Genomic DNA, 72089 nt, shown 5'->3' with positions numbered 1-72089 from the left:
TTAAAATAAATTTCAATACATTATAAACAAAAAATTATTTTTCTTTCACAAAAATAAACAAAAAAGTATTTCATCAATAATTATACGGTACGTATTATTATGTTCACTAAATATAATTGTTTATATAAAATAAAAAAGATGTTTCACAATTTCTTTAAATTATGGATTAAACCCCTATTTGGCTCATGTGGTGTGGTATCCAAAATTCTGTCATTTGGCTAATGTGGTATTATTTGATAACATTTGCCCATTAGAGTATTTTCATAAGTGACAAAAAAAATTTAACAAATCGATTAATTTTCCATCCAAAAAATTAACCAATCGATTAAATATATGTTTAATTCTTAAATTAACCATTAATTTATATTAAAAAATTAATTAAACCTCTTTTAAATTTAAAATATTAATTATTTGGATCCTTTAAAACCTAACCTTAGTTAATATATCTAGACTCTTAATTTATAAACTTTAATCCTTAAAATTTTTGAATAAGTACAATGACTAAATATACATTAGACATTTTATTAGCCTTTTAAACTCGTATATGACACTTTTAACTTAATTAAAATTATCTATTAAGCTATTAAATTTTTCTAAACTGATCTATTGACCTCCGTGCTTCAACTTGCTCAAATCTCCTAATCTAATTCATGCCAAGTTTGTATGTGCCTATCAAACCGAACTGAACCGTTCATGCTAAGTTTGTATGTGTCTATCAAACTGAACTGAACCGTTTGAACCGTCCAGTAATAAGCATGTATACGTAACCACTAACCCAATTGCCAATAGTTGGATATTATTTAATATTATAAAATTAAAATCACTCAAATTTAAAAACTTGTATATTGATTTAATTTTTAATATTAAATTAATATTAGTAAAAAATTTAAAATAAATTATTAATAAATACTAAATGAATATTAAATAGAATATTTAAATTATTAATATATTTAACTCGTTTACATAAAAATTAACGGTCAGTAATAAAAGACCACCGACAAAGGTTATTAAATAATTTATGTCAAAACTCATTCGAACTTTTGGAAGTTCTTAATTATGTAAATAAAATAAATTTGAATTTTAAAAATAAGTATTTAAACATAGTTTATTTATTAATACACATTAATAGAAATACTCAGACTGTTAATTTATTTATCTAATTTAAATATAAATTAAATAGAAAATGAAAGAAAATATAAATTTTTAAATATATTTATCTAATTGATTTTTTTTATCCAGCTGATACAAAAGATAAAATATTTTTAATTTTTTTAATTTTTTTTCATGTCTATATCATATGTTTATGAAATGTTACTAATGATTGATAAAATAACGCACATGTGAAGTGAAATGACAAGATTCATAACCGATGAGACAGTTTGATGAATTATTTCTCAATTTATCAATTTTAAGGTAAAATTGCTTAAATTACATTATTTTAAAGGGTTAATTACAAATAACTACCCTGTGGTTTGACCGATTTGCAAACCTTTACCTGTGGTATTTTTTTTTGCAAACGCAACCCTGTGGTTTGCAAAATTTTGCATTTGAGTTCACTTTATCAGAATTTGATCGATAACGACTTCGAAATGAAAATGTTCAAGACTTAAATGATATTTTAAGCAAATTTAATTCTTAAACTTTTTAGGTTTGAGGATTTAGGTGTTGTTTTGGATGAGAGAGAAAGATAATATTTAGAGAGAGAAAACTCCAAAAATGATGATTTTGAAAAATTAAGAATATGGTTCCATAGTAAATATAATGCCCAACAAGTTTAATTCTTGAAAATTTTCATTTTGAGGTCGTTATCGGCCAAATAGAATTGCTGTTAAATATAGACGTTAGAGTATTTTTATACTTAATCCTATTTAAATAAGTTCGGGATTAAATAGAATTTTTCGAAGTATTTATTTTCTTACAAGTATAAAAGGTTAAAAATTTATTAAGTTTAAACTAACTGCGTAAAAGGCCCAGCCCAAAAAGGGCTTCTGGATTTGCCCTAAAGATCGAAACTTTCTTCTATATTTCCTGCGACTTTGTTTAAATTCATCTCCAGCCGCCGCAGCATCGATCTCTTCCCCTGTGTTCTTAGGGTTACTTTGTTTCAAGCGTATAATCAGCAAATGAGTTGTGATTAGCAAGAGCAAGATCTCACCGATCTCTTCCCCTGTGTTCTTAGGGTTACTTTGTTAAAATTCATCTCCAGCCGCCGCAGCGATCTCTTCCCCTGTGTTCTTAGGGTTACTTTGTTTAAATTCATCTCCAGCCGCCGCCGTAAATGAGTTGTGATTAGCAAGAGCTAGATCTCACCGATCAAAATCAATTTCGATACAGAATTTCCGAACAGTAAAAGGGCAAAGAAGGAGATAATGCCGCCACTCTCTGTGTTTGATGAGTAAGGCTTTGGCATCTCTAATTCGTTTTTCATTTACCTGTTTGCTTTCTCTTCTTTCTCGATTTGGCTATTCCACGATGAGGCTTCTTCCAATTTTTACCCTTGAAATGAACACATGTGTTCAGTTTTTGTTTAATTTTGATTTGCATATGTTGATTGTATGAGGAAACAGTTATTCTCATCTGTTTTCTCGTTGAGCAACAATGCAGAAAAAGAAAGCCTGATTTCTACCTATTTTATTCAAAGCAGAAAACTGTATTTGGGTAAATAGGAATGGAATTGGGCACCGGCCAGACAACCGTAGTGATGATTTCCAGATGGCAGGTTTTTGATCCTGTTTGTCTACTAATTTCCATCGCACATTTTGTTATATTGCAAATGCCTTTAAGGTGTTTGTTGATATGCCTCAAAGACCTTCACCATAATGGTAGTATTGTATCATTTAAGTTGAATCTCATCATTTAAGTTGAATCTCATCATTGTATGCTAAGTTTTACTAACTGAATCGTAAATAGATTTACTAGATGTTATCTATAATGAATAATCCTTTTCATCAAATCTCAAAATAGAATTGTGCAAACGTTCTTTGTTAAATTAGCCGCTTATATTTGAGAATGGGTGCAGGAAAAATAATTGTGAAGAAACAGAAGTCAATATCTTCCGAAGTAAGAAAGGAGATATTCTAGAAGTGATTGCAGAATGTGGCCGGCGAAAACGATTCCTACTAACACCCGAGGATGATAAGAGGTTGCAGGTAAGTTTGAGGTTTAGAATTACTAAATTATTGATTAGTTCATTGTGTTTTCTGATCACCTTACAACCCTAAATTTATATATACCCTAGCATTTTAAAATTTATAAAGATTAGTATATAAATTTTTTATTATTTTTTCTGGTTCATTTTCAATTTTTTTTATTAATTTTCATCTTTGCACCAAATTCTCATTTTATAGGTAAAAATGCTACTGTTATATACTTGTCTATGGTTTTTCTTTTGATTTTGGGTACTTTTCTATGCTATGGTGCTACATCAATCTACACTTCTGTTTTTGCTTGAATTTCCTTAGTCAGATTTCTAGTTATTCAGAATATGGCCTTTGATGATGGTCTTTTTCAAAAAGAACTGAAACAATGATGGTCTGATTTTTAGGATTGATTTCAAGAACGAACCAATGATGGTCTGATTTCAATTGGTACTTTTTTGAGTTTCTAGTTGAAGATAAGATTAATCTGGTAAGGTAGATAGCCCTCATACATTCATAAAAGGCCGAACTTGTTTCTGAAATAGATAGTTTTGTAATGAATTGAACTGCAAATCAGGAGTCACATTGTTAAGATAGCTTGTTGAAGATAAGATGAATCTGATAGGATTGATAGGACCGTGATGAAAGGTTGGTTGATGAACTGAACTGCAAATTCAACAATGATCCTATTCATGGGCTAAACTGTATTCGTTCTGTGCTGTTTGAGGCTTGGTTTTCAAAAACTAAAAAGCTTAAAAACTATCATATTGCAAAGTAGTACATATTGGTGTTGATTTTTCTTTAGGCAGTACATTATTGCAATTACGACAACTGAACCTTGATGTGTAGCTCATGATCGCTCTTGTTTTCCTGGCTATGGTGCTTTCATTTTTGATTCTAAGACATTATGATATTATAATTTGGCAGAAGATGATGTGTGCTTATGTAGTTATAAATAAACTAAATGATTCTAATGCATGATGACTCCCATTGAAGCGCTTTACCTTTGTGAAACAGGACATGCAAACGACATTTTGAGTCGTTTAAATTCTTGTAAGAATCTTTCCATCTTACGAGACCCTAGAAGATATGCGCTTGCTTAAGGAGAAATTGACAGGAAAGGAACTTGTTCTTCCATGGCAGCATGATTCAAGCTTTGATATATTATCACTCATGCTGGTATTCTCTCTTCCCATCTTGAAGGAATTACAGAGAATCCAACGGTGGTGTCTCAATGAGGAAACTATTATCCTTGGAATGTGGCATCCAGTTCGAAATCGACTAACTTAATCGCTCACAACAAGATGATGGTGTGGAACAACTCATGAGAAAATTGAGGAATGGTGGAAGAGCTTGATTCTCTCTGGGTTGGTGTTCGCAAATCCGGGGAGGGAAATTTGAAAGAAATGGAAAGACTCGCTTTATTTCTCATAGCTTAAAAATTTGGGACAAAAGTGAAAGATCGAGACTCAAAATCCTCAACTCTGCAGAAACATCAGGTACTGAACTGAGGTTAAAATAAAATCTCTGTCTTCTTTTCAGTATCAGCTGTCCAGGAACCTGGGAAAGCCAACAACCGAGCACCTTCTTCTCGGTGGGCTGATCGACATTTCCAAGCTGAAAATGGATTGGAAAGTCGTTAAAATTTAAGAAGAGGCGTCATCAGAATCGACCATTATTGAGTAGAAATTCGTAGCAATGGATGTTAGCTTATAGACTCTCTTTTTCACTTAATTTACATTCATCACTTGCCAAATGTAGCAATAGATCATACCTATCCGGTTTTTGTTTTTTGTTTTCATTTCTGTTTCGTATTTAGACTAATCGGTAATGAACTTTGTATGCTTGCATTGATGCTATCTATTCTGTAGTTCTTTGAATATTGAGTTGTGATGTCTAAGCAGCTCCAGAGGATTTTTTTTTTTCCCTAAATTGAAAGTACATTAATTTAATTTTACAATAATTTAAATATATTTATTGTATTAAAACTAAATAATTAGAATTGTTAAATCTAGAGTGCTAGTCAATTATTTTCAGGTTTGTAATATGACTGTCCAAATATATTTTAGCAAATATTCAGAAATCAAAAGATGCAAAACTTTGTCTATAGATAATAACTTCAGAGTTAAATTAATATTTTTAACCTGAACTTGTATTAAGGGCTCGTTTGTTTTACCTACTGTTTGCTGTTACAGTTTAATGTTGCTGTTACGGTTTGCTGTTGGAAAAAACTGCTTTTTCAAAAAGCAGAGATTCTCTGCTTTTGTAAAAGGTTGCTTTTCGGGTGTAAAAGGCAAACGGGAGATCATTAACCAAACATCTAATGCTGCTTTCTAGATTTAAAAGGCAAACAGGAGGTCACTAACCGAACACCTAAAACTCTCTCTTTTGAAGTGAAAAGACAAAAAGGAGCATGAAAAGGAGCAACCAAACACCCCCTAATTGGCAATTTCTTCTGTTTTCTTTATGTCTGCTACTCATTTCAGGTACTCCAAACATGCTTTAAAAAGTGGCATATCCGCCTTCTAAGGTTGCTCGTTCTCAAGGTATCTTTCAACAGAATTATACCAGTTTTGGAAAGCACAACAGAATTGTACCCTATGCTTGAAGAAGCTTTCTTAGAATCAAATCTACCCATGTATTCAATCCCACTTTATATTTATTCTTATCAACAAAAAATGTATCTAAACAGTACAAAAATGTTATTTTTAGGCATTATTTTTAATAAGGCGAATGAAAAATCTATAGGCTAACATATAGTTTCTTTAAAAAAAAAACAAATTCATCTATTTATAAATGTGTCAAACCACATATTTATTTTTTTACTTTCACCAGCAAAATAATCAAAATGAAGTTAATTTCTTACTCCCCAATCCTTCACCTTGTGCATATGCTAATATCTAAAATAGGGTATTAATTAATCGGTAGCTCGCAAATATTTGAGCTCGCTCGAATCACTAATAAACCAAGTTAGAGATATCTTTCTCGAAAGCTCTAGATTAGACTCAATTACTTTTTAATTACTATATGTATTTCATTAATTTTTAGTTCAAAATAAATTGGTTGTAAACTATAATAAATAACCATGTTAAAACATGTACATTTAAGTAAAAATTTGTGCTCAAGATCATTTTCAAGCTATTCTCGAATCGTTCTCGAGTCGAGCCTGTGTTTGGTTTTCTCGAGCTCGAGCTGAGCTGAAAGTTTTGAACTCAATGAACTTCGAGTTTGATCTGAGCTCGACCTCAACCATTTTTAAATCTAACTTATCCATGCTCAGTATTGATTCGACTTGTTAATACCTGTAATACCAACCTTGAATAGCCAAATGATATTAAATAATTAAAACCAAGGAATTGTGACTCAAAAAAGCCCTTTTTGTAAACATTATCTTCTATCCTATAATAGCCATAAAAGTCACATTAATTCAACAGAAAAAAACTTTCTTATTAAAAGTTTAGGGAAATATGAACGTCGCAGTAATCAGAATAAAATGAAAAAGAAAAGAAAGCCTTAATATATCATTAATTTCTAAATTTGGTTCAAAAATCTGATTGCCCCTAGATCATACAAAATGCGGAGAACATACAAAATGCAGAGAGTCAGACAATTAATGTTGTTAGGAAAGGCAAAGAAAAAGAGCTAATTATAGTTAGCTCTTCAATAGCCATATATATATATATTTTAAATCACCAATCTCCTAAACTTACTTAAAGTGGTATACATGCCAATTTATTCAAATTTGTAATTTTTTTTGAAAAAATAAAAGTTTAATCCGTAATTATTAAATCTTCAAAACAAATTAACTTTCTATTTTTTTAGATCTTTAGGTTTTTTTTTACAAATTTAGGGGTTGATAATGTTAATTTAGAGGCTAACAAGATACGATATAAGTTCAGGTGGCCAATCAAGTTTTTTGGACAAGTTCGAGAGACTATGATGTAGTAAGCCGAAAATAAATAAGACCTGATGTGAAAGTCGGATAACTGTTAAAGTTATCGATTCAAATTTTCTGCTAGGTACGAGTACAATTAATCTTACTTGGCAATATTAACGGTATAATTTTTTACCATTTTCATAGTTAAAAGTAAATCTACACTTTCTTAAAAATGATAGGGTAAATTTAGACATTATTCATTAAACAATTGTGATTCCTTGTAGCAAATCCAGAATGTATCTAATTGGGATTCTAATGTTAGATTAGAATCAGGCTTTCATATAAACTCATGGGCTAGTTCTTCTCTCATCAAATCAAAATAATAATAGGTTTTTATATGAAAATCATAATTAGTTATAAAAATTAGGGAAAATTACAAAATTGGGTCAAATGGGAGACCTATTTACATATTTAACCCATTTACCCAACCTACTACATATCTAGACTATTTTTATGACTTTCCTAAAATACCCCAACCTTTCATCTTCTCTCCTTCCCCTTCCTCTTCCTTGTACGGTTTCTCTCCCCTTCTTAGACCTTTGATCTTCCTCTCTTCTTTTATATTGCGAAATCTTCACCATTTTCATCACCATGTCTTTGTTTTCTTTTTCTCTTTATCTCTTGATTCTTCATCTTTCTATTGCTAGAAAATTAAGCCATGGTTCTTCATCTTTCTGTTTCTTCTCGCATCTTGGTTTCTTTCTTCTTGTGCGGATCGAAGAAATCGTTGTTCGACGTTATTTTCATTCTTTTTTTTTTGTTGTTGTTTATCATATGGTTACAATTAAGACATACTATAAAACTTAATGCTTACATACTAAATAATATATCTTAAACTCTTAATCTATAAACTCCAGGCCTTAAAATATATGAAAATAATGATTTTCTTAATTTGACATAATTCAAATTATTAATTAATATAATGGTAGATAATTTCAAAACTGAATTCATCTATAAAATTAATATTTTATTTTGAAATTTAAACACCAAAGCAACACTTTTCTAAATTTTAGTTCTCAATACACAATCCATCTACAAATGAATCATATATCATAATTCATATAAAATTATATGTATCATATTAAGTGTCTTGAAAATTAGTAGTTACTGCGAAAAAAGTTTTAACTACATATTGAAAAATGAGGTGGCTCACTCTTTAGCGAAGTCCTCTCGTTCTTATTCTTGTCCTATGTTTTTTTTGATGTTGTTCCGTCTTTTTTACAATCTGTACTTAAGCCCAGTAGAGACTTATTAATTGCATTCTTTTCGAAAAAAACTACATATTGAAAAATAAGTAGCATATTGTAATTTTTCGTTGTCTATGTAGCAAACTTACATATTTGCTGTGGGCACAAAAACTAGAACCAATAGAAGATCTGTGTGCGTCTTGGATTAAACGTATATGAAACCACTCTCTAAAATTTTGTATAAATGAATCCAATCAAATATCTTTCATTTGGTCCTCTTTTATCTGCTCTAAAATTCTTATTAAACATGTAAATTTGATTAATTTGCCAACATGGAAAATATGTCGTTTTTCTTTTCTTTTTATGCCAAGTTGAGTTCATTGTTCTGAAAAAATTAAAAATCATTACTTTTCCATGCTAAGTATATTTTGCAAATATTCTCTTTTGAGTTTTCTTTCCCTTAAGGTTTTTATGCAAAAGGATTTTGTAATGCAACACAATTTCCAAAACCATTTCGTTACCTTGTATATGAACTTTACCATGTTTAGTTAACTCAAATTCGGAGTAGTTATATCCATCTAAATAGAGAGATTTATTTCATTTAGAACGCTGATGCATGGAGCATAAGTTATGCTCCAATGAGGGCGTTCCTAACCCTTAATAATATGGGTCCTGATTTTAAATGAGGGCCGTTCCTAACCCTTAATAATATGGGTCCTGATTTTAACTTGTTAATTTTGTGCAGGAAAAACAATGATACTAGGAAGAAAATTCATGTCAAGTTGCCCGTGCATCAGCACATCTTTCAAGAACTTCTCAGAAGAATAAAAAGGGATTTTCTATCAATGATTGCATAAGGTTGCCGGTGAAAACCAATATCTTTTGACATTGAGAATGATAAGTAAGTACCTTTATATTGAGGTAATGGTTGTTTCTGTAAATCTAAAAAAATGTAGTTTAGTTGGTATACAGGTTGATTTTTACCTTGGCTCATTCATTTTATGATCCATTGCCAGTAGGAAATTATGGTATACAGGTTGTTTCAGTAGCTGTAGAGATGATTGAACAATTAGATTATGGAAATCAGAAAACATAATAACTTTCTTTGAGAAGAGAGTCGAGCATCTAATTGATGGCTTCTCATTTTGGTGCATTGGGCCCTAAATCATTCACTTTAACATATTAAATCATATGTTTTCTTTTTGCTAGTGATAACCAGAAAACTCAACTTTTATAACACAAAATAAAGTTAATATAGAGTTAATTATTCATTCCATTCCGTATCCATTCAAAATTTGTATTTTTTAATAATTCGAACGGATTGGTAATGGATTCAGTAATTGGAGTATTGCCAAATTGATTTTTTTTAATTACAAATTCGACTCTACTTAATTATGGGGAAACATAAACCAATATCTACTAGGTTTATGAAATTGAATGAAAAGATTTTCTGAGTTCAACATCAGTGTTTTGGGGGAGTTTCCAGGGATTTTCTGTGGTCATCAATACTATGGAGAGACTGATTAATTATACAATTTCATGGATTTAATTATACTCTTAATCTACGAAGAAATAAGGAACCTAATGACGAAGAACCAAGAATCAAAGCAATATCAAAATGCCAATAATAATAATAAGATAAATATCAAATATTTTGAATACATATTACATGGATGGAAACAACTATTATAAAAATTCAAAATTATTGAGAGACATAGTACTATAGAAAAGGCAACAGGAACATTTAAAAATTGAGATATGGTGGCGGTGTATTAATAATAGGAGAATGTGAAGGTACTGGTCCTTTTGGTAGGTAGCATCCCGAAGCTAAACTTACATGATTTGTGAATATGAGGAGATTGTCTAGATGGACCTAATGGAGGAACTGGTCCTTTCTGTAGTATTCTAAAACTCAATTGTGTGCTTGATGGAGGAACACGTGGATTTGGACCCGATGGAGGTGTTTTCTAGGCAGTAATTCCCTCACCTAAACAAACACTGAAAATCATCAGCAAAACCAACACTAATCCATTTCTGTTTATCCTTGCCATTTCTGTAATTCTCTGTTAATATTTCAATTTTGTTGCTTCCAAAATTGTTTGATCAACCCCTTTATATATGCATAGGCCTACCTCTACAACTGGAAACGAAATCATCTCATTTATGATGCATATAATATATGGTAAATACTTATATGTAATTTCCATTAACAGAATATTCAAAATCTTATATAAATGTTCATATTCTGTATTTGTTATATTCAATTAACTTTGTTATATTCAATTAATTTTCTTATGTTTCCGAAGTTATAAGGCTTACCAATTACTCAATTTATTAAATTTATTTTTCTTTGTTACTCTTATTTTTGGTTTTATATTACTAGTTTCGGTTATATTAAGAGTGGAACAAACGAGTAAGATTGGTAATTGAATTGGAAACTTAAAAATTGGTTTAACCGAATCACTGGTTTGAGCTTGTTTTATAAGAAATATAGTATTTCAATTTTTGATTTCGGTTTAGGTTTGAAGTGTCAAAAATTTGATGGTTCGTTTATATTTATTGTTGGGGCCTAAAAATAAAATAAAAATAAAATATATATAAAGCAAAAAGAAAAGAAATTTGTAAAAATAATAATATTACATTTTCTTCTGTTACATTCAAATGTTGTTTAATTTTTTTATCCACAAGCATTGCTTCAAATTAAAAAAATATTGTCCATCTTTATCATGTTTATTTAATCATAAAATTAGCATTATTAAATTTCTTCTAGAATTGGAGGATTAGAGGAGTGAATATAGGGGTGTCAGTGAGCCTTGGTTAAAACTCAACTTGATAGGACTTGGCTAGAGTTCGGATCATCTCGAACACTAACGAGTCTGTGCTTTCTCAGGTTTGGCTCGAAAAGGTCGCAACCAATCTCGATTATTTTTAATTACTATATATATTTCATTATATATATATATATATATATATATATATATATATATATATATATATATAGTTCAATTGTTTAAATCAGATCGATTCTGTGACTTTTGTGGTGTCTCATATTTTTCGTGAAGGAAATCATGTTGCGGATTCGCTTGCAAATTATGGACGGACGGCAACAGCTTCAATTTGGTGGGATGTTGTCCCGGATTTTTATGGATCGGTCTTTTTTCATGATCGTGTAGGACGTTACGTTTATCGTTTTTCCTAATTCTTTGGCTTCATTTTATTCTTTATTCTTTTTGTATTATGACATTTATTTACTCTTTCAATAAATTTGGTTCGGGGCTTTTTTGGGTCTGTGGTGGGGGTGCCAGCATAGCTGGGATGTCCGCCGCTTACCCTTCCTCGCTAACTAATCTTTAATAATATATATATATATATATAATATTTCATTGTTTGAAATTTTTCTTTCATTAAAATTAATATGATGGGATGTCCGACCATGAATACCATCTACTATTCTTCAATCTCGGTCACCACATGTGATTGTTTTTCTTTATAAATTTTTTAAACTCATATTGAGTATGTTATAAGGCCCTTGTTGTCTCATAAAAGCTCTTTAGGACCTCCATAAAAGCTCGGCTCGGTCAAAGCTCGGTTCGAGAAAGCTCGGCTTAAAATATTAACGAGCCAATACCGAGCCTACCTAGGTTCGGCTCGGCTCGGCTCGTTCTTGAGAGCTTTTTTAGAGGGAACTCGTTCTGTTTAGAAATCCAATTATTTCGAGTACAAATCATGGGAAGGAAGCTTGTTTATCATGAGATTTTGATTCTTTATATCTTCAGGAGTTCAGGGAGTATTTACGGAGCACAAAATAACTGGTATTGAAGGGGAAACAAGCATTTTACTTATCGCTATATATATATATAGGGTAACAAAAACGTATCTATTGAAAAATTAATTTTTTCAACACCCTTAATCAACTCCAAACCATGTTCTGAAGTGGAACCCTTGCTCCCAAATAAGTGGAAACCGTGCCATAAACATTTTAGCATGATTGGAGTAGTTGAAATTCCTACAAATTTTTCGTTGCAGCAAGGAAACATAGCAATATTCTGTTTCAAAAACCTTAACCAATTTAAACCCACATTTTTAAATTGGATAAAGTTCCTTAAAATTTTGGAGAACATGCCACAAAAAAACGGGTAAATTACACCCATGGCCACTGAACTTTACCCATTTTCACATTATGGTCACATTACGCTTTTTAACACCGGTGGCCACTTAACATCTCAAAACGACCGTTGACGGTTAAAAATAAAAAATCCAAAGAGTTAATGATATTCTAAGGAACTTTAATTCTTGAAATTTTTCGTTTTGAGGTCATTTGGTGTTGTTTGGTTAGGAGAGAGAAAGTGAATTTTTAGAGAGAGAAAGCTCAAAAAAATGTGATTTTCGAAAATAAAAAATGCGGTTTCATGGTAAATATCGTTCTGAACAACTTTAATTCTTGAATATTTTCATTTTGAGGTCATTAACGATCGTTAACGGTCATTTTGAGAAGTTAGTTAAAATTGAGTAGCCACCGGTGTTAAAAAGTGTAAAGTTCAGTGGCCATACCGGGAAGAAATGAAGTTCAGTGACCATAATGTGAAAATATGTAAAGTTCAGTAGCCATGGATGTAATTTACCCCACAAAAAACCTAGTATGAATGCAACAGTGAAAGTCAAACAAAACAAATCCTAAACTAAAACTTATTTCTAGACTTCATATCTCTCATTTTCCTAGTCCAATCTCTTTTAAGTCACTTACTTTCTTTTGACTTATCTTAAACTTTTCAAGCATGTTTATCCAACATTTGAGTTTTTAATTCAACTTTGATTGTAGTTTACATTACGAAATTTGTTGCTTTTTCAATTACATTTTCCAGCTTCGTTATTTGATTCCTGTAATCAATTTTTCAAACATCAATAAAAAATAAAAATTATCAATTCCTTGAGTTGATAAATTTTTAATTGCAATTCCTTGAGCTAGTAAAGCTTTCTAAAGTAGAACTAGGAATACAAGAAAGATTTTTGCAGTTCTTGAATCTTTTCCCAATCTTTTCCCAGTCATTTGTTTTAAAATTCAGAAATCACAAAATGCAGAAAAATCAAATCTCAATTCAACTTTTCTGGTACACTGACAAATCAAAGCTGAAATTAGCATTTTTCACCCGTAAGAGGTGTTTGCTTTTCTTTTCGAGTTGTTAATATTGCATCATTGAGTCTTTTGATGCGGACATCCTAACTAGGGCCGCCGCCCAACGCGTCTTGGCGGATCCTACGATGCCACATGCCACAAAAGCAACGCAAGCACCTATCAGGGCGGATCCTAGGGATGCCCAAGTGGAGCGGAGCCAGGCGCATATGAGAGGGGCGGATCTCAGGTTATGAGAGAGGGCGTATCAACTTCTATTCCTAGGCGGATCCCCAGGCTTACTTCCTCACGAAGTAAATCACCAACCACCCTGACAGTCCATATCTGCACCTCGGTACGTATTGTCCGGGCGTATTACCTATTTTACCCTTTTGTCTACCGCTTTGTTGTAACCCTAGTAGGGGTAGCCCTGGTCTTTATTATCTTTAGGGGATGTATTTAAACCCCCACTTTTGTAAGGATATTTAACTTTTATCAATCTAAAATCATTCTCTTTGAGAACCAAAGGTTTATACCTTGTTATATTGGGATTCACTCCTTCTAGTTTAGCTAGAGAAGAACCTCTTTGTTGGTTTACGATTAAAACCTTCATTTATCGCTTTCAATCTGTATCATCTTTAGACTTCAATTAACGTCTCAAAATGACAGTTTAAGACCTCAAATAGAATATTTCAAGAATTATTAATCTTCTAAGCAACTTTAATTCTTCAACCTTTTGGTTTTGAGGTCATTTATGCATTGTTTATTTATGAGATTGAAAGTGAATGTTTAGAACATTTTGAAATTTAGTGACCATACCGTGAATATCAATAGAAGTTAGCTGCTAAGGGTGTAATTTATCCCATATTCTTTAGCATTTTAATACACTATTTCCCTGTAAACTATTGAAACTTAGCTTGTATTACTTGTTCTATTCAGGTTTTTAGTTCAATAGATTTCTTATTTAGGTTTCTGGAATTTGCATTTAATAACCTTCTATTTTTATCCCATTGCATATAATAATTTTCTATTTTTCAACTTCCCCGTTAACTTTCAAAAGTTTCTAATGATTTATCTATTTGAAATTTTCTTTTTGACATGTGGCTGAGTGTGTCTCCCATTTTATGCATTCAACAAATTTAATGAGAAATAGAGGGTTGTTGAATGCAATTGGACAAAATCGGGAGGGCAGTTGATGTTTTTAGGTAAATTTTATACTTTGAATTAGTTGCTAACTACAAAACATTGAAAATATAAAGGGATAATAAAGTACAAAAATACCCCTAACGTTGATAGTCATGAGCAATTTTACTCATAATGTTTAAAATTGTGCAATTTTACTCGTGTTGGTAAGTCAATTTTATATGTCATTATAAAATACATATGTTTCGCTACTTATTCTGGTTAGTTCTAAAAAAAGTTCACATTTTCTTTTTGTAATTTAGTAATAGAATTGGAGATTAATATTTTTAAATTTGACGAAATATTTAAATTTTTCTGTTCAATTCGTACAAAATATAGTATTTTTTATTTTATTTTTTTTCCACGTCTATTTATATGTTTGTGATCTGACATTAATGAGTAATAAAATGGCTTACATGTAAAACGTAGATGATAAAATTTGTGACTTTTGATGTATTATTTTTCAAATTGACCCAATTTGTCAATGTTGAAGGTTAAATGATATTGGTTGCCAACTTTAGGGGTAAAATTGCACAATTTTAGACGTTAGAGGTAAAATTGCTCCTAACTATTAATATTAGGGGTATTTTTTTGCGCGTTTCTAACTGCTAAGAGCATCTCCAAGAGACTCCTAGTACACTCTCTAAAAATAATATAAAAAATTAACTCTTAGTGGTTTAAGAGTAACTAAGACATATCAATTCCAACAATGCTCTTATATTCGCTCTTTATTTATTATTTTTTTATTAAAATGATTAATTATTATTTTATCTACCAATAGTGAAAGGAGAGAGATCTCTCAATAGTAAATTATTAATAAAAAATGAATTAAGAGTCATTAAGAGTTGGAGAGATCCTCCTCTCTATTAATATAAAGGATGCAGAGGCTCTTAGTGATTTGAGAAGACACTAAGAGCTCATTTTTAATTCTCCCTCCTCAAATTTTAACTTAACAGTCAAACTAAGAGGCTGTTGGAGATGTTGTAAGCCTTTTTCCCTTTTTCTTCATCATATAAATGGAATGCAGGAGAGGTGCAGCTAATAAATATTAATAATGTAGAAATAAAATCAGAAACAATCATTAGTTGTTCGGTTCTGATATTAACCCATAGTTCGTGACCGTCGTGTGGTGGTTGGGGAGATGCAGGAGTTCAGCGATCTTCGATCCAGATTTCAGGATGCCCAGCAACGTGCTTCAGTTTATCCAGGGTCAAACGGCTTCCTTTGTGGGAGCTTTTTCGATAGCTACAGGATGAGACGTAGGAAATCAGATGGAGGTAGGATGGAAGCCAACAGAGATGGAGTGGGTAAAAATGAATTCTGATGGGGCCAACAACGGAAATCCGGGATTAGCGAGCACGGGAGGCCTTATTCGGGACAGCAATGGCCATTGGCGAGGGGGATTTTTGGCGAATTTAGGGATATGCGAAGAGGTCGTTACCGAACTATGGGGGTTATATTTTGGACTTGATTGTGCTTGGAAGCAGGGTTTCAGACGGATTGTAATGGAGCTTGATTCGCAAGTGGTGGTTAGGCTCATGCAGAAAGATGTGACCCGAGACAGATACGGTTGGTTACTGAAGCAATGCAAAAATCTATTGGCTAGAAATTGGACTGTAAGACTTCAGCACGTTTACAGGTAACCAAGCTGGATGACAAACTTCGCGGGCTCTCTAGCCTTGGATCATCATGAGTGTGGTATGCCGCCTGCAAGCGTCCAAAATATTTTACTTAGAGATATGATAGAGATCTCTTTTCCCAGATTAATTACTAGTTAGTTTTTCGGGTTCTCCCTCCATGTAACTAAAAATAATAATAATAATAATAATAAGAGTCAAAGTAACGAATTAATTTAAAGGGATAAGGTGTAAAAATATCTCCAACGTTTATACTCAGGAGCAATTTTACTCATAACGTCTAAAATTGTGCAATTTTATCTTTAATACAATCAAAACGTTGATAAGTTGGGTCAATTGGAGAAATAAGTTATCAAAATGTATTCTCAATTATGAATTTTGTCATATATACTTGTGCGTCATTTTATCACTTATTAGTAATATATTTAGACGTTAGGGGTAAAATTACTTCTGGCTGTAAACGTTAAGAGTATTTTTGCACTTTATCCCTAATCTAAATAACGACAGTTATCATGATAAGAAAACTAATTGATCTAGATTACTATAATTATGGTATTGATGATTACTTCATTTACCGTTGTTTAGCTAAATACATCAAGGACTCTCTACACTTGGTCCAAAAAACCGGTTGGCCCTTGGAGATATTTTATTAGGGTTTAGTTAATATATCCCTTAGAGTATTATTTTTATAAAAGTTCTGAAAACCAATATGTCACTTTAAGCAAGTTCAGGTGGTAAATATGATATTTCAAAAGTATATGGACAATTAAATTTTTTGGACGAGTACCTGAGGTAAATATATATTAGGCATTTTTATTAGCCTTTTAAATTTATACAAATCCACCCATGGGTTAATTATAAATCTGGGCCAATTTGAAAGCTCATTTACATATATTAAGCCTTGTTCTCTAACTTCTTACCAATCTAGACACTTTAACCTCATTTGAACAAAAATACCCTCACCTTTAACGCGATATAGTTTAGCTTATGTTATATGTCGCGTTATATGAAACGCAGTACTGGCGAACACTCAAAATAGTTCTTGATGGATCATGAGAATGACCTAGCCGTTTGGGTGGTGAAATGAGATTTAGAGGTAAGTTTTCAGCTAAGTTAATGACGAATGTGACAGTGTGTAAGGTTGAAGATGGTGATGTTATAGTTATGAAGAAAGTGAGAGTATTTTGGTCCAAATCAAATGAAAATGTCTAGATTGGTAAGAAATGAAAGTGTAATTAACCCATTTTTTTTTTTAACTTACTTAGTGGTATATGATTCAACTAGCTCAAATTTTCTAGTCCAATTCATGCTAAGTTTTTATGTGCCTATCCGGACTGAACCGTTTAAATTGCTCCATATCAAGCATGTCTACGTCACTATCAAGTCGATTTCCATGTTATGTTTATTATAAATAGTATAAAAATATGTCTTATATTATGCTTAAATAGTTAAATATTAGTTAGTATTATAAATCTAAAAGGGTTAGTTACATATTACTCATCTTTAGTTAACTATTTACAGTTATGCTATAATTCAAAAAGAAATTCACAAAATGTCAAATTCTTATTAATTAAAACTGTTTTTAGCATTCAACCGTAGTATTTCTTTTCTTTCTAAAAAAAAGGAATATTTAATAGTTAGAACACATTTCTGAAACTAACCCTTGGATCTCTAGTTTTGGAAGAAATTCGTAGTGATAAGTCAGAAATTCTACCATTCTCAAATCTTAGAATTTCATAAACCACCTAAAACACAAGGACATGGTTGTAGAAGTGTGAAATCTTTTGATATTTGCACTATAACATTCTACCATTCTCAAATCTTTGAATTTCAAAAACGAAATTGCAGATAAGAGCAAAACTCCATGAATGAAGGTGAATATTCAAGCTTGAATCAAGTTTTCTCTGCAAAACTTGATATACTCTTTCTGCAAATCTTTATAAGATCATATTTAATACTATATTTCAACTTTTAATTTTTGGAGATACTTTGTTTTCTGCAAAACTGTCAAATGAAGAACACAAAACAGGATAACATTGGTTGTCACTGCAAATGCCCACTTTACACCATAAAATTGTATTTAATAAAAAATCGTTTTTCTCTACATTGAATGAGAACATTTTGATTATATTTAAGAATTTAAAGGATAACAGTGAAAAACTGGGTAGATAGTAGATAAAGATGAGTAATTATTAGGATTTGGAATTGAAACAACTTTCCCTTCTCTACTCATTCAGAAAAAATTGTTTGCATTTAACATGAAATTTGCAAAACCAAATTCAAAAATAAGAAATTCCTAAGAGGAAGGTAGGCATGCATAAAATGGTGGCAAAAGCATGAAATCCGCAAGGTGAAGAAAGTTTGAAACAAATTATTTAATTAAAAGTAAGTAAAAAATAGAAAGGTAACTGAATTTTTGACAAAAGCAAAAATAAAAATTGATATTGTGATATATTATTAATTAAAAATGTGAAGTGATAAAAAACAGAAAAATGAGTTAGATAAATGTAAAATAAAATTCAAATTTGCTTTTAGATGTAATTTCCTCAATCTAAAATCACTTCAATGTTAAATTTTATATTGATTTAATTTTAATATTAAAATTTTAAAATAAATATTATTAAAAAATAAAATAAAAATTTATAATAAAATACTAAATGAATATTAAATAGAATATTCAAATTATTAATATATCAAACTAGTTTAAATACAAAATAAAATAAAAATAATATTGGCAACAGTCATTAGTAAATGACCAATGGCTAAAGTTACTAATCCTAATGATACAGTAACAATCATTATAAACAATCGATGCAAAGCTCATCCGAACTTTTAAAAGACCATATAAAAAGATAATAATTTGAATTTTAAAAATAAATTATTAATAAATATTAAATAAAAATAATCGAATTATTAATTTATTGAATTAGTTTAAATATAAATTATATAGAAAATAAAAGAAGAATATCATTGGTGGTCTTCAGTAAGGATGAATTTGTAAATATCAAAATACCAAATGTCTTCTTATTTAATTTAAAAAATGAATTTAGGCCATTGATATGTTTAGATCTAGCGGTCCACATTAACCCTACCACTAATTCCTACTATATATTCATCGTATACCAAAACCTAACCTAACACAAAAAAGCCACCGCTCTTCTCCTCCTCCTTCTCTTCCACGGAGAACCCTAAACTAAAAAGAGAAACATCATACCGAACCTTCTAGTTGTCACCGGTGAGTCTGCGGTCGGCCTCTCTTATTACGTGGCCCACAGTCGAATCCGAGATGTATGGGTGGTGATCAGGGTCACTTTCGCTGAGATCGTTGTGTAACTTACGCATTACATTACGTGTTTCAATTTCATAAATCCTATCCCTTACTTGTAAGGGTTTGAGTTTTGACTTGTTCTGGAGACGTGCTTGTTTGTACAGACATTAGAAGAAGCAATTGAGATAATTAGTTGCCCGTACCTCTGGTTTAGGCATATGCAGGCAATTGTTGCCGGTACGGCTGGATCAGGTAAATGTTGCTATACGTTTTTTATTGCTATTATTTCAATTGAAAATTGGGAAATGTGTTTTAGGATTTAGACACAAGGTAGTGATTTTGAGATAGAGTTGGTATTGATGCAGTTTAATTATATAATTTGGCATCCATTAACTGTGATGAAATTTGCAGATATTTTGTTTCATTTCTTTGATATTTAGCTGCATATTGATCTCTGTTTCAACTCAGTTCAGTTTAGAAAATGACATTGTCCTTGAATCATTAGGCATCAAAATCTCTTTTGCCTAAACATTGAAATTATTTGGCAGCAAATCTCTAACTCTATTAATTAATTAATTGTTTACTTTTCATTGTAATGCATATCTTGTTCACATTCTTGCAAACTGTATTAATTGACGGATCTATTAATATTCCTGACTATTTATCATATCTGGAGTTTGATTTACATTACTCTGATTAATATTTTTGAATATTAGAGCTCCATTCAGTCCAACTTGTTTTATTTTATTTTAATTAAAAACACAATATTAGCAACGGTCTTTGGTTAAAGACGGTCTTTGTTAACGGTCTTCGCTTAAGGACCATAGCCAAAGCTCATACATTGGTATAAGTTCCTCGTTAAAATCATATTAGCAAAGCTCTTAAGTCAAACACTGTGTGAAGGGTCTACTCGTATTTGGTTGAGATTGGAAAAGCGATGGTTTTGACTTAGTTAATTTTGTGCAGGAAAAATGATGGTGAAGAAACATGAAGAAAATCCATTTCTAGACGTGTCTTCCGAAGAAAAAAAAAAGGATATTCTAGGACTGATTGCAGAAGGTGACCGACGAAAACCATCCATGACAAGTAAGTTGAGGTTTAGAATTACTAATTTCTTATTTATGTTAACGATGAAGTTTTGTTTTTGACTAGTTGGTTTTATTGGTTGATTCATTTTGTTGTTAAGTTGTATGCTGAAATAATGCCTTTGTCGAATGCTATGGAGTTTATGACTAGTTTACAACCCTAACTAAAATAATTTCTTGTTTATGTTAATGATGAAGTTTTGTTTCGGAGCAGTTGGTTTTTTTGGTTGATTCGTTTTGTTGTATGATCAAATAATATCTTTGTCAAATGCTATTGCGTTTATGACCAGTTTAAAACCCTAACTAAAAGAAAATCATTTTAGAGCTATGGTTTGGTGTTGCAAATATATTATGTCTTTGTCATTGTTGTATGGTTTGTCTTTGTCAAATATATCATTTTAGTTAAGGTTGTAAACTGGGTCATAAATTCAATAGCATTTGACAAAGACATTATTTGATCATACAATTAACTTAATAATAAAACGAATCAACCAAAAAACCAATTGCTCTGAAACAAAACTCCATCGTTAATATAAACAAGAAATTATTTTAGTTAGGGTTGTAAACTGGCCATAAACTCCATAGCATTCCACAAAGGCATTATTTGAGCATACAACTTAACAACAAAATGAATCAACCAATAAAACCAACTACTCCGAAACAAAACTTCACCATTAACATAAACAAGAAATTAGTAATTCTAAACCTCAACTTACTTGAAGCTTCTTATCATCCTCAGTGTCATGGATGGTTTTCGCCGGTGACCTTCTGCAATCAGTTCTAGAATATCCTTTTTTTTCTTCGGTAAACACGTCTTGAAATGGATTTTCTTCATGTTTCTTCACCATCATTTTTCCTGCACAAAATTAACTAAGTCAAAACCATCGCTTTTCCAATCTCAACCAAATACGAGTAGACCCTTCACACAGTCTTTGACTTAAGAGCTTTGCTAATATGATTTTAACGAGGAACTTATACCAATGTATGAGCTTTGGCTATAGTCCTTAAGTGAAGACCGTTAACAAATACTGTCTTTAACCAAAGACTGTTGCTAATAATGTGTTTTTAATTAAAATAAAATAAAACAAGTTGGATTGAATGGAGCTCTAATATTCAAGAATATCAATCAGAGTAATGTAAATCAAACTCCAAATATGATAGTCAAGAATATTAATAGATCCGTCAATTGCTACAGTTTGCAAGAATATGAACAAGATATGCATTACAATGAAAGGTAAACAATTAATTAATTAATTAATAGAGTTAGAGATTTGCTGCCAAATAATTCCAATATTTAGGTAAAAGAGATTTTGATGCCAAATGATTCAAGGACAATTTCATTTTCTAAACTGAATTGAGTTAAAATAGAGATCAATATGCAGGTAAATATCAAAGAAATGAAACAAAATATCAGCAATTTTCATCACATTTAATGGATGCCAAATGATATAATTAAACTGCATCAATGCCAACTCTATATGCCAACTCTATCTCAAAATCACTACCTTGAGTAGAAAATCTAAAGCACATTTTCCAATTTTCAATTGAAATAATAGCAATAAAAAAAAGTACAACAACATTTACGTGAACCAGTAACTAATTATCTCAATTGCTTCTTCTAATGTCTGTACAAACAAGCTAGTCTTCAGACAAGTCAAAACTTAAACCCTTCCAAATGAAGGATAGGATTTAAGAACAGCTGAGGTTTTTTCTTTTAAGCAACTGAAATACTTCAACAAAAGAAAACTTAATTACAACATGATATTGATTAGCATTGTCTTTACCTAGTTTATGTCGTCTTATATTTTGAGTATAGTAGCTTATATTTTCATGCAGACATATCCAATTGAGTTGCTGAATCTGTAAAAATAGTTTGTATGCTTTCAGCTCTGATTTCTGAACATGAGAAGAAGAACAATTCTAAGCTTCTAAACCATACACCATGAGTGGAGTTCATTTCAAAAATTATCCTACCAATAATAGCTTAGGCATTCTAGGAAGGTGTATGTGAATGTGTAGGCGATTTCCATCACATTTTCCTGTAAGAATTCGGTCGGTAATTCCAGCACAACATTTTCTATTCAGAAATAGCTTTTTTTGTTGTAGTAATGATGTATCTAGTCATATGTGAATTATGACAAAACACAATGAAGTACAATCATAATATTTGGAAAGAAAAGTACAAGATTTAAAAAAAAAAAAACAATATAGGGATAGTAACTCTTTGTGGCTGTCCAAAAGCCACCAAAGAAAAAAAAAACTAGTTACAGCTGTGTTAGTGAATCATAGAAATAATATCTTTTCCTACAAAGATAGAAGAATATGAAAAGAAAATAATAAAAGAAAAGAATCCTTTTATGGACACATGGAAAAGAATGGAGACTAGATGTAACACCCTGGTCCAATACCATGTAGATATTGTCCGCTCTGGCCCAATTCCAACACATTGGGCCTCACGGCTTTAAAACGCGTCTGCATGTATTGGATTCACATCTTACTAATAAGCCCCAATCACTCCCTCTCCATTTCCGATGTGGGATTCAGTTCATTCCTGAACCCATCGCCATCCATTAGGGCCGCTCATTGCTCAGGCCTTCTACCCCGGCGCCACCCACTCCGGACCGGATCGTTACAGGCCCACCAGCTTCCGCCTGGTTCGTCCCCGAACCACACATCGTACGTGGAGAGTCGGCTCTGATACCAATTGTAACACCCTGGTCCAATACCATGTAGATATTGTCCGCTCTGGCCCAATTCCAACACATTGGGCCTCACGGCTTTAAAACGCGTCCAGGCCCACCAGCTTCCGCATGGTTCGTCCCCGAACCACACATCGTACGTGGAGAGTCGGCTCTGATACCAATTGTAACACCCTGGTCCAATAGCATGTAGATATTGTCCGCTCTGGCCCAATTCCAACACATTGGGCCTCACGGCTTTAAAATGCGTCCAGGCCCACCAGCTTCATCCTGGTTCGTCCCCGAACCACACATCGTACGTGGAGAGTCGGCTCTGATACCAATTGTAACACCCTGGTCTAATAGCATGTAGATATTGTCCGCTCTGGCCCAATTCCAACACATTGGGCCTCACGGCTTTAAAACGCGTCTGCATGTATTGGATTCACATCTTACTAATAAGCCCCAATCACTCCCTCTCCATTTCCGATGTGGGATTCAGTTCATTCCTGCTCCCATCGCCATCCATTAGGGCCGCTCATTGCTCAGGCCTTCTACCCCGGCGCCACCCACTCCGGACCGGGTTGTTACACTAGATACCAAAAACATATCTGTATATATAAACAGGTATTGTACCTAGCTAGAGCTATTTTAAATTGCTAGATTTTATTTGAAAAATATGTCAAGAAATAATAATCCAAAGCCTCTTGTTGTTGGGAGAGTGATTGGGGATATTTTGGACCCTTTTACTGCCTCTATTCCCCTCACTATTCATTATAACAAAGAGATAAATAATAGCTGTGAGATCAAACCCTCACAAGTTTCAATTCGTCCTAGAGTTGATATTGGTGGAGATGACTTGAGGAATTTCTACACTTTGGTAACTTATTTTTATCTTTTTTACCATGTGACTGAGTTCATCTTTTTTTATTTTCATCTTCTGTTATGTTTATGTTTATATAGGTTATGGTTGATCCTGATGCTCCTAATCCAAGCAACCCACATTTGCGAGAATACTTGCATTGGTAGATATAATCTTCTCTCTTTTCTCTCTACTTAGTTCATAGTTACGCTTATGCCACGTCTCATTAAATTATTGGTCCGGCACACGAATAACATCACATACTGAATTTTATCCATTTTAACATTGTGGTCACTAAACCTTAATTCTTAACAGTATGGCCACTGAACTTTAACACCGGTGGCCACTCAATGCCACAAAACTATCGGTCTCAAAATAAAAAATTCAAAGAGTTAATGATATGCTAAGGAACTTTAATTCTTGAAATTTTTTGTTTTAAGGTCATTTAGGTGTTGTTTGGTTAGGAGAGAGAAAGTGAGTTTTTGGAGAGAGAAAGCTACGAAAAAAGTGATTTTGGAAAGTAAAAAATATGGTTCATGATAAATGTTGTTCTGAACAACTTTAATTCTGGAATATTTTCATTTTGAAGTCGTTAACAATCACTTTGAGGAGTTAGTTAAACTTAAGTAGCCACCGATGTTAAAAAGTGTAAAGTTTAGTGGCGATATGGTTAAGAATTGAAGTTTAGTGGTCACAATGTTTGGATTAGTTACAGTAATTAATATTTGGATTAGTTATATATATATATATATATATATAGATGTACTATGGTTTGCTGTAAACACAGACTCGTGGTTTGCAAAATTTTGCATTTAGGTTCATTTTGTCAGAATTTGATCGATAACGATCAAAGAATGTATAGGATAATTACACATAGATGTTTTGTGGTTTCGTCTATTTTTAGATGGTATCTGTAGTATATGTTTTTTCAAAATTAATGGTGTGGTTTGTAAAATTTTGTATTTGAGTTCATTTTGTCAGAATTTGAACCTCCAAATGAAAATTTTCAAAAGTTAAATCATATTTAAAGCAACTTTTAATTCTTCAATTTTTAGGTTTGAAGTTATTTAGATGTTGTTTTTATGTGAGTGAAAGTTAATGTTTAGAGAGAGAAAACCACACAAAATGATGATTTTGAAAAATAAAAAATATGATTCCATAATTAACATGATATTAAACAATTGTAATTCTAGGAAATTTTTATTTTAAACTTGTTATTGGTTAAATTTAGCAAAATAAAAAACTATATAAAACTTTGCAACAGTAGGATAGTGTTTGCAAAAACAAACATCACATATACCATCTGGAAGTCGGCGATTCCGAGTAATATCGATACATAATTAACCCATTAATATTTTCTAGGTTCAGAATCTTCCCCTTTGCATTTCTTATATGATACGAAAAAACAAGCACTAGGAGCCTATTCTTTGAACCTGAAAGATTGGATATCTGGCATTTCCATTAATAGTGTTTTCTATATTATTCTGACATGTTCCAATGTTTAATAAGGACAAATAAAAGTCACAATGATGAATCAAGTTTATCATAGAAAGAGACTGTTTCTGCTCTAGTCATTTTTATTTTCTGCCTTTTGCATATAATACATGATTGATTGTAATTGGTGTCCACTGGCTGGCTTTTTGTGATGCATATTTTGGGTAAACTACACCCAGAACTTTAACTATTTTAACATTATGACTGAACTTCAATTCTTAATTGTGTGAATACTGAACTTTACATTAATACTGATTGTCATTTAACTTTAACTAACTACTTAAAATAAAGTCTCAAAATAAAAATAAAGAATTAAAATTATTCAGAACCATATGTACCATGAAATCACATTTTTTATTTTCCAAAACCATATTTTTTGGAGCTTTTTCTCTCTAACAATTCACTATGATTCTTCTAATCATACAACATATAAATGACATCAAAAGTAAAATTTTCAAGAATTAAAATTTCTTAGAATAATATTAACTCTTCGAATTTTTTTTTTTGAGACCGTCAATTGTCGTTTTGAGTGGCCGATATTGTTAAAAAGAGTAAAATTCAATGGTTATACAATTAAAAATTGAAGTTCAGTAAACACAATGTTAAAATGGGTAAAGTTGAGTGGCCATAGGCGTAATTTACCCTTCCTATTTTCAATCTTGTTTAGGGATGCAAACGGCGCAGGGTGGGGATCGCATTTTCCATCCCCCTCCCCATCCCTGCAAGACAGACGGGGACAAATTTGTCCTCCATCCCCGTCCCGCGAGGAATTCCCATCCCCGAGGGGATCCCTATCCCCGTTTAAAACACTTTTTCTCTATTCTATACCTTCGTTCCTGTGAGGAATCGTCATTTATATATTTTTTAAAAACCAGTATATACTGAAATTAAAACTTCTAAGAAATGCCAAATATAAATATAAGTAATCATTCTAAAAATATTCATTTAGTCCTTGTTAATAAAAATATTCATTTAGTCTTATTTAATTTTTTTTTGAAAATAAATCTACTTAATTTAAGTTTAGTGTTATAAATTATAATATTTAAAATATAATTTAATTATAATGGGGAATAATTGGGGACTTGTCGGGGATTTCCCATCGAAACACATAGGTAATGCAAGATTACATAGATGATTGATGAATTGATCAGCAATAGCACTGACAATAAGGCTGTGTGACAGGCTTGCAAAATCCACCTCTTGTGCATTCAGCACAATAGCTTATGCAATCAGAATGATCTGAGCAACTTGGTCCATTGCTGTTGCAGCACACAGAAGTGGGAACTATTTCACCCATCACAACTTTTGGACTCAAAACCATCATAATTGATATGAGAAAAAAAATTCCAAACACCTTCATTTTTCACTGTTAACTACACTTAAATGTCTGTATATTGATATCAATTTCTTTTCTACTACATTCTTTTTATACGACTCTAGTTATTTAGAAAAGGAAACTAAATCCTTGTGTTACTAGAAAAGAAAGAAAATCCCTTTGTTACTTAACTTCTATATATATTCTATTCTATATGATCTTCTTACCATTACTGCTAAAATATGACAAATATGTCAATATTTTGTTATTATTCAGTGTATATTTCAAAACATTGATATTAGTTAGTGTTTATGTTTTTCAGTGGACATTTCAAATCAACATTGATATTCATGAACTTTAATAAGAAAAACACCAAATTTCCATATTAATATTAATGCATATAGTTACCGGCCAAACAAGCTAGTGATCAAATGACTTGATTTCCAAGAGGTTGGTAAAGAAAAAAAGCCAATTCAGTTATATTTATATATAGCTCAGTGACTATTACTTAAATTCTTCATGGAGTTTAAAAAAAAGGTAAAGTAGTATATTATATAAAATGCTGGGAGTTTCAATATAAACTTTGAACATTCCGATTGATAAAGTCTACAAATTCTTTGTTAAAAAATATTTATAATATTGTTGTAACAATAATTTAATAAAAGCATGAGTCTATTGTCTTAAAGGATAAAACTAAATTTAGTGGTTACGATTTAAGAAAATGGCAGATTTAGCTTTAACGTATAAAATGGTGCAAATTTAACCTTAAATTTTCCAAGTATGATCAAATTTAGTCATACATTATAAAAAAAAAATAGAAAAAGTGGTTTAATTGATTTTTAACTGTCACTTCAAACCCTCCCAATATTAATTATGTCTAAAATATTTCATGTGTTACTAACCAAATTTTAAAGATTTTTTTAAAATGAAAAAAAAAACTAAATATGCTATATAAAAGTAAATCACGAGTTTTTTTGTCAAAATATCTAAAATATTTACTGTGGTTATTTATATAGTTACAAAAAAATAACCGAAAATATTTGAAATTGCTTCAATTTATTGATAAAATTGTTTGGAAGGTTGGATGTAATAGTTAAATAGCAGTGACTAGATTCACAAAAACATTGTAAATAAAAGAAGTTAATTCTGTTATATTTATGTAGTTGAGTGACTAATTATTCAATTCTTCATGGATTTTCAATAAAATAACAAAAATAAAATACTATGTTATCTGAAATGTACGTAGTTTCAATTTTTTAATCTAAAATTTATTGAAACTGTATGCACTTTAATTGATATTTACCAAATATAGCTCCATTTAAATTGACCTTATACTTTGTGGATAGATAAAAAATAATTAGTGGATGCGATTAATGCAAGGGTAATAAAATATTTTAGTTAAAATTAACTGATTTTCTTAATTCTTTTGCCTTAACAATAAATGAAGTATATTTTAGTTGCATTTACTTATATTTTCTTCCATTAACGTTAATGGAAATAAAAAAAAATGGGTCTGTGGTGGGGGTGCCAGCATAGCTGGGACGTCCGCCGCTTACCCTTCCTCGCTAACCAATCTTTAATAAAAAAATATTTTAGTTGCATTTATGTAATAGATTAAAAAATATAAAAAATACAAATTTGTTTAGTTTCCAACTAATTTTCAAAGGTCAAGTCCATCAACTAGTTGTTAGCATTTTTTACAACATCGCACATAGCAGATTGATGATTGATACCAATGGATAAGTTACAAGTTTGACTCTATGGTCATTGGAAAGAATGAATTTAGCCTCCACCTACAAAAACAACGGAATCTTATGTCCAACCTTTACTAGATAGTTCGATTTCAAGTCTTATTAACGCAAAATGAGTTGTTATATATTAATAAAAAGATGTTATAATTCAAGACTTATTGGTTGGCCAAAACCCTAGATGTTTTAGGGTGACCAAAACATTAAATTTCACCTAAAAACTTATTAACGAGGCTTGAAACTTCATCTTCTTTATGATAAATGTTAAATTTTAAGATTGCATTTTGTAAGTGAAGTTCTATGTGAACATGGCTGGTTGTTTTCTATGTTATCTGCGTTGGCTAAAAAAATCTTATCAATTAGATTTTTTTTAATAATGGAAAGCTTGGTTAATTTAGAAAATGACACTTTAACATACTGCCCTGGTACTGAGCCAAGTAGATAAATAGTGCTTTAGAATTATGACAAGTGTTTGCTTTTATTCCGCATTTTATATATATAATAGATGGTATATTTAGAATTAAGAGCATCTCCAAGAGACTTTTAGTGAGCTCTCTAAAAATAATATAAATAATTGACTCTTAGTGATTTAAGAGTGGCTAAGATATATCATCTCCAACAATGCTCATTATATTCACTCCTTATTTATTATTAAGATTATTCTTTATTGTTACTGTTGGCCCAAAATAAATAAATTTTATTTTCATATCTATAGAAAGCGTATGTTTAATTTTAGGGTATAGTTTCCATTTTGTATACAAATTTTCCATTCTAGTCAATTTATAGAAGGGGGGTATTTGTTGGCCCAATAAATAAATTTGATTTATTTATGTAAATATATATGTAAAAGTATGTAAATAGAGTATATAATTAATTTTAATGAAAGTTTATTGAAATAAAATTACATAAGAAAATAAAAGGAAACAAAAATAATAAAAAAAAATAATAAAAAAAAATAATAAAAAAAATAAAGTTTTGGTAGGTCTCGGCGAGACCTATAGAGGTCTCGACGAGACCTATAGAGGTCTCGACGAGACCTACCCCTGGAATTAATTTTCAAGGCTTCGTTCGTTTCATCCGGTTTCTCCGACGCGTACCGAACCGCAACCAAAGCTGACCCACGAAACTTAACCATTGCTCACACCTATGACCACCCTTAAATCTCTCCCTAACCTTGACTTAGCTAAATGATGTGGCATGTTAGTTGGTGGAAGTTGGAAGAGGTTGAGGGAAGTTAGGAATTGGTTGATGGAAGTTTAATTGGTTGATGAGGTGTCATTTTGTGGTGAAATTCTGAGAGAAATATAAGGGAAGTGGGGTGAAAAAATGACACTAATTGCCCTTCCAAAAAACTATAAATAGACCCTCTCACTCTCATAAAAAACACTCACTCAACACAACAAAAACCCCTTCTTAAAGGTTCTTTCCAATGCTCTCTTTTTAAGTTCTTAGTTCTTGAGTTCTTCCTTTTTGTTCTTCATTTTTCTTGGCTTTAATTCCTTCTTTTAGCTTGCCTTTAGCTTTAATTCAAGTTCCAATAGCCTCTTTCCAAGTTTTTCAATTCAATCTAGCATTCCTAAGCCTTTAGTTTGCTCAATCTTTAGCTAAAATTTTGTTTTCAAATTAATTTTCCAGATTCATCCAATTATTTTTAAAGTCCTATTTCGTCCATTTAAATTCATTTTTTGCTTTCAATCCCTTCAACAAAGTTGTTCCTAACGTCCTGAAGTTCAATCTAGTATATTTATTTTCCCGATTCCGTGCTCAGAAACTATAGTGACAAGCCAATCTTTACAGCCCAAATTCTTTTAGATATTCTGTTCCCAGAATTTTCCAGCTTCGACCAGTTATTTTCAACTCCCAATTTCGTCCATTTAGAATCCGTTTTAGCCTTCGATCCCTTATAGAAGTTTGTTCATGACTTCCCGAAGTTAAATTTAGTCTATTTACTCGTCCAATTCCGGGTTCTTAAGTACTCAATTGATCCCACCAAAGTCAAAGGTTAAATCTGCCCCATCTGCCTACCACACGTTTTGATATTGCCAAGATCATATTCGATACGGGCCCGACCGACCACAGTGCTCCGAGAACTTCAAGCCGACATCAAAGTTCAACGTCCAGCCGAGATAGCTGCTGTGGCTCCGAGTTTGTCGTTGAATTTCAATTTTATTTTAATTGCATTTCAATTCCTTGTATTGATTTGTTTCTTCTCAATTCAATTGATTGTCTATATGTTTAGTATAGAAATTTTTCAATTGTAATTCATTTTCAATTTCATGCTTTTTGAACATATGTATTAAAACCTTGATTTATATCAATAAAATACCAATTTTTCTAAAACTCGTGTCAATTTCGCATTTTAATTTCCTTTAATTTTTCGTCTTTAATTTACCCGCATTAGCTTAAATAAAAATAATTTATCTCGCAAAGTTTCTATAACGGCGCGAGAGACCCAAGACGGACTTTTTCAATCCTTGCGTCCCTCGCCAATCGCTTCAATTAGAATTCATGTTTTCGGCGCACAATTTCATAAACTTAACCGTCTTTCATAATTGAGAAATAATTTTTCTGGCACGCCCGCACCATAACCACACGTGACAAGGTTGAAATTAGCATATTTTGAAAATATCACTAACAGTTACATTACCAATAGTGTGAGGAGAGTGAGTGCTACAAGATCTGACAAAATACTCCAATTTTTTTTATCTGGTATTTACCTTGGTACATCAAAAACACCTTTTACTAGGATCAATGTGGTTCAGTTCAGTTCAAGCATTCAATTTCAGCATCCAGTTTCAAAATTACTCCTGACCCAAAACGTTAGGGGTATTTTTGCAACCTTAATTGTAATAAAAAGTTAAGAGTTTGTATTCATATGAAAATTTGTATTGAATTTCATTGGTTTTAAATTATATGTAAATTTGTATTTGTATGTAATTTGTATTTTTAATTTAAATTAGACTCCTTTTTATTTAATTTCATAGGTTTTAATTGAGCCAAGATTTTATCAAACCGAACTATTATTTGATACTCAATTTAGTTTTATCTTTAATAATATATTTATATATTATTATTAGAATCATTATTATTATTATTATTATTATTATAAGATTATTAATGTCCAATATTATCATTAAAATTATTTTAAAATCTAATATCATCATTATTGTTAAGTTGGGTTAAGTTCGGTAGCATTCAATTATGTTCAGTACCATTCAGTTCAGTTCAGTCCATCTCATTTACCGACCTCTGACCTGATCCCTATCCTTTCTATACGGCCTCCTTCTCAAGTTAACTCTAATCGAGCATCTTGGAGCAAGTAGAACATTTTTTTTGTTATTGGTGGAGTTTCTTGGTAAATATGTTCCTCCAATTAAATCCTACTGCTTCTCTGATTAATTCTCTTTTTTCAATTCGTTTTTCAATCGTATGGCTATGCACAAGGAGAGCAAAAATTCGAAATAGCAAAAGAAATTAGGGTATGTTAATGTCATACTTCACAACTGCATTTGCTACCTAAACTTCAATTTTTGTGTAATTGATTCTAATCAAGTCGACTCTTTCTCACTTTTTTTTTTTTGATGAAATTGAAAATATTACCTAATGTCTATTAATACCTAGAATGACTCCAAATATGGCATGTCATTGACGAGAATTGCAAAACCATGGAGACTATGCACTCTATTATCAAACAGTATACTAGTAGCTGTTGAAGTAGCACTAGTCCATATGCGGCCATTGAAGTAGCACTAGTCCAAGCAGCTTAACTGTTCTGCATATCCACATACTAAGATAGTTTATAGTCCTTTCATATAGTAAAAGGTTCTGCAACAGTCGGCCTTTTAAGTAAGCAAAACAAGACTGGGCAAATGGAAATAAGAGGCTAGAAAAAAAGATTGAATCAGTGGTTTGTCAAACTCCATCATTCAGCATATCCTCTCATTTTTGTCTTCAACCAAACAAGGTATTCAGACTGGAATTATATCACACCTGTGGCTGAATCAATGGACTCAAGTCCCATTTATAATCTTCCATTCCACTGGTTTGTCTTATGAAAACTTCTTTAAATTCATTGACAAAACATCAACTTCTTAGACTACATCTTCCCTGTTTCGCCAGCGACATTCTGCAATCTGTGCTTCAATATAATTTTTTCTTTCTATTTGTTTATGAAGATCCGCTGAAGAACTCATATGTTCACATGTATTTTGTGCATGTTTTTTCAATGTCATTTTTCCTGCACAAAATTAACTAAGTTAAAATCATGTGTTTTCAAGATGGATTTGGATTTTTCACTATTATTCTAGATCTGTTCAAATTTCTTAGAATTTCTTAACCATTCCAAGGTAGATCTATTCATATTTCTCCATTGGTTTTGATTAAAAAAAAAAAACTCAATAGATATATCCTTACATATCTTTATCTCTCTCTCTGTAAGCAAGAATACAAATTTAAACAATCTTGTTTGCAACCTAAATAATCTACTGAGACAGCCATTCTACCATATTTCAACTACTTTGCCCCAAATTCCACAAAGCATTATATGTATAAACTCAATGGGGCAGTTCAAGATAAAAAAGAAAAATAAACTAAAAAATCAGTTTTGGATCTTGGGAAAAGAGAGGCAAAGGGAGTATACATACTTTTCCTGGAAAAGCACAGGCAGGCAGAACGGCTCTTCTGTAAATGTAAGCAATAGTCGTTCATTTGATGACTGAAGATCAGTGTGATTGACTTAGATTGAGAATAAAAGAGGTTTTCTAAATAAAAGAAGGCAAAATGTTGGTGGAGAGCTGTTGCACGTATATGAGATTGGGAGGCTAGGGTTTCTCTTCATAAATCATTTTGTTTATATATGAGATTTGGGTGGGTATTTTTGTAATTAACTTTTATATGCTATGGTTTCTATATAGGAATAATTTGTTTTATATATTTTTTAAATTTAAGAATAGCATTTTTATTTAATTTAATAGATTTTTATATATTCCATTCATCAACACTTAGATTTGATAGGCTTTTACATATTCCCTTCACAAACATTTTTATTGAGTGAAATTTTCGCTTAAATTTAAAATCGTTAAATACAATTCAACAAAACTATCATTGATATTTTGTTTATTATGTACCAATTGCATATCAGTTGATTTTTAAAAAAATTATAATTTTTATGATTTAATAATAGAATTGAAGATTAATATTTATAAACTGGGTGAAATATTGGATTTTTTTTTCCAACTCATAATTTTTTTTGCCCAAATCGTATATTTGTGAAATATTTGATTTTTTTGTCCAGCCTCGTATATTTATTTTATTTGTTTTCACCTTTAATCATATGTTTGTGATTTGTTACTAATGGCTAACAAAATGACGCATATGTAAATTGTAGATGATAATAATTCATGATAGAGAAAACAATTTGATAGGTTTTTTTATTAAAAGGTAGAGGACAATGAAAGTAGGCCCGAGACATCCCAACAAGGTTGGAACCCCTCAAACAACCACCTTCAAACTCAATCAATAAAAATAAATAAATAAAATAAAAAATAAATAATGTCAAAGAGAGAAATGGTAAGATTAAGCGAACCGATAAAAGTCTCGGTCGTTACAATTGTCCCAAATATAACTAGAACATAAATGGGGATGTGAGTCCCACCAGTGAGGCTCCGAACTGGTCCTGCCAAAGTTGGCTACCGCATCGGCAACCTGATTACCTTCCCAAAAAACATACGACACAACGAAATGCATTTCACGAATTAGCGCGCGACACTCTATAAGCTCCTGATGTTTCTTCCAGGGTGACGATAAATCAGTATGACGAAGTAGAGATACCACATAAGTCGTGTCACTTTAAAGCCAAATATGATGCCAGACCTTGTTGTAGGCCAAACGAATTGCATAAAGCCCAACACAGAGTTCCACAACATGTACTAGGGAATAAGTAGTCGGAAAAGCAAATGAACTCATTGAGTGTCCAGCAGAATCCCGAAACACCCCTCTACAACCAGCATTAGCAATGGTAATAGAGGAATCTGAATTACACTTCATCCAACCAGACGGAGGAGCAGACCGATAGAATCCTGGCGCCAGGGACCGATGAGGCAACAACTTCAGCATGTGGAGCAGACCAGGTTCAACAGTTGAGTTCCAAACAGAGCCAAATGATAGAAGATCAGGCCGACGAACTTGAAACCAAAGAAGACTCGGCGCAGAATGAATATTAGGGGACAAATCTGAAAAGACGGAGTCATGGCGCGTCTTCTAGATTACCCAAATCACATGAAGGACTGCATTGCACCGAAGAGCAAAAATCTGAGAGATATACCTCTAATCCGCAGTCCAGGTAAGCAGATCCGAAACAGATGATGTGATAATTCGTCGGTCAAACAGCAATGACACACTTTGCTAAAGCGTTTGAGCAAACCGACCATCCACAAATAGATGTTGTATGGACTCATAATTCTCAAGGCATAAAAAACAACGGAAGAAAATAGACATAGCTCGAAGCCGCAGAGCATCGTAGGTGGGGAGATAACTAAGCAAAGCGCGCTAATAAAAGAGAGAGTGTGTAGGCAGAATGAATTTCCGCCAAAGGAACCGATAAACTGCTAATGAAGACGGTTCGTTCCCTAACCATGCATAGAAAAGTTTTACCGTGAACCCCCTTAGTATTATGTCTAGCACTCTAGACGGCGATCATGGCTTCTTCCTCACCGGATGCCTCTTTTGCCATTGCACACTTATTTTCACGTCGTTCTTACTCTCAACCCAAAGAAATCACCAGCATCACCAAAAACATGTCGCAGACCCCTCAACTTTTGGATCGATTTCTCACCTGTTTTGCAGGTCAGCATATGTCGCAACCATGAACTCCGCCGACCCGTCCAATCCGGAGATTAGCACCTTTTCCTTTGCGGAGGCACTCTCAGGTAACATTGAATCCACTCTCATTCAGTCATCTGTGTCTCCCCAAATCACTAATGAGGGGGGCTTTAAAGCGGTTAAAATCCCGCAATCTGTTTGTAAGGAACGCCTGCTTGCTTGCTAACATTCGATAATCAGTCGCATCACCCTCCTAAAAGGGGAATAACCGTGGTGGAAAACAGAATTAAAATGCAAATTCAATTCCATTTGGAACAGAAATCTTGATTAGAAGCTCATATTCGTGGGTCGGGGTTTCTATCACATCATACTACCCTCGGAGGAAGCTGTCAAACGAGTTTGGAGCCAGGGGACAATTCCATTGAAACCAGGCATAATGTGTGTTTCTCCTTGGACGCTAGGCTTCGATCCCGAGTCACATAAGCCAACTTCAGTTCAAGTTTGGGTCAGGTTTTATAACCTTCCATTGGAGTATTGGGATAAGAGGATACTAGCTAGGATTTCCAGTGTAGTTGGAGTACCTTTACGTTTTGACAAGAACACAGCTGAAGGTGAGTTTGGGCATTATGCAAGGGTATTAATTGATGTGGATATTGCTCAGGATATGCAGTATAAACTGAGGGTGGACACTGATAATAGAATGCAATGGGTAAATTTGGAATATGAGAACATGCCCGCCATCTGTTCGATATGTAAACAATTAGTCACTCGGCGTCTTTGTGCCGTAAAAACCCTGGTAGAAAGAGCAGCATACCCTAAATGGATGGTAAACAGCAGGTGCGACTAGTCAGTAGAAGCAGATCGTCATCTCGTCCAGCCTATGACAGGGAGAATAAGGAAGGAAATAACAGAGAGGAACAAGTCGGGAATTCAAGCCTAATCAGGGAACAGACTCAAAGCACATTATACACGGAAGCTCAGGGGCGATGGGCTGATTTATATGCATCTGACTTCGGCATTGGTTCAAAAGCGGAATCGGAGAAGCCTAACATAGAAACCGCATCACAAGTTTACATCGGAATTCCGAACACTTATCAGAACAATACAGAACAGTAGGCATATGATATTAGTGACTGGAACTGGACATTACCACTGCATAAAGTTCAGCCTTCTGCTTTTGAATCCCTACGGGATCACAACAGCAACCCTATGCAATTGGTGGTCAAGGAAGATGTAGTGGAAACTCCACCACAACCAACAACTCCTACTGAAGATTGGACTAAGGTTCAAAGGAAGAAAAGATCAAAGCAAGGTACTTCATCGATTGGTACTCGGGCAAAACGGCTTAGCAGGCCACCCAAGAGGTGCCAATGATTATTCTTTTGTGGAACAGTAGGGGTTTCCGTAACCCCAAAACACAAAGAGCATTAAAGATGCTCTGTCAAACTCATAGACCGGATATGGTCTGTCTTGCTGAACCTATGGTAGCTTTTGATTCAGTGCCACCGACTTACTAGACCTCACTGGGTCTTTCCCTTATCTCTTGCAATAATAGAACTTGCCCATCACTTTGGGTCCTTACTCAGTCTTCAGTTACAGTTGTCAACACTCTTATTCACGATCAGCACCTCACTCTGGACATTTGTATTGGCAATTCTCTACAGAATCTATCTTTTGTTTACGCTAGCAACTCAGCAGCGGGGAGACTGGGTCTGTGGGTTGATTTAATAGGGGTGGCCGACACTAATACTCCTTGGGCAGCGATTGGAGATTTTAACACCATTATTGGGTCTCATGAAAAGACCGGGGCTGCTCCTTCTGCTAGGTCTTATGCGGATTTCCGCAGTTTTATCAGTAGCTGCGAACTTATTGATGTGGAGACTTTGGGTCCTCAGTTAACATGGAGCCATGGTCGGCAGGGAATCGATCACGTTGAATGCATGTTAGACAGAACTTTGATCTCTGAAGCGTTCAACGACTCTTGGGGTTCAGTTAGTTGTTCGGCGTTACCTCGTCATTGCTCGGATCATTGTCCACTTCTTCTTGTTTGCAAAAACAGTCCGGCACATGTCTTCAGGTTCCATTTTCAATCCATGTGGATTACTCATCTCACCTTGAGAGAGGTGGTGCGCAAGCATTGGGAGTGTTCGTCCCTCTCACTTCTGCCGGCTCAGTTATTATGTCATAAGCTCCGCTCCCTGCTCCCTGTTCTCCATTGCTGGAACCGCACGGTGTTTGGGGAAGTTGATGAGAATATTAAGCATGCCTCGTCTCGTTTAGCATCAGTTCAACATGAGATCAGTCACTCCGGTTGGATAGTTGTAAGTCAGGCGCGCGAGTTGGCTGCTCAAGGGGATCTAGAACTGCAGTTACTCAGAAAAGAATACTTCATGCGTGATAAAAGCCGTGTCAGATGGCTAGCGGCAGGGGACAGAAACTGAAATTTCTTTCACCGTGCGGCAAAGGTGAGGAAATTAAACCAAGGTATCTCTTCAATGTATATCGATGCGGAGCTTTCTTATGATATGGATAGAATTGCGGATCATGTGATAGACTTTTATTCACAGCTTTTTTTTGGCGCTGACACTCATGTAAATCAAACCGTTATCGCCTCGATTATTCCTCATTCAGTAACAGATGAAGACAATCTTGCTCTCACGATTATACCTATGAGGGAAGACATTAAAAAGGAAGTTTTTAACATAGACAGAGACAGTGCCCCGGGTTCGGATGGGTTTGGCGGATCGTTTTACCAGGCCTTTTGGGATATCATTGAATAAGATGTGTGTAACATGGTTCAAGACTTCTTTAGAACTAGCTGTATTTTCCCGGGATTGAATTCTAATTTAATGGCCTTACTTCCCAAGACTATGGGTGCCAATTTTTGAGTAAAGGCAGGTACGGGAAAGGAATACGGACATCCCAACTATGTTGGCACCCCCGAAAGAACCTAACCACGAACCGATATTATTAAAAAGAAAAGAAAAAAATCGTTACAGATATAGAACTAAAAGAAAAAACCAAAATCAGGTGAACCGGTAAGCAGGCCGGCCACTGAAATTGCAAAATAAAAAAGGAATACAAAAATTAGGAGCATCGCTCCACCACTCATAATCTGAAGTTGTTCTTCCGTAATTAGCAAGCGAATCGGCTGCCTGGTTCCCTTCCCGGTAGACATGAGAAGCCACGAAAGTTAACGAATGAAGAGTTTCCACGCATTGAAGCCATTCCTGATGAATGGACCAAGGAACCGAGAGAGATTTGGTTCGGAGGAGACGAATGATATAAGCTGAGTCACTTTCAAGCCATAAATTGGTCCACCCATGTATAGCAGCAACCTTTATCGCCCAAATTGCAGCCTGTAGTTCAGCTAAAAAGGAGAAGCTCGACTCAATCGGAAAAGTGAAGGCTCCCATAAAATTACCAGTCGAATTACGGAAGACTCCACCACAACCTGCAGGACCAGGAGAGCCCATTACTGAAGCATCAGTATTGACTTTTATCTAGTGGGCCAGAGGCGGCTGCCAACAAACTAGAATGATCTTCGGAGATTTTGGAAGACGCTTGGGGATACCAAGTTGATTTAGAATTTGGGATTCAACTATAGAGTTCCACATATATCCAATTGAACAACGTGACGCTTCTCTAATAGATTACCACATCCGTCTTAGCGCTAAGAAAAGGGACGGCTGTTCATCCTCAAATAATTTTTTGTTCCGTAAGTTCCAAATGATCCAGAATCCGTTAACTATTGCAGCTGCCCATAGCACTTTAATTTGCGAACTGAATTTCTGTGAAGCTGCTGAATCTAAAAGATCCTGAACTGTGCCGTCAGTCTTAACTGTTCTGCCAAAAAGCGAGCTCACCCCAATCCATAACTGACGGGAGAAAGAGCAGTGGGTAAATAAATGCTCAATAGTTTCAACATCAACAGAGCATAAGTAGCAGCGGGAAATAACATGAATTCCACGCACTTGAAGCCTATCGTGTGTTGGCAAGGCGTCGAGTGAGGCTCTCCAACAAACAAAAGAGTGAGATGGTAAAATAGACGGACTCCAAATGAAGTTTTTCCAATTCAGAACAGCAGTAACATTAAAATGCCAGCTATAAAAGTCCTTCACAGTAAATAAGCCATTAACCGAAAGCTCCCAAACACATCTATCCTCCATATCTCTCCCCCGGCTAATATTTCGAATGCGAGACGAGACTTCCGGCGGTAGGTCAGGCAGTTCGCCCCAAGAATTCCCCGCCAAGTAATCCTCAACACTCTCAAGCCCTGTATCTCATATCTGCACCCCTTCTGAATCTGCAATTGAAGGCTTTATCCATAAGACGTGCCAAAAATTAAGAGTGGAGGTCTGCCCAATCCACCAAAAACATTGAGTCAGTAAAAGTGCATGAACCATTCGAACAGAAGCCCAAATTGAGGAATTCACTATCCAGTTCTTGGGCCGACCTCTGGAGCTGAGAAAACGAGAGCGGAACAAGTTAAAACATAATGAATTATACTGTATTAGACCCCAGGCCATTTTGCCAAGTAGCGCAAAATTAAGAATTGTCAGGTCTTTTAAACCGATGCCCCCATCCTTGATCGAGCGACAACAGATATCCCAGGAAACCACAACTAACTTCCGACTTTCCGTGGAGCTGGTCCAAATGAAATTCCGCATATAATGCTTCAAATGGGATAAGAGAGAGGCAGGCCATTTATAGATAGTGAAAGAATGAATAAATGAACCAGTTATGACAGATTTAACCAAGGCAAGCCGACCCGCCATCGAGAGGCAATTGCCTTTCCATCTAGCAAATGTTGCGATAATTCTATCCGATAAGCCCCACAACACCGAAGCTTTCGGGGCACCCTAGAAGAGAGGAACTCCCAAATATGAGGAGGGAACCGCAAGGATTCCAGCCATGACACCAGCCCGCCTCGCCCCTATTGAACTGCTGAAATAAACATTAGATTTGTTCCAATTGATATGCTGCCCAGACAGAGAGCTGTAGAGGTTTAAAGTGTTCTGAATAACCTGGAAGTTATCAACTGAAGCCACACAAAAAATGAGGACGTCATCCGCATAGAGAAGGTGAGTGGGGAAACCATTACCTCGAGAGTACATCATGGGTCTTAGCTGGCCCGAGTTGTTTAAGTGCAAAAGCAAGCGACTTAAGAAGTCTTCTGCGATACCAAACAGGATAGGCGATAATGGGTCTCCTTCCCTGACCCCTCTAAAACAATGGAAGTATCCAGTAGTAGTCCCACCTGTCAAAATAGATACCCTTGCAGAAGCTAAGATATTGGAAATCCAACTCTGAAATTGAGAAGAGAAACCGAAAGCCCTCATGACAGTTAACAAAAAAGTCCAGTCAAACATATCAAACGCCTTTCGGATATCCACCTTTAAAGCCACAGATCCCCCAAAACATTTCTTTTTAAGCATGTTAGTACCTTTCGAGGCAATAGCAATGCATTGATGAATGCTACGACCCGGAATGAAACCAAATTGATTGTCAGATACAATCGAACCTGCAATTCCAGCCAATCTGTTAGCGAGAATTTTAGAAATAATTTTGTAGGAGAAATTGCTCATGGCTATAGGACGATACTGATCAATAGTTATAGGATTCGAAGCTTTTGGCAAAAGAGTCATAATGCTGCTATTAATCCCCGGCAAAACAGTCCCAGTGCTGAAGAAAGCTTCCACCATTCTACAAACATCAGAACCAATGATGGACCAATAAGCTTGATAAAAACAACCCGTGAAACCATCGGGCCCTGGAGAGCTGCTTTTATCCAAACTGAAAACAATTTGTTTGATCTCCTCCTGATCCGGGCAGCGAACTAGAGAAGCATTATCCATGTCAGAAACCAGGCGAGGGACGACATCAAGAACAATGTCCAAATTTCTCTCAGAATTCTATGTCGCTCGAAAAAGATTCGTGTAGTAATCACTAACATGAGAGGCAATCTGTGCAGCTTCAGTGACTAATTCCCCATCTATTTGCAAAGCAGTTATGCCCGAGCTTGCTTTCCGCGCAGAAGCAACCCGATGAAAGAAGGTGCTGTTTCTATCCCCATCTTTTAACCATCTAACTCTACTTTTTTCACGGAGATAAATCTCTTTTTTATGAAGAGCGGAGTCCAGGTGAGCATGAGCTTCTAATTCCTGGTGATTAAGATCAGATGAAAAGCCATTTGAAGAAATGTCAGATTGAACTCGCCCCAGTTCAGTTTCAGCCTTTGCAATGTTCTCATCTAGACAGCCAAAGACCTCTCGATTCCATTTCCTCAGAATAGGCCGCAGAAGTCTGAGTTTTAACCCAAGAAGTTTCATAGGAGGAAGACGGGGAAAAGAGCCGCTCCAAAAATCTAAAATAACATCTCGTAACCCTGGGTGCGTAACCCACATACCTGGGAAACGAAACCTCAACATTAAGGGAGGCGAGCTATCACAGCGGAACAGTAATGGGCAATGATCCGAGTGATGCCTTACCAAAACCGTGGTATTAAAAGAACCCAAAAAATTCGATAACTCTGGTGAGATAAGCACTCTATCCAATCGACAGTCGACTCTAGAGGAGCCATACCTGCCATTATTCCATGTATAAAAATTACCAGACATCGGACCATTAATGAATAAACCCTCATCAATAAAGTTGCAAAAATCCTGACATGACCGTCTACCAAGGGCTCTACCCGTCTTCTCATGAGACCCCATAACTGCATTGAAGTCTCCCAGGACTAACCAAGCTCCCGGAAAATTTGTTTTTTGCTCTAGAATAGCCTGAAATAAATCCTTCCTACGGTTTGCCCACACACTGCCGTACACGACACAAACAAACTGAGAGATTCCCCTCACCAGAACTTTCACAAGCACAAATTGATCATGGCAGAAGCTGACGGAACAAGCGTCCCCCAGCCTATCAGAAATTAAAACCCATAAGGATTGTGGATCCCTTAAATTAGATGCAATCAGAGTAAAGCCCAGCCTTCTCCAAAAATTGGAAGGAATCGACTAGAAAGCAACCATAGGCTCCGCTAGGCACAGAATATCCGGTTTATGAAGATAACATAAATTAGTGAGATATCTCTGGGTATCTAAGTTCAGTATACCCCTACAATTCCAGAAAAGAACATTCATTTAAATCTAATAGGAATTTTACTGACCCGGCGAGCGCGAGGTTGAGCAAGAGAATTCACCACATTTTTACTACGTCCCCTTTCCGAGAAGCCACGGTCTGCCAGTGCTCCTCCTCTTCGTCTGCGATATCGGCCCATGAGACGGGCGGGGTGCTCATATCAGTATTCATATCAGATATGTTGTCGTTACCAGGGGAAGACGGCCGATCAGGGGATGAGAAAACTCTTTCATCATCACTGACTTGCGGACTGCCAGAGACAAAAGCCTCCATAGCACGTTCAGTTTCCTTTGCTGGTTGAGGGACCTGAAATTCAGGATGAAGGTCTGATATGATTCTGCTAGTTATCCCTGTTACCGAAATTACATAGTCAACATGTGCCGGCCTGTCCGGAACAGGTTCACGATGAGAGGCAACTTTAGTCTGCTTCTCCACTTCACTATTCCCCTGAGCCTTTTTTACCCCTCCTGTTGCCGGTTTTTTTATTTCTTTTGCAATCATAGGCCATATGCCCGATACACGAGCAAACCTTGCAAAAACTCGATAACCTCTCATAAACCACCTCTATCAATAATTGCTTACCGTTACGCTCAATCCCCAGTTTAACAGGCAATTCATTAGCTAAGTCCACATCAAGCAGCAACCTAGCGTAATGACCAAAATCCCCTTCCAGGGTTGTTTTATCAAATCTGATCAAGCCCCCAATGCCCTTAGCAATTTCTACTAATATTTGTGCATCCCAATACTCCCAAGGCAAAGAATATAAACGAACCCATACCTGAGCATTAGTCGCTTTCTCCGCCAAAGGATCAAAATCTGGCACCCATGGCTGTAAACGAAAAGTTCCTGGCTTGATATGAACAATCCCTTTCCCAAGCGCGAAGCTTTTGGCCTCCTGAGATTCAAGAAAAACGTGAAAATAGCCTCTTCCGATAGAGATGAGCCTCCAATTCTCCCTGAGTCCCCATGTTTTGGACAGAGTATCTTTCAAATCAGCAACTTTCCAAGGTTTGTCCCCTTTATTGAAGACAATTCGTCCGATCAAAGAAAAAGCACATAGAGCGATCCGTCTGTCATATGCCGCCTGAGAAATCTGGATCGTCTTAATCCCTCCAATGTCCATCACCGTAGCCGAAGAGGCTGGATTAGGAGCCACGTTTTTCTGGAGGGCCGTAGCATAAGAGATAGGCTTAAGAACCGGTTGATGCGAAGTAGGTGTCTGCGCAATTGCGGTATCAAATCGCAGTTTTGGATTGAAGAGAACTCCGATTCCAACATAGGAATCAAGTGATTGATGATGAGGGTCTGCCATGGTAAGGAGATCGGCGCGCGGCGGCCGCAAGAGACGCGGCGGCCGCAGGGAGGAGCGGCTAGGGTTTTTTCAGTAATGGTGAAAATAACTAAGTAAGGTTTACTTTGTCAATAACCAATATACCGGGTGCCAATTGTATTGACAATTTCAGGCCTATTGTAATGAGTAACTTCGGTTACAAGATCATCTCCAAGATTCTAGTGGACAGACTCGCTGAGGTAACTACCAGAATTGTTTCAGCAAACCAGTTTGGTTTTATGAAAGGCCGTAGCATTCACCATTGCATTGCAGCTGCCTCGGAGGGTGTGAATTCGCTCAGTAAAAATTGCTACGGAGGTAATATGGCGCTAAAAATAGACATTCGAAAGGCGTTCGACACTATAAACTGGCAGTTCTTGCTCTTAGTTATGGAAAGTTTCGGTTTCTCTAGTAAATTTAGAGATTTGATTCGCAACATTCTATCTTCCTCAAGAATTTCCATTCTTCTAGGAGGCACAGCAAGGGGTTACTTTGGTTGCTCGAGAGGGGTTCGACAAGGGGATCCCATCTCACCGATTATTTTTGGCTTAGCAGAGGATTGTTTTAGTCGCTGGCTTGGAAGTTGAGAAAGGGAGGGTCTCTTTCAGCTGATGATTTATACCCGGCACATCATTCCCCTCACACCTTCTCTATGCCGACGATATGCTACTATTCGCCAAAGCTTCGATCCGTAATATGAAAGCTATCAAAGAAATTTTTCAGCTATATGGTGGAATTTCAGGTCAAATGGTAAACTGGGATAAGTCGGCGGTTTATTTTGGCAACGAGGTTACGGCCAGGAGACGAGCCAGGCTCGCAGAGATTCTAGGCATCCGTCAAGCCGATCTTCCATTTTTATATTTAGTGTACCGTTATTCGTAGGAAAACCACGGAAACATTTTCTCCCGGGTTTATCGGATCGTTTTATGGCTCAATTTGGAAAATGGAAAGGAACTGCGCTTTCCTTTGCTGGAAGATTAACGCTGATTAAGTCGGCACTTACAGGAGCCTTGGTGCATTCTTTCTCTATTTACAAGTGGCCCATCAGTCTTATTCGCCACATCTCTCACCGAATCAGAAACTTTCTCTAGACTGGTGGATTGGCGGAAATTCTCAGCTTAATTTTTGGACGGATCTCTGGATAAAGCCATCGGTGTCTGATCAACTAGGCTTGCTTCCCTCAGTCCAATGCAACATGTACACCAATGTTGGGCATTTCTTACAAAATGCACAATGGACAGATATTCACGAACTGCCGGAACAGATTCAATCAAACATCCGCGAGATACAGCAGGGTTGGAATACGGATGATGAATGCATATGGGAGCCGGGAAACCTTGGCAAGTTTACAGTCAAGAGTTATTATGATTCAGTATGTCCAGCTATGGTTGAGAAACCTTGGTACCGATTTGTCTGGTGTGCACACATTCCACGGTCTCGTTCGGTAACATGTTGGAAACTTATTTACAATTGATTGCCTACCCATGACAATCTACAGAGCCGGGGAATGCAGTTGGTTTCGCGCTGCACACACTACGTATGATCTCAGGAGACCGCAATCCATCTTTTTGTGGAATGCACGTTTGCTCATATTGTTTGGCTCAAACTAAGCTGTATGTTTGGAGTCAATATTAATTTTGCAGGTGATTTTAATGAGTTTTTATATAGGTTGATCAGTTATCGATTTGGGAAACAGGTCCGGCTCTTGTGGCAATCGGCTATCATTAACTGTATATGGCTGATTTGGAATCGGCGAAATAGAGCTACTTTTGATTCTGAACTCCCTTCAATCCAAAATACCTTCCGAAAGCTCCGTGCAAGCATCCGCGAAACACATGGCCTCTCTAAGGGCTGCTGTTCAAGCGAGTATGACAAGCGTATACTGCGGAATCTTCAGCTGCCTCCGAGGTCGCCGCCAGCCCCACATTTATTCGATGTCAGATGGCTTGCTCCCCCCCAGAAATGGCTCAAAGTCAATACCGACGGGTCCGCCATCAGTTCTACTGGCACAGCCGGCGCTGGTGGAATCTTTAGAAACTCTAGGGGGCTCACAAGGGGCTATTTTTCCTTCCCTCTCACGGATTCTTCAGTGCTGATCGCAGAAATTCAAGCTATCACTTTCGCAGTGGACGTGGCATGGGAAAACGTATGGAGGCAATTATGGATCGAATCGGACTCTATGACTGCTGTCAAGTTCCTCCAGCACATAACTGATTTGGTTCCATGGCAGATAAAGCAAAACTTTCTAAAATCCTTGCACCAGTGCTCCGAGATGGAAATTGTGGTCTCCCACATCTACAGAGAAGGTAACCGCCCCGCAGATGCCTTGGCGCGCTTTGGTGTCTTGAGCAACTGTTTCAGATGGTGGGTAGCTGCACCGACATTCTATCATGATTTTATTCTTAGCGATATTTGTAACACTCCGCATTTTAGATTGTCCTAGCTCTTTCTACTTTTTGCATTTTGTTTTGTTTTCTCTTCCTTGTTTCGCCAGTTCTCCTTGTTATTTTGCCTCCTATTGTAAGAACCTTTTATTTGTTTTGGTTTGGTCGGGGAGAACGGTTACCGGGGGTGCCAACGTAGTTGGGATGTCTAGGGTCGCTCCTCCTCGTTCCTGCTCTTAATAAAAAAAATTATGTCTAAAATATTTAATGTATTACTAAAAAAATTATATGTTAATCATACTTTTGTGTTGTCAAAATGTTTTAGTATTTTTTTACAGAAGTTTTATAAATTTTTTAGATGTATTGTGTGCGATATCACAATTTTGTGTTGTCAAAATGTCTAAAACATTTATTGAGATTATTAATATAGTTACAAAAATCAACCGAAAATGTACGAAATTGCTTCAAATTATCGATAAACTTACTTGTGAGGTATGATAAAACAGTTAAATAAGAGTGACTTGATTTCCAAAAAGATGGGAAAAAAAAAGTAGTCAATTCAGCTATATTTATATAGCTGAATGACTACTTGTTCAATTCTTCAGGAAGTTTTAATAAATTAAAAAAAGTAAAATAGCATATTATGTGAAATAAACGAAGACTCAATTTTTTAATCTAAATTTTATTTTAATTTAAGAAACTTTGAACATTCCAATTACTAAAATTTTGAATGAAGTTAAAGTCTTCAAATTTAAAAAAAATCAATAAAACATTATTTTAATAATAATTTAATAAAAAGCATTAGTCTATTATCTTACGGGATAAAATCAAATTTAGTCCTAAGGTTTTATGAAAAGGGAAGATTTAGCCGTAATGTATTAAATGGATCAAATTTAACCCTAACATTTTCAAGTAAGATAAATTTTAGCCCTACCTTATAAAAATTATAAAAATAATTCAATTAATTAATAAACTTGTTTGGAATGTCTGATGTGACAATTAAATAATAGTCAAACAAGTTTTTTTAAATTCTCAATAAGGTAAGCTTAAAATTGATATTGTTTGAAAATGTTAGGATTAAAGTTGAACTATTTCATACGTTAAGACTAAATCTGCACTTTAAAAAATGTTAGACCAAATTTCATCATTATCTCAAAAAAATTACAACCAAACCTAAGTGTTGATGGACGGAATATATAAAAATCTTATTCCTAAATTTTAAAATATATAAGCAAAATGATTCTGTACAGAAACCCTAACAGATAAAATTTAATTATAAAAATACCCTCCCAAATCTTATATATAAACAACATGGTTGATGAACAGAAACCCTAGCCTTTAGATCTCATATATCTGCCGCAGCTCCACTAAAATTGTCTTCCTCTCTTTTATTCTCTATCTGAGTCGATCGCACTAATCTTGGGTTGTGTTTACTTAAAAAGAATGAACGAATTCTCTATTTGAGTCGTTATTGTGCCTCTAATTTTCCAGGAAATGTATGAATACTCTCTCACTCATTACTTGTATAAATGTTCATTTGATTGGATTGAAAATTGTGTCTATTTTGTTTGTTTTTCTAATATACTCAAAGCTCCTAATTTTAATATATATGTATGTTTTCCAATTTGAACTTTGAGTTGCACCATTAAGTTTATACATATAATGCTTTGTGGAATTTGTTGTTTTCCCTTGTGAAGCTTCATATTTTTGTGGCAAATCAGTAGCAATTAATATTGTAGAATGAGTGTCTAAGTAGATCATTTAGGTTGTAAACAAGATTGTTTAAATTTCTATCATTGCTTAGAGAGAGACGGAGAGAGATGCAATGATATGGCTATTGAGTTCTTTCTTTTTATATCAAAACCAATGGACGAATCTGAATAGATCTATCTTGGATGTTTAGGAAATCAAATGAAACTTGAACATATCTAGAATGACAGTAAAACATCCAAATCCATCTAGAAAACACAGAATTTAAACTTAGTTAATTTTGTGCAGGAAAAATGACACTAAAGGGACATGAAGAAAATCCATGCCAACATATGAGTGCTTCAACACTCAGAAACGGGGGGAATGAAAAAATATATTTTAGCACTGATTGCAGAATGTCGTCGACGAAAACCATCTCTTCTGACAAAGAAGATGATAAGAGGCAGCAAGTAAGTTGAGGTTTTGAATTAATAATTTCTTGTTTATGTTAACATGTCTGTCTTACATATAAATTTGCATTATTTAAAAAGTTGTATGCTTCCAAACAGTTTGTTTTACTGGTTGATTGATTCATTGTGTGATTAAGTTATATGATCAAATACCTTTGTCAAATGTTATTTATTTTCATATTGATATTTTGGTTTTGCTGATTTTTTTTGTGTTGCTTAAAATGTTTAAATTTGACAAAACCCATTATATACAACATGCTTCAGTTTATTATGTTTAGTTTATTATGCTTAAAATGTTTAAATTTGACAAAACCCATTAATGGAGTTGTGTAAGAAATAATTACAAAAGTGAAAATATGTTGTGGAGAACATATAATTAGTATATATAATAGGTGTTTCAAATTCTAATTTGTTTAGTAAATTCAGATAACTCGTATTTGGCATGATTTTTTTATAATGTTTGTTTGCAGTATTATAAGAGAGTAGGGGACGAAATGTTGAAGATGAAGGAAATAATATTTTGCTGAAATGCAGAAGAGGATGTTGGAGACGACCAGGGTATGTTATGCAGTGCAAATAGGACAAAGTAACCGATGCTGCAGAAGATGCAGAAGAGGATGTGGAACTGGTAAAAGAAAGAGAGGTCTGAATTAAGCATAGGCAGGTTTTGGCTTATTAAAACAAGTTCATTTTGAGTCTTGGTAATGGTAGCTGCTACTGCTAATCAATTTTTGTGCAACTGAAGGAAGTGGTTCAAATTCTTTTAAACTCTGCTAACAACTTCAAATATATAGAACCACATTGATCATAGTAAAAGTTGTTTTTGATGTACCAAATTAAATATGATATAAGAAAAAATTGGGGTATTTCACCACATCTTCTAGCACTCATATACCAAATCAGAAGAAAAAAATACATGATTACAGAAAGTTCTTAGCGAAAACCATCCTTTATGTGCGATTTCTTAGAGGAGAGTGAAAAACCGATGTAAAAAATGCACAACTGATAAGAACCCAATATATATATATATATTGGATTAGATTTCGGTGCACTTGGTCGGATCCTATATAAGTGAGAGACTGGATGACCAAGATACATTTCTATAATATATCATTTTTTATTGGAATAACGGAGTCCTATTCTAATTAGGAGCCTAGTGGCCAACTTGAAATACTCATATTTTGTATATAAATAAATCAGAAAAAATAAAACCACTCAAACACATCCCAAATTATTCACGCAGCCCCGCTGTCGTCATAGACAGTAGCGCAGAACTGCTGTAGGTATGTTAATATTTTATTCCTTTTCAATTTAATTACAATTTCATTCATATTCAATTAATGTCCAACTAGATTTTATCGATGTCCAAATTCGATGAACCAAATCATGTGAGGAATTCAATTCCAAAAGAAAACCAATTAAGTACTTATTATCAATGATATCAAACTCGGACCAGATAGACGGGTTGAACCACGAACTGGAAGGATCTCCTGTCTGAATTACATCCTTGCAACACCTATTTGGCAGCAATTGATCCAACACCACATCCTCCTTGTTGTTTGGCTGTCAAGAAAGTAAATGAAGAAGCCACCACTGCTCAAAATCTTAGGGAGTTATGTGCCTGTTTTAAGGAAGCTGCTCCTATGCTTGGGGTTAAGCCTGAAAGGGCTAAGCAACTTCCTAACTTGTACCATGTTCAAGTTTCTGTGCCTATTGAACCCACAATTGACTGCAACAAGTATATGTTATAACTTGTATTTATTTTTTTAATTAAATTATCCACAGTGATCAGGTTCTGATTTATATTTATATGCCATAGGGTGCTGGAAATAAATGCGGCTGCAGTCTATGCGGAATAAATTACTAAAATAATTTATGTTTAGTTAGTTCCTTTGATAGATCTATGTATGGATATATGTATTGGGTAATTGAGAATTGTTTTTATATGACTGATATGAGAAATGATTCCTTTGTTTTCTCTATGTGATTTCTTCCTATTCATTAATTTCACTTTTTTTTTCAATCTATAATTACATATATATATATATATATATATATATATATGACAATAAGAAACTATAAAATCATTTTGGAGAACACATTTAATAACTGATTAAAAGAACTTTAATCATTCAGTTCTTTTTTTATTTTTATTATTTTCAAAAGTAAAGTGGAAGATATATATATGTTTCAAACAATCAAGCTGAGGAATATGCTCCTAGTTTTGAAGTTCAGTTACCATATCGTGAAAACGAGCAAAGTTGAGTAGTCATGAGTGCAATTTACCGGTTCAAATTAGCTTCAAAACATGTATATAAAGTTTGACATAATTGGTATTAAAGTTTGACATAATAGTTTGAATTTTGTTAAGTGTTGAAGAGATTTTGTAACGTTCATATGCAATTGGTTAATGAAAACAAATAACTGTTGGAGAAGATATTATTGTTAATTTGAACTAATGGTTACAAGATCAGGGCCGGCCCTGGGCCTTGATTTTTGGGGCGCAGGGCAGGGCCCATGAATCCTAAGGGCCCAAAATATATTTTTCAATTTAGGATATATATAAAAAAAAAAAATTAAAACCTACCGTTGTATTGTTCGTGCCGTTCTCTTCCCGACCCTGCTCCTTGCGATTTCCGCCGCGGACCCTGCTGCTGCTCCTGCTAAGTAAAATGTATTTAAGTTTGTCCTTGTTTTTCTGGTGATGATGGTGGTATATGCTTGTTTTTGGGTAATTGCACACAGATGAGATAGCATCTCTGTAAGCATGTCATTTTTTTTTATGTTCTCCCTGTTTGTGTTCTCCCTGATTGCGATGTGTGATATGAGTGGTGAAAAGAGAAATTATTTTGAGTTTTTGAATTCTGAAGGAGTAAATAGAATTGTAAACATCTCATGTCATGGGAACTATAAAGAAAAAAAAAAGATGAATTAATTGCTTGGTGTAGAATCAAATTCTGTACACTGCTATTTCAGTGTCAATTGATAAGGTGCATTTGTAGGCAAGAAAATTCTGGAAAACAATATGGTATACTAAATAATCTCCTGATACCTGAGTATGAGGTGTTACTTTTTTTATCATTAATGATTTTGCCTCTCGTAATGCTCGGAGAAGTAAACTTTTTTAATTATTTGCACACTTTGTTTTGTAGGCAACTAAAGATGATATTCAATGTTGGAAAAGAGTTGGAAATCGAAGAATATCAACATAGAGACCGTTCTTTAGTGGTTTAGAACAATTTTGATTATGTTTAATATATTTTGAAGTTGTATTCTTAACAATATTGATTTTGTTTAGCACATTTTAAAATTACAACAGGTGTTTAGGGGTTGTTAGGGGTGCCAACCTAGTTGAGATGTCCGACAACCTCTATTTCAACTTTTAAAGAAATTTTATTTTAGAAATTTGGTATTAAAGGATCCAATTTTATTCTCTCACCCCGGGCCTATAAAAGGTCAGGAACGGCCCTGTAACAAGATTGTAAAGTTTCTACTGTAACTTAGATTGACTAGGCATGGATCACTTTATGTTTGACCAAGGTGCTCAATTGATAATTTGATGTCTCAATAATGTTTGAGGAAAGTGATCAATTGAATTTTGTTATTGGTTTTTCTACATTTGATATCATGTATTTGTTTTTAATTTTGATATTGGGTTTTCTACATTTGATTAATTTTGGTAGGCAATTGGTTACAGATATTTTAATAAAAAGGATGATAAGAGAAAAAAGCCTCGATATAATCTTTTGTTAATTGAATACACTTCATATGAATTTATTCATCTCTAGTTTCAGTTTGTAATACTAATGGGATGCAATTTAGATTTTCATGTCCATACACCTCACCTCAAAATGGTAAATCCGAACGCACCATCAGAACTGTTGATAATTTTGTTCGGACTGTTATGAATCATGCCTCAATTCCGTTTCGTTTTTGGCATCATGCACTCGAACTTGCCACTTATCTTCTTAATATATATCCCAACAAAATTCTTAATTACCAATCACCCACAAAAATCCTATATCAACGAGACCCTACATACACTCACCTACGGGTGTTCGGATGTCTCTGTTTTCCCCTAATTCCATCAACCTCTTATCACAAACTTCAAGCCCGATCCTCCACTTGTGTCTTTCTCGGTTACCCACCCAACAACAGGGGTTATAAGTGTTATGATCTGTCAAACCACAAAATTATCGTATCCCATCATGTTATCTTTAACGAAACCGTATACACATTTGCACTTACCTCAAACACCATCTCCCCAGTGTCGGTCGTCGAGTCTGCGCCTTGCGCATCCCTCTCCCCTGCCCCTGGTTAGTTGGTCGAGTCTGCGCCTTGCGCATCCCGCCCGCTTCCTATCCCCACGTCGTCACAATCAGACGACATCGCCCCCCCTCCCATTTCCGCGTCGTTCGTACCAACCTCCCCTGCGTCCCCTATAGTGTCGTCGTCGTCCCCTGCGTCGTCCCTTGCGTCCCCTATAGCGTCGACGTCTCCCCAGTCATCTGTTCGTTCCGTCGGGTCCCCTAGTCCTCGCGTCATGTCTCTATCGTCCTCCCCAGCATCGTCCGTCCCTACGTCGAACATGTCCCCTGCCCCATCCCGTCATTCTTTTAGTAATTCTCCTGTTCGAACCGATTCCGTCACCAAGTCCACATATTCCACGTCCATGTCTCCTGTTTCTGACCATACACATCCTCTAACCCCAACCAACAACCAGCCCAATACCAACACCCATACCATGACCACCCGAGCCCAACACGGTATTCACAAACCTCGTCGAATGCTTAATTTGACCGCCTCTGCACCTAAAGCCATATCCCCAATTCCCAACACACCAATTCTAGCCTTATGATAGGGGTATTTTACCCCTATCTTTTAGCGTGATTTACGGTTCAATTTTAGAAGAAATAAATAAGTTTAATTACAAAAATAGAGTGTTTTAATAAAATAATGAAATAAAAATAAATTCCGTACTTTCGGTTAACTTTCCATATTTTTGATTAATATTAGTAAATAAAATGTCAAGCTAACTCGGCTCTCGAGAATTGTATTTCAGGTACGAACAAGGAGTGAAAATCCACCACAATACGCGGGGCGTCTCATTCCTTACGCGGGGCGTGAAACACCAAGTCAGAAATAATTGCCTTGTCCACAGACACCGTGTGGGATCTACTCAGCATACGCGAGGCGTATACCACCTTACGCGAGGCATACGACATGTGTCAGAAATAATTTGCCTAATCCTGAAAGTCAGACTGCACGGTCTCCCTGAGTCAACTATCCATATGCGGGACGTACCACCTTATACGCGGGGCGTGTAAGGAAGTTCTTCAATGCAAAAAGCTCAGAGACTCTTTTACGCGGGGCGTGCTTCAGCTACGCACGGCTTAAAAGACCCAATTCAAGCAATAAAAACTCAGAAACTCAAACACGCGAGGTGCATCCCAGTCTACGTGGGGCGTGTTTGAGATAACAAGATCTGGAATTGGTCCACATGCAGGAGATTTCTGATGGAATGGGCAAACACGCGGGGCGTTCCACACCCTACGCGAGGCGTATTATGGGATTTCTACACAAAATCATGTTCCTCCATGCTTGCACCTTGTGGAATTACAATCTTACCCCTAGCTTGTTGTGTATAAATAAGAGTGACTAGCACTCATTTGAGACACCTTAGATACCTTAGATACCTTAGACACCTTGTAACATACACCTTCTTGAGATTAGATTCTTGTCATTTGTAGTTTTAGATTTTGTTTTAGGCTTTATATAGCCAAACTCTTCCACCTTGAGAGCTTGTTCATTGATTCCGGCATTCCATCAAAGTTCCGCTCCATCTTCGTGCACCAAGCTCGAAAGCTCCACCATCCAAGTCCTAAGAGACGGCCTTGAGTCCGGTTAGCTAGTTCCGAGGGTGGATTCTTCCCTTTTCACTTGCTAATTAGCTTGAACTCATCCTATGTACTAGGCTTGGTTGTAATTCATATTTACATTCTCCATATTTATAATATATGATTCATAATCTTCTTTTCTATATATGTGTTGATGTTTGTTACTTGTTTTGATATTCATAATTGATTATTGTGTAGGAGAACGCGATTTCCGACGCCATTCGGGCTATCTTTAGGGATTCATATAGGTGTTGCCTTACCGGAAGTGACAAACCGAAAACCGTAGGAATTGACAAACCACGGAACTTACGGGCCCTAATTTCTGATCCCGAGCATTAGACACGCCTTGACTAGGAACCACGTAGTCTAAGTACTTCACGGGTCGGTCACACTACACGTAGTCGTCATTGCACGAACAAACCATCAACCGTATAAACATTAGAAGTCGTTATTTGTCATATTTATAACTTATCGCATCCACATCATTTCATAGAGTTTCGTTATATAAATTCGCCTCACCCGTAGTTAGGATTAGTTTGTAGTTGGTCCCCACATCAACCTCAAAGTATTCACCGCTTAAATAATGTATAAAACCGAGTCGTTTAATACTTGCAGTTATAAATCCCGTGGATTCGATACCCGGTCTTAATCGGATTATTACTTGATACGACGGGGTACACTTGCCCCTAAGTAGTGACGTCTAGTAAATATAGAGCATTTAGAAAGATCACATCCATAGTCATAACGCACTTATCGTAATATACATTTCGTCGTAGAAAACACTACACTAGACGAACATCTCGATAAATTCCTTATGTGTGCCGACACCTCTCGGCAAAATGGTGTTCCCGTTGAGGCTGTGAGACTAAATTTGTTTCCTTTTTCTTTAACAGGACAGGCGTTGGAGTGGTTACACTCGTTGGAGGCAGGATCCATCACGTCATGGGAAGAGCTCGAGAAGGATTTCCTTTCCTACTATTTCCCGCCGTCCAAAACGGTCAAGTTACGGACTGTTATCACGTCTTTTAGGCAACTGGAATGCGAGGCCCTTCATGCAGCTTGGGCTAGGTTCCGAAAGTTGCTCCGAAACTGCCCCCACCATGACATCCCAAAGCACGACTTGGTAAGCACCTTTTACCACGGTTTAACCCCCACTAATCGTGCAACTGTTGATTTCGCTGCAGGTAGGGATCTATTTCGGAAGTCAGCAAGTGAGGCCTACGAGCTCATTCACGAGCTCGCGAGAAAAAGCGTGCAGTGGCAAGAGGATCGGCTTACCGGACCGTCGCGACACGTCGAAACACCAAACGTTCGCTGTGGAGAAAGAGGCTCCAAAAAGCTCCATGGCGGAAATGAATAAGAAACTTGACGCGTTAATAGCCCAGTTGAGCCTCAACAAAAGTGCACAGGTCCTGATGTGCAATCACTATGGTGGAGACCATGACGGACTCAATTGCCAAGCCGGTAGCCCTTTCGCCGGCAACATCGAGAATGTAAGTTATGTAGGAGGCAATCCAAGGTATAATCCTAATCCGAACTCCTATCACCACCACAATAATAATAACGGCGGATGGAGGCCTCGGTACCAACACCCGAACTTGTCATATGGCAATAATAATAATATGTTGAGACCCCCATCCGACTTTGAGCAAAAATATCGGGAAAATGGGTTAGGGCAATCACAAGCGATGCCCGGTAATCGGAACACACAACCCCCTGATAATATGCACGACCAGTCCGTAACGTCCTTGTTAAAGGATATCTTAACTCGTTTGGTCGATAGTGAGGTGTTTTACAGGGACCTTAGCCGCCAAGTAGCCCATCTGAATCGTCAGCAACAAGAAAAGCCGCTAGGAACCCTCCCGGCGAACACCGAACAAAATTCACGGGGCAAAAATCGGGAGTCCGGACAGGCGATAACGCTCCTGAATAGTGGAAGTTCGGACCCATCAAGTTCTAACATGGACAACTTACATTGAGCCGCCGCACGAGGAAGTCGAGCTACTTCGACTCTAAACGTAGCATTGGTTTGAATTTCTCGAACCCCTTGTGTATATGTATCATAGACTTGTTTTTACTTATTTGCCCTTTTATGTAGTTTTAGTTTTCCACTTTGTGTTATTGTTATTTTTAATTTTTTTTAATTTTTTTTTAATTTTTACTTTTATTTCTATTTTTATTTTTACTTTTATTTTCATTTTATTTTCATTTATATTTATATTTTTATTTTTATTTTTATTTTTATTTTTATCATTTTTCATAAATTAAAAGAAAAACAAATCCCATTGATAATCCAAAAATTCTTAAACACGCGGGACGTACAACCCAGTACGCCCCGCGCATTTGCGTTTCTGACCCATTCCTCTCAATAAAAGACACGTTACGCGGGGCGTCCCTCCTACCACGCCTCGCGTAACCTGTGGCAATTAACCCCTTTCGAATAAATACCACGTGGGAGGACACGCGGGACGTGCCATAGGGCACGCCTCGCGTATCTTCGGGGAGTTGTGAATTACTCTTCTCCACTCTTCCCATCACTCTTCCCACTTCCCCATATATCTTTCCCACTTCCACACTCCACCTCTTCTTCTCTCCAATCACATCACCTCCTTTCAAATTCAAATCATTTCCCCTTCCCTCCACATTAACTCTATCTTAACCACCTTCTTAAATAAACTTATAAATCATAAAAATCATTAAATACTCATTAATAAACCATAAACCACCAAATTAAAAATCAGAAAATTACTAAAACAGAAAAAATTCTTCAACTTCTGCCTGTTACGCGGGGCGTACCCCCATGTACGCCCCGCGTCCTTTCCCTTTTTTTCCATCAAAAAGGGGCAGGAGGTGTAATATGCGAGGCGTGCTCCCTTTCACGCCCCGCGTACCTTACCCCTTTTGCGAATAATAACGGTCAGGAGGTGGGATACGTGTGGCGTGGCCCCTTATCGCATCCACATCATTTCATAGAGTTTCGTTATATAAATTCGCCTCACCCGTAGTTAGGAGTAGTTTGTAGTTGGTCCCCACATCAACCTCAAAGTATTCACCGCTTAAATAACGTATAAAACCGAGTCGTTTAATACTTGCAGTTATAAATCCTGTGGATTCCATACCCGGTCTTAACCGGATTATTACTTGATACGATGGGGTACACTTGCCCCTAAGTAGTGACGTCTAGTAAAGATAGAGCATTTAGAAAGATCACATCCATAGTCGTAACGCACTTATCGTAATATACGTTTCGTCTTAGAAAACACTACACTAGACGGCACACATCACCTTATGTGATCCAAATTGGACACAAGCTATGACTGACGAATTTGAAGCTCTAATTGAAAATAAGACGTGGGTACTAGTACCCCGTCCTAAGTTTGCTAATGTTATTCGTAGTTGGTGGATTTTCAGACACAAAACAAATGCAGACGGTTCCTTTGAAAGGTACAAAGCCAGGCTTGCTGGAAATGGGTCAGGACAGTTGTCAGGTGTTGATTGTGGTGAGACGTTCAGTCCCGTTGTCAAACCAGCCACTATCCGAGCAGTTCTCAGTATTGCATTATCCAGGAATTGGAACATCCGACAACGAGATGTTAAAAATGCTTTTCTACATGGGGATTTGAATGAAACAGTCTACATGCACCAACCATTGGGATTCCGTGATTCTTAATATCCTGATCATGTCTGTCTACTAAAAAAATCACTTTATGGGCTGAAACAGGCGCCCCGAGCTTGGTATCATCGGTTTGCCACATTTGTCACCACAGTGGGATTCATCAACATTGTGTCTGATCATTCTCTATTCATTTATCAGCACGGCTCAGACACTGCCTATTTACTACTCTACGTCGATGATATTGTTCTTGTCACTTCATCCGACCGACTTCAGGCTTCCATCCTCTCCAAATTGATTTCAGAATTCGCCATGAAGGATCTGGGGCCACTACATTACTTCTTGGGGATCTCGGTTACTCAGTCACAGGGTTCTCTCTTTCTGTCTCAGAAAAAATATGCAATGGAAATCCTTGCCAAAGCCGGATTAGCGAATTGCAACCTTGCCTCCACACCTGTCGACACAAAGCAAAAGCTTTGTGTCTCATTTGGCTCTCCATACTCCAACCCTACAGAATACAGACAGTTAGCAGGTGCTCTTCAATATCCCACTCTCACTAGACCCGACATATCATATGCGGTCCAACAGATCTGCCTGTTCATGTACGACCCCAAGACCTCCCACATTGCAGCCCTCAAACGCATCCTTCGGTACATTCAAGGTACCCTTGACTTTGGTCTTACTCTTCTTGCATCCTCTCCGGGACAATTAACATTCTACACTGATGCGGACTGGGCTGGATGTCCTGATACTCGACGTTCAACGTCGGGATACTGTGTATTTCTTGGGGACAGTCTAATCTCTTGGTCAGCCAAATGGCAGCCTACTCTTTCCCGCTCCAGTGCTGAAGCAGAATACCGTGGTGTCGCCAACATCGTGTCCAAAACTTGTTGGATTCGAAATCTTCTTCTTGAACTTGGCTGCCCAATTAAGAAATCTGCTCTTGTATACTGTGACAATGTCAGCACCATTTACCTCACTGGTAATCCCGTTCACCATCATCGTACGAAGAAAGTCGAGATGGACATTCACTTTGTTCGTGAACGGGTTGTGAAAGGCGAGGTTCACGTTCTTCACGTCCCGTCTAGATATCAAGTCGCTGACATCTTCACTAAAGGACTACCGACACCTCTCTTCGAAGACTTCAGGAATAGTCTCAATATTCGGCCTCCGAACCTTTCAACTACGGGGTGTATTAGACATATTTACTATTTAGTCCTTTATCTATTTGTAAAATAGTTAGTTCCCTATTTCTAGCCTACAATATAGATTTAGTTATTCACTTAGATACAAATTGTAAACAGTATATATACCATTTGATACATCAATAACAATCACTGAACAATTCAAATTGTTACAGTTGACATCTCATCCATATACCCTTTATCTGAATTCTAATTGCATTTTTATCTTATTTTGTGTTTTTGCCTAGAATGTCTATTGTTTGGTTCACATAGTGTCATTCGAATGCTTGAAGTTGTTATAGATGTTGTCCATGTTAATAAGCTTGCTGTCAACTTTCATGACACTTATGGCTCTGCTAGATTGATATTTGAGTGAGTCCACCTCTTAATGAGGAATGGTATCTTATCAACTGAAATTCCAAGGAAATTGAGTCAATAGATTCTTCTATCCAAATGGTCCTTGCGTTGCAAGTTGTCAAGGCATGTATATTTTTGAATTAGCAGTAACTCCTTCCATTCATAAATTTGACCCAAAACCTATTCAACAAACATTGACTCGCCGATATGAGATTGGGATTATGTAATGTGTTTGCAAAATATATATGCAATTTTATTATCTTTACTAGGATAACATATAAAAATATAGGAGGTTGATTACAAGGACGCCGCTAGACAAATTCCTTTTTTTATTAATAGTCAACTATGGATGTTAATAAATAAGTGTAGCTAGCAAACTATTTGAGTCCGGCTCCCGGTATTAATGAACCAAGTTAGAGATTCCTTAAGCTCGTCTTGAAAGCTCGAAAACGGACATAACTACACACGTAAATGCCCATTGGGCTTGCTACATGTACAACATAGGCTTAACCCGCCATGTGTTTTTAATTCCACAAATTAATGAGGTTTTCAAGACTCAAGCACTCGACCGTTTGGTCCAAGTGGCTCTGATACCATGTAATGGAACCCATTTAACCAAAAGCTTAAGCTCATAGTTAAAGCCTAATGGTAGATCTTATATTAATCTCTGAAATTGTTGTACTATATTGAGATTCATATAAATATAAGCATGGAAATGTAGTTCAGATATATTGAGCTTCTTTCGTCCATTCAGGAGTTCCCCGTTTTAAAAAAAAGATGATGGGCCAAATCAGAGCTTATTTGGATCATATTATACCGTGTGTCTGTGTCTATAATATATTGATGATTAAAGTATTAAAGGCAAATCAGTTATCTCATTATCGGATAATGGATTTTACACATTCATTCGAATTTAGATAAAAGTAATAAGATCAATTAGAGTTGGAAGAGAAACAAATTCATTTCGTTCTTTGAAGTCACCACATTGTCCGCTTTTTGAATACCCATAAAACATCACGCCTGAAATAGAACAACTAAGAACATATTCACGAGCTTGTAACAGCTGGCCACCACAAAAAAAAACTTTTCCGACATTTGACCCAAACAAAATCTCCCAAAGCAAAATCCTTTGGCTTATACACATCCTTCTTGTTCTTTGCTCCTACTTTGTTGTTGATTTCCGTTCTTTTATGGTCATCTTCAATCTCAACTGACTTCATTCGCATGATCCAAGAATATCCATCTTTTATCGGATTTTCAACTCCAATTATACCCTCAATCTTCTGAGTAACCCGAACCCAAAACCTCAAGTTTAGTTCATCATAGTTGATGATAAAAATTATAAAGATTTCAATATCAAGCAGACATATATAGTTAATAGTTATATATACATACGAGAGAAATGCATATCACAATGAAGGGATCCAAACCGATGACAATATAAGAACTCCACACAGCTCCATTGCAAAAGAAGAGAGAGATAACGTTTACATTCCAGATTTTTTGTTGTAAATATTAAATATATTTTTTTGTTCACAACTCATATACATAATATAATCAAAAGGACGTGAAGAGAGGCAAGAATTTGACTCACCAAATTTGAACGAACTGGTTTTACGGTTATAATGAAGGTTTCATGGGCACTTGCATTTGTTCACCTGCAATTTCGATCCTCAACAAGCTATCTTAGAGTTGTATTTACCATGTGAGGTGTAAAGTGAAGCAAAGTTCCCTCGACTGCCATTACTGCCTCATCCATGTGTGCCACTTGTCAATCGAGTATCTCTAGACTCTCTATTGGTATACCAAACAACATAAATATTATCTTTGAACCCATATTACTAACTCAAGACAATATGAATTCATGCATTATTTCCCAAACAACATAAATATTATCTTTGAACCCATATTACTAACTCAAGACAATATGAATTCATGCATTATTTCCCAAACAACATAAATATTATCTTTGAACCTATATAACTAACCTCAAGACAGTATGAATTGATGCATTATTTCCAACGAGAAATAAGAATTTAGTTGATTAAACATAACATGTGATGTTTCATGTCACTCAAATCAATGTTTCATTGCTCGAACTTAGTGTTCAAATTACTCTCATGATATCTCACTTATGCAAATAAATGAAAATATATGTGATCATAGCACAATAGAGTAAATTACACTAATGTTGCTTGAAATTTAACTTAATTCACACTAAGGTGACTAGAGAATTTAGTACAATGCCAGTTTGATAATTTTTGAATTAAAAATTCAGACTCATTGGATAACTAATTAACATAAAATTACAATCCTACCAGAAATTCTAAGGCCTTTTCATCAAGTCCATGCAAGAACAGTCTTGTGTCCACCTCCAAGACAAAATGGCTTGGCGGAATGGCACCAAATCATGAGTTTGAAATGAGAAAACTAGCCAAACCATTGAGGTCTTGTTTTGATTCTCTCTCTAAATTTTTTATTAATTGAACTCTGCATAAACCTCCAAAAAAAAAGTAAATCCTGTAATACAGACACATGAATGCTTTTATTTCCACTATTTGAGTGGGTGGATTCACATGGATGGATGCATCTTCTTTCTTCATGTTTTTTTCTTATAAATAAAAAATGGCTAGTTTACAATTGCATGTACAAGATGTTGATCAGGAAATTGAAAAAAACCCTATAGAGGAACACCAGAAGGGGGTTGTTGTCCAGCCCGCAGTGGTGGTTAAGAAAGAGAGATCTGGTTAAAAACATAAGAAAATGACTTATTAGATGTTAATGAGGGTTCAATCTTCTAAACTGATTTTCCTCAGTTACTGGATTTTCCATGCATATCATCAACATGGCTCTTATTTTTCAGCAGCTTCTTCTGTCAAGGCTGGTGTTATGTGTCACATAAGGAGATTTAACAAGCACCAATAATACTAGATTCCTTATTTCAAATCTCAACTTACTTATAGTCTGATAAGGAGTTTATCGCCAGCAACGTTCTGCAATCATTGGTAGAATAATTTTTTTTTTCTAGTTGGTATGAGTACTGGGAACATAGGTTTGATATACTAACATCTATACTTGGATTTTGATCTGAGTTTCCTGCAGAAAATCAGAATTTATGATGTTAATCAAAATGAACAGATCATCATTTTTCCTTAATCTCTGTTCTTATCTAACATAACATAAAATTTCATGCACGGAATAAATAATGCTAAGAAATTAAGAGCGTTTTGAGGGATTGATAAATCTATTTAGATTTCTTACAGATTAGAAGCTATATGAACATGATAATCATTTAGATAAATTTAGATTCCATATGATGAAATAAGACCAGTTTAAAATAGTTTACCTTCAGTCCTTTCCTCAACAACAATCCTTACATCTCTGTATCTCTCTCTTCAGTTAGGTATCTTATGGCTGTGAAAAATCTTCCTTTTCATTATATAGTCAGAAAAGATGCCTCACAAAGAAATAAAATCCTAAATAAAATCCTGTAATTAAAAGTTCAGATTTTTTTAATGTAATGTGAGATTCTGTATACAACCAGTTGCCAAATATATACATAAAAATAAAAAATCTTTTGAATCACATCTCACTCATAACTACTTACAAAAAAAAAAAGGCAAAGTAAGCACAAGAAAAAAAATCCATCTATTCAGTTTTCAAGTGTGGTCATCATCTATTCAGTTTTGGACTTTTTAAGGTATCCAATCCTAATCCAACCTCTAACTTTTGTTTTAATTCAAACCATCATTCTTCATAATTCAATCATGGTTAGTCTTCATTTTTTTAAGGCATAATTCCATGATTTTCTTATAAAACGGTTACGAAATTTTGTATAAAATCTCTAGTGAAATGGAAGATTTTACAATAACATTTACATTGGCAAATATTTACTTTGAGTTTTAATTTTATACTTTTCAATTTTTTTTGTACAACAATTCTTCTTTTCTTAACTTTTTTTTTTATTAGTTCCAATTAATCGATTTGAGATTAGGCTCTTTTTTATAACGACTTTCGTACTTCAAATTAATACATTAAGTGTTCATTGATTTTAAAATTGATTGATAACACAACTTAAATATTTCAGTTAGTCATATAATCACTTATTTTGATAAATAAAAAAAATTAACTTAACATTTTAATATATTTTGAAATTCAGTACTTATTTTTATTATTTATCAAACAGTTATATCATTTAATACTTTAAGCATTTATAATATGCAACAGTTAAAATTCAGTACCTATTTTTTTAGCATTTAATTTTAATTTTATCAAACATCACTTTAATGAGACACCATTAGACACCTTATCTCCTAATTAAAATCTAGTGTGCAAATTAGAACTCGAAATCGAAAACTCTAATTAAAGCAATTGGAGATTTTATCTCTCAAATATATATTTTATTTGATAATAATATTATTAAGTAGTAATTATATTCATTAAATACACAAGTTCTTATTTTTATTTTTTTTTAGAAAAACCAGACTATTTTAAGAAATCAAAAAATTATTAATACAAAACGCATCAGCTAAATAACTAGAAGCAAAAATATCACTGAAGAAATTAACAGTGGAACGGAGATGACGAGCCATTCAATGGGGACACGGTTCGCTAATCTAAGGACAATAGTAGCGTTCATCTGGGCCCTGAGTGACCAAATGAATTGAGTCATTCATCATTAGATATAGACTCATTATAATCCTACCGTGGATATCCAAAACATCCTAAGGTGTCACTATGCCATTTTCCCTTTCACATGACACAAGATACATGACAAACATTTGTTTTCGTGTCGTCTGAATATTTTTCATGACAGTATTTTAACTGTATGTCATCTGAAGGCGAAATAAAAAATACGCTCGATTCTCAGATGACATTACGATTACAGAATCCTATCATCCAAAGAAAACACGCATTTTCGTTAAATTTGATGCGCTCAACAGATGACACTTCTAATAAATGAATGTCATTGTATGTCGAAAACAAAAAAGTAGCAAATGAAATTTTACTTACCCGGCCATACCAAATTTTAGGCACTCTATATCATCTGACTGAAATTTCAGCTGATATATAAACCCTCTCTCAATCCCAAACCCAGTTTAGGTTACACAAGCTTCATCCCTCTCATCCCTCTCTTCCCTCTCTATCTCCATGGTTGATTTGAACATGCAATCATTGGGTGAGCTCGAAACACTATTAGTAAGCCATATTTTCTTCGTTCCTAGATATATTAGAGTATCATTGTTCCTTACTCTATCTTTTCCTCATCCGATTTACTTTTGTGTATGTCGATTTCAGCAGCTCGTATAAGGATCTTGTGATTTTCAGACCTATCGTTGAAATGTTTAGATCTCTCGCTTAGCTACATTGATTTTATTGTATTTAGATTCACTGCTCTAAAGCTTGTGTCTTTATCTTTTTTAATCTAGGGCAAGATAGTGCCTGGTATTTTAGATAGTATGAACTCATCTGATTCCTTTTTATTTGAACACAATATTTGCAGGGATAGTAAGAATGCTTCAATACATGGGAAGGCTGACTGAAGAGATTGTCAATCGGTTCATGCCTTTAGCATATGAGAATATTTCTTTAACTTATTGAATATATATTAATGTTATGTTGGTTTGAACTGATTGGTCATGCCTTTAGAAGTGATTGTGTATGTTTGATGTACTGTTTTGAAACCTAGAACTCATTGATTTAGGAAACTAGCCTGATTTAGTATATATATTGTTATGTGGGTTTGAACTGAACGATTACATATATGTATGATGTTGTGGGTGATGATAAATTATTGGTATGAACTGATTGGTTAGATATAACTATTTATGATGCTAGGACTCATAGAGTTTATGTATGAATGATCATTAAGCATGTGGCTGATTAGGCATACTCTAAAGCTCTGAATGTTCATTCTGATTGGCACTACTCTTACACCTATGAGTTATACTGCTACAAGTGATTGATTATGTGTATGTGTATGAAACATGTTTATGTTTGATGTTCTGTTGATGTTCTTTGTGATTGGCAATACTCTTATGCTATGAATGTTCATATGGTCAACCTAAATCTCCATTACTATGTATCATGTCATTTGGCTTGTTATGCTCATGAAAAAGTATTTAACATGGTGATGAAGTTGTATGATTCTAACAACACAAGTTTATGACTAAGCTTGTGTTGACAGTATCATACATTTCATCACCATGCTAACTTCATCAGGAACTATACAATCACTAGTACAGAAATGGCCTATGGCCACGGTCGTTTACCCTCATTAGCCACGGTTTCGCGACCGTGACCAAAGCAGGCGTGGCAAATGCTTGGCATCTTTAGCCACGGTTGTTCGACCGTGACCAAAGGGGCATTAAAGTCGGTTTTTACATAGAACCGACTCTAATATCTTATGTTTTGGCCATGGTTGTTACAAAAAACCGTAGCTAAAGGGGGTCTTTAGCCACGGTCTCTCGTAACAACCGACTCCAATGCCCTGATCATTAGAGTCGGTTGTAGAAGAACCGTGGCTAATGATAAAAGCATTGGAGTCGGTTGTGGAAACAACCGACTCCAATGCTCTAATCATTAGAGTCGGTTGTTTTATAACCGTGACTAATGTTAATTATATTAGAGTCGGTTGTTTTGCAACCGTGGCTAATGAGGGTCGGTTCAAATTTTATTACGAACAACCGACCCTAATGTTATTGTTTTTAGCAATTTTACAGCATCAGGTTCAAATTGAACCTGCTCTATTTTTTCCTACTATATTACTGTAATAAATGGTAAACGATATTAGTTACCCTAAGTCGTTTATTGTAATCGAGATTGATCCTGCTGTATTACTAGAATTAAATGCAAAATAATAAAAATGTACATAAATATAGGGTACTTAATTAACATGTTATATACATACAAGCTTTGATATATTCGCAAATTCACAGTATTTCCTGTTGTATATTACTGAAATTAACTGCGAACACAAAAAAAAAACTGACATATACTCATCAATACTCTAACATACTCTATAAAACATGATGTTAAACATATCTGCAATGTTGAAATCGTGCACTCTCCTCTGCTGTCAACAAGTATTCATACTTTCATCATCTCGTTCAGAACACTGCACTTAGTCTACCAAGTCTAGTGAAGCTTTAAGCTTGAGAAATCAAGAGTATTTTGAAGCAACATGAATCCACAATTTTCACATCAATATCGCAAATCTGCATGTGTCGTCTCTGTGATGATGTATAAAAGCAATAGCATAGCCTAAGGATGCTTGTATAACTCACATTCTTTTGCATTCTAATAGATAAGCAAACAACTCCCAGTTTTTAATACCTGAAAAAAAAGCAGATGAAAAGGTACCTGTCATGTATCTGATGCTAAGTTCTAAATTTTGTAACACAAGGAAATAATCACTTGCATAAAGCATACTTCTGCAATAGTTAACAAGTTCAAAATCTCCTCATGACTGATGCCAACAGAAAACCTTTTGCCTCAAGTTCAAATTCTCCTCCTGACTGATGCCAACAAGCATCCCCTGCCTAAGTTAATCAAGCTCCTGCTTAAGGGTTGAGATTAGCTGTATAACAATTTAACCGAAGGAATCCATACACTAGTGGCAAAAATACCATTTGCATCGGCCATTGGCCGATGCAAAAGCCCTCGCCATCGACCCATGCAATTGGTTGAATAACCTTGTATAGGACTATATAGGCATACAATGATCACTTATGTGCAATGCCAGAAACTCAATCCTTATCTAATTGCACACTCTTAGTTATATCATATAAATTGCAGCACCAATCACCGATCATTCCCTTATGTCCTTTAACTGAAGAGTGCTCAATTCAGAAAAAGATACTTCTATTCAAGTTGATAGCATAAGGCTAAATTTATGTGAAATTTTTGACAAAACAGGAACAAAATTCTTGCCTTTTGGATATTGAAGCAACCAGGTTTGCTGTGAAGTTTCTAAGCTCCCAATGATTTCAGAAAATGGATTCCCCAACCTTTTAGCAACTAGGCAGGTAATAATAGATGGCATCAATTAATGCAGCTGAAGAAATCACAGGAAAACTAAATTAGATGGAAGGAAAATCAAGCACTTCACTATTGTATATCAGTTCAGGAAACTCTCAACCACCTAAATGTTAAACAGCATGAGTGAGCACTGAGCACAGGGCATAAAAATAGCAGATCCAAAGAACAATGACTTTGATACTTTATTGGATTTTTTTATCAATTAACCTCTGCATCTCGATTCAATAAGTCAATGAACTTACATAAGGTTCTACATGTATGTGTGGATTTTGAAGAAGGCTTCTTGCCACACGCATCAGAGCAAACAGGATAGGAAAATTATTCAAATTTTGTGAAACCTGAGATCATTGTGGGAAAAATAAAATATAAGCTCAGGAAAACAAATAAAAACCTTCACCAAAATAGAGTATCTAAAGGTGATGTACACTACCTCATCAGCAATCAAGTATGTGAAGTAAGGAAGTAACCGATGCTATTTAATTATTATTTTTTAAACGTATAATTCTTACTCATCAATCATTCTGCAACTATAAAATGTTAAACCCACCTAATTGCATCATTAAGCTTAATATAATATAAACTATATAATATTTGAAGTAAATAGGTAAAGCATACCTTGAATTGGGTAGATTTGACGTGTGACAGCATAAAGTGGATCAACTCCTTGAACTTCCCACAACATAATTTGCACCTGAAAAATTCTCCATACTTTCTTCATAAATTTGACAGGCCGTAAAACACTCAATTTCACCACACCTTTTATGATATCATACAATCCAGATATCCTACAGTCCCAACCGAGAAAAATTAAGAAGTTGTAACGAATGCCATACTGTCAATAAGTCTTAACTACAAAGCACAGGGAATTTCAAATACTAGTGTACATATCTCGTTTTAAATCCTAACATAATGTAGAGAAACAGAAAAGTAATCACCCAAATGATCAAACATAAAATTCTTTCCTACGAAAAAGCCGCCATCAAGGAATTGTTCCAAATACCGCTGTATTCCACCATAATACTGAAACGGAGACCCATTACCGAGTAGAATATTATCATCAACGACAAGAAATATTCCTTGAATCGACATTATTAATACTAAACAACACAGAACCTAAGAAGGTTACCTGAAAAACATTTTCAAAATCAGGACCTTTCGATCTAATATAAGCTGATGCCATTTCACATCTGATTCCTCCAGTGCAATACCTATAGCACAGTGCACAACCACGGATAAATTGTTGAAGCAACTAATCACATTCACTTTCATCAATGCAATGTTTTAAATAATAGAAAAAGCCATCAGTAACATATTGGCAATAGGCATTTAGGATCTTCACTAGGAGATGTTGCTATCACGTCTGATATATGATTGCGCCTTTGAGTGTGAAAATACAGAGTCCTAGATAAAGGTCATATTGAGTTCGGTGGTAAGCAAAATAAACCAGCAATACAAAGTATAACACAGATCCATATAATGCAGAATAAATATATTGTAATATTGAATATTCAAATACTACACGGGAATGATTACAGTACAAACCTTCGCAACAATTAGACCAAACTAATCTCCAATGGGTATATTGAAAGGCTCTCGAGGGAAACAAAGCTCAGTGAAACACATTGGTTCAAATTAGAATTGATAAAAACGATTACGAGTAAGACACATTTCTACCATCTATAAGATTACCAAAGTGAAGAAGGAAAGTAAACAAACTACCACCCAAGTTTATTATAAGATTTAATAATGTCTTTTGCACTCAAAATTGCATTTAATATAGACACCGAAGTCATAATTTGTGCTTCCTGTCTACGTATTTCTATATTTGATCCTCAAAGTAAATACGAGCCTACAATTTATTTAACTAAACTTTGGGTGTGATGAATCTGCAGTTACAAAAATCTATAAAATGCAATCTTTTCAATTTTGATTTCTGAGACTGGCTCCAAAATTCTAGGTCAAAAAGGCATAATACTAATAGTGTCATTAGCATTCAGAGGATAATACTGATTTACGGAAACAAGTTCACAAAATAGAAGGGAAATTGCAGTTTAATATTCCACAGTCACAAAACAACAAAATTCAACAATAACACATTAAAACTCGAACTCATTGATATAGCATTTACATAATTTCATTTGTACATCAAATTTGAGCTACTAGTGTTTAATTCAAAAAGGAATCAAAGGAAAAGTTCATATCTAAAGAATCCAAATTATGATATAGTGTAAACACCCTGCACATAGTTCATCTTCTTTTACTCCTTGTCTAATAACCTTATCTAGGACTACATAGGCATATAGTGATCACTTATGTGAGACATGCTAGATTAAAGCCGCAAAAAAGAAGAAACCTAGGAAGATGTATTCAAAGTCTATATTGTGAATATACTCATTTGGGATTTGCCAAAGTCTACATTGTGAATATCACCTGAAATTGTAGCACCAAAACAATCGGGATCAACGCGACCAGCGTTTGTAGTGGGATTAAATGATGGTGGTATGGGTGGTATTGTAGTTCCTGTTGAGGAGTTAGAACCTCCACTTGCCATGTTTAACTCGTGAACTAAGTCCTTTTTTTATTAGAACTTCCACGTTCACCGCACCAATTGATAACTGGTGATGAACTTTCGACCGGATTCTTTCCCTGCGGGGGGCATCATTGGGTTCGACGGGGGAAGCTCCGATGCCAAAGTTAGTATAGGTATAGTGAATAAACTGTATTGACAAAGTAGGGTTTATGGTGAGAAAGTGTGTGTACCTCAATAGCTTGTGGTGCAAGCTATTTATAGTCATGAAGTCGTAACTCCTAGTAACTAGAAAGTCTCCATTAATGCCTCATTAATGGCGGTTACTGATCTCCATGCGGATGGCTTGCTTGATACGCCATCGAGCGGATCGAGGTATGATGGCGGGTCTCCCGTAGGTTTGACTACGGATGACGTGTGGTAGAATCTAGGTGATTCGCCATGCGGATGGCTTGCTTGATACGCCATTGCTCTCCAGGTCGTCTGAATACGAGGTAGTTTGGTCAATTACCCTTTTAGTCCCGTAAATTGTGTCTGGTTGTTATCAATATACTTCGTCCATTTTGATTAATGTCTTAGCATAATAATATAACTTCTCATTATGTTGATAGTTTGTAATCGATATAACTTATAACGTATATCGTTATGGATAAGTACTTTTTTAGATTAATATTTAATCTTATAATTCCATAATTATAGCAATAATTAGTTGTATTTTTATTTGTTTTACTAAATATTTTTATTTTAAAGGATACTTTAATAGTAACTTGTTCTATTAAATATATATTTTCAATAGCGAATTCAATTTTAAATAAAAAACATTTGTGGCTTAATGCCTTCCATGGCAAATCAAAATTTCACAAAGGAAGTGTGACGTTACATAAATTAATGGAAAAAACATTTAATTTGCAATAAATAGTCAATATTTAATGGAAAATCAAGATAAAAGGAGCGTACGAAAAAATGCAAAGCTTTACAAGGAGCGTACGAAAAAATGGCACGATAAGCACGTACGAATTCGGGAGTTCCACAAGGGGGATCAAATCCTTTTGTACAATTCTCGTCTCCGGTTGTTCCCCGAAAAGTTGAAGAGTAGATGGTCGGGACCACATATGGTCATCAACGCATATCCATTCGGGGCCGTAGAGATCCAAAGTCCCGACGGTACAATTCAAAAGGTAAATGGCCACCGCTTAAAAATCTACCAATGGGAAGGCCTCCCGCTTCACGACGGGTCCACATATCTCCAAGACCCCTAAGCACGCATGAGAAAGTCGAGCTACTCCGACTATAAACATAGCATGGTTTGCGTTCTCAGACCTCTATATACTCTCTTCTCTTTAGCTTGAATTTTCGTCTAATAAGGTTCACGCGTAGCGGCCCTCTAAGCAAGCCTCGCGTGAACCACCCTCTGAATAAAAAATGGCCTGAACCTCGGATCATGCGGAGCGCCTTTGTGGGCACGCCCCGCGTATCCGAGTCTCTGCCACCAAATCAACAAAAATAAGTGTCTCAAGCGGAGCGTAACCAACGGTACGCCCCGCGTGAGAACAGACCTGTAAGGTTCTTTTAATTTGTCTTAAAGCTTTATTTTTCGTTTTTTTTTTCCGACGTCTTTGGAATAAACGTCTATATAATCACGCGGAGGGCCGTGCAACCCCGCACTTATAGTTTGTTTTGCACTAACAAAAACAAAAATAAAATAAACAAAATAATTAAACTAATTTATTGGTTCATAAATTTTCCGACACACTACCTTCCTCGGAAATTAACTAGAAGTTCCGTTATTTGTCTTTGAAAGTAAAAACGTGGAAACACAAAGGATCAGTTTAATTAAGAAATTTAGGTCTTGATTTCGAAACTAGGGAATTTATGCATAGTCGAGATTTGTACTAAACAAAAAGCATTGAGTCCTAACCCACGAGTTATCTCTATAATGAAATTTAAAAAGGCAATAAAAACGGGATTTTTGAAAATTTTACGAGGACTTGAAAGTGCACAA

The 72089-nt window shown here is 35.2% G+C and overlaps 1 protein-coding gene and 1 long non-coding RNA gene across 3 annotated transcripts; both read left to right on the top strand.

Annotated features, from left to right (window-relative positions):
- The first annotated feature begins 2032 nt into the window (after nucleotides 1-2032).
- Nucleotides 2033-5023, top strand: LOC136224656 (uncharacterized). Its single transcript, XR_010686539.1, has 3 exons — nucleotides 2033-2395; nucleotides 3020-3149; nucleotides 4155-5023. It is a non-coding gene; the product is annotated as an uncharacterized lncRNA (long non-coding RNA).
- A 14322-nt stretch (nucleotides 5024-19345) lies between these two features.
- LOC136222041 (protein FLOWERING LOCUS T-like) lies at nucleotides 19346-27064 on the top strand. 2 transcript variants are annotated; one of them, XR_010685471.1, is made up of 4 exons: nucleotides 19346-19710; nucleotides 20425-20544; nucleotides 24185-24246; nucleotides 26760-27064. XR_010685471.1 is itself a non-coding variant. In XM_066009518.1 (4 exons), the coding sequence occupies exons 2-4, from the start codon at nucleotides 23901-23903 to the stop codon at nucleotides 26818-26820; spliced, it is 324 nt and encodes a 107-aa protein (XP_065865590.1). In that variant the 5' UTR covers nucleotides 19346-19710; nucleotides 20425-23900; the 3' UTR covers nucleotides 26821-27064. The 2 variants fall into 2 exon arrangements, 1 of the variants encoding a protein (XP_065865590.1); XM_066009518.1 differs by having other exon boundaries at nucleotides 20425-24101.
- The last annotated feature ends 45025 nt before the right edge of the window (nucleotides 27065-72089 follow it).

The sequence above is a fragment of the Euphorbia lathyris genome, chromosome 3, assembly GCF_963576675.1.
Source record: "Euphorbia lathyris chromosome 3, ddEupLath1.1, whole genome shotgun sequence".
In the NCBI taxonomy this organism is placed as follows: domain Eukaryota; kingdom Viridiplantae; phylum Streptophyta; class Magnoliopsida; order Malpighiales; family Euphorbiaceae; genus Euphorbia; species Euphorbia lathyris.
This window is presented reverse-complemented; position numbering and strand designations above follow the sequence as displayed.

Coding starts and splice junctions, on each gene's coding strand:
- LOC136222041 (XM_066009518.1), top strand. CDS start 23,901: ATGTCAAGAAATAATAATCCAAAGCCTCTTGTTGTTGGGAGAGTGATT. Junction 24,102..24,184: donor TGAGGAATTTCTACACTTTG/GTAACTTATTTT, acceptor ATGTTTATATAG/GTTATGGTTGATCCTGATGC. Junction 24,247..26,759: donor TTGCGAGAATACTTGCATTG/GTAGATATAATC, acceptor GCTGTGTGACAG/GCTTGCAAAATCCACCTCTT.